Raw genomic sequence first — 52,593 nt, forward strand, 5'->3', positions numbered from 1 at the left:
ACCTGCAGGGTTTGGGGACTTTACATATTTTATTTGACCCTTACAGCTGCTATAACAGGTAAATCTTGTTATTCCCATTTCACAGTTGAAGAAACCAAAAGTCAGATCACAGAGCAAGTGAATGGGCTGAGCCTTCCAACCAACAATGATAACCACTGTCAACCATTTCAAAATGGAAAATTAACATATAGCAATTTATAATGTGATTTTTATATATGTTTCGATATCTTGTTCTCACAACCATCTTTTTAAAAATGAGCAAAAAAGTATGCAAACAGCTGGACAGAGTGAATTTTTTTTTTTGGTACTGAAGATTTAACCCAGGGGTACTTTATTATTTTAATTTTTAAATATTTCATTTATTTATTTTTATGGGGTGCTAAAAATTGAACCCAGTGCCTCACACATCCTAGGCAAGCTCTCGGCCACTGAGCTAAAAGCTCCAGCCCCTTTTTTTATTTGGAGATAGGGTCTCACTAAGCTTGCTAAGTTGCTGAAACTGGCCTTGAACTTGTGATCCTCCTGCCTCAGCCTCCCTAGTCATTGGGATTATAGGCCTATGCCACAGCATCTGGCTAGAGTGAACTTTTGAATCCAGGGTTTCCAGACAATTCAGGGTCTACACACTTGCCTCCCATTGCCTCTTACCAAGGAAAGTTCAGTCAAAGCCAGCACATTGTGTTCTGAGCTTGCCCAGAAGTCCTCGTCAGGTGAAGAAGACCAGGGCAGAAATCCTTAAGTCTCCCCCACCCCTAGCTCCAACACACACTACACCTAACCTTCACTCTCCCAATAAAGTTGACCTTAATTCAAAATCCAGCACTAATACACAATAAACTGCTAACAGGGTTCTAGAGACACCTGGTAGGGGTTCATCTTGCTGTTCCTTTTATACTATTTGAATTACCTATTCAAAAAAGGGTTTTTTTTTTTTTTGGTGTGGGGGTGGTACTGGGAATTGAACCCAGGAGCACTTAACCATGGAGCCACATCCCCAGCCCCTTTATGTATTTTATTAGAGACAGGATCTTGCTGAGTTGCTTAGGGCCTAACTAAGTTGCTGAGGCTGGCTTTGAACTCGTGATCTTCCAGAGCAGCTGGGATTACAGTTGAGAACTACCATGCCTGGCTTAAAAAATTTTGACGACCAAAAAAAAATCTGCTTCAGCTAACTTCCAGCAAAGACAGGAAGAAAAAGCATGTGTCCCACAGGTTAACCGAAACTGCTAGGGATTAGAGGGGAGGGAGAGAGGTTTGTGCTATTAATACCATGCTCCCAAGGAAAAAAAAAGAAAAAGAAAAACTTCCTCACAATTCTTTCTTCCTATCCAGACAGGCGACTCCTTGTTGCCAACAGGCAGTGTTCCCAAATCCTACCTCTCTGGGCCTTGGCCCCCATCCTCCAAGACAGAGGAATCAAATCTGAGTTTACTAGCCAAGTAGGGACCCTGAAAAATGTGTAATGGAAACAGTGACACACTGCAGGCTTCAAGTTGACCTTACTGTTCCCAAACCACAGAGCCGCAGGGTGACTCTCGAGTTCTCAAATTGGGTTTTGATCCTTCCCTCCCTGGGCCCCATGTGGATAAAAGGTGATGTGGTTCTCACAGCACTAGGCTCAGCCACTCCCTGCCAGAGGCTGGAATCCAGACTCATTTCCCAGTTTGAAACTTGGGGCTTCTCCCCCATTCCTTCCAGCAACCTTTTTTGTTCTAGGAATGGCAAGCCTTCATTCATTCATTCAGCTCATACTTCCTAAGCACCTACTACACACCAGCCTGTGTTCTAGAATCTGGGACTCAGCACTCCTACTCAGGGAGCTCACATTCTAGCAGAGCCCCTGGTGTGCTCCAGACCCTGAGGAATACCTGCGCCTAAGAGCCTCCAGCCTTGGTGTTTTGTTTTTGTTTTTTGGTACCAGGGATTGAACCAGGAGTGCTGCACCACTGAGCCACATCCTCAGCCCTTTTTATGTTTTATTTTGAGACAGGATCTTTCTTAAGTTGCTAAGGACCTCACTAAGTTGCTGAGGCTGGCTTTGAACTTGTGGTCCTCCTGCCTTAACCTCCTGAGTTGCTGGGATTTCAGGTGGGTGCCATCACAGTTAGCTTAAATGTTTTTATGGAAGTATTCATATGCTCAGAGTCAAGTGCAGTGGTGCATGCTTGTAATCCCAGCAACTTGGGAGGCTCAGTGATTTGGCAAGACCTTTATCTGAAAATAAAAAGGGCTGGGAATGTATCTTAGTAGTAGAGCCTCTCTGGTTCAGTTCCCATCACCAGGAACAAAAAAGCTACAGAAAACTGTATTATCAAAAGTATATGGGGGGCTGGGGATGTGGCTCAAGCGGTAGCACGCTCGCCTGACATGCATGTGGCCCAGGTTCGATCCTCAGCATCACATACAAACAAAGATGTTGTGTCCGCCGAAAAACTAAAAAATAAATATTTTTTAAAAAAATTCTCTCTCTCTCTCTCTCAAAAAAAGTATATGGGCTGATGGTAGAATGCTTGTCTCGAATGCATGAGGCCCTGGGTTCAATTCCCAGCACCACACACACACACACAAAAAAAGTATACAGTTAAGGGCGAGGGTATAGCTCAGTTGTGGCTAGGCACTGGGTTTGAGCTCTAGCATCTCAAACAAAACAAAACAAAAAAACATAGTCTACAGTACAAAGTACCAACTGAGTATACCTGTGTATTTAGCATCCAGATCAAGCACAGAACAGTTCCAGCATCTCAAAAGCCTCCTCATCCTTCCCTCCAGTTAACTATCCTGCCAATTAGGTAATTACTTTCCTTACTTCTTAGCAGCACACATAAGGTTTTGCCTGTTTTTGTTTTGTTTTGTTTTTGGTACTGGGGATTGAATCCAGGGGTGCTCAACCACTGGGCTACATTCCCAGCCCTTTTTAAAATTTTTTGAGACAGGGTCTTGCTAAGTTGCTTAGGGTCCAATAAATTGCCAAGGGTGAGGGTGGGTTTGAACTTGCTGCAGTCCTCCTGCCTCGGCCTCACAAGATGATGAGATTACAGGCCTGCACCACTGCACCTGCCTAGTATGTGTGTGTGTGTGTGTGTGTGTGTGTACTGGGGATTGAACCCAGGGGCACTCAACCACTGAGCCACATCCCCAGCCCTTTTTATATTTTATTTAGAGAGAGGGTCTCATTGAATTGCTTAGGGCCTCAATAAGTCGCTGAGGCTGGCTTTGAACTTGCAATCTTCCTGCCTCAGCATCCTGAACTACTGGGATTACAGGTGTGCGACACTGTGCCCAGCTTTTTAATTTTTTTTTGGTAGTTGTAGATGGGCAGCATGTCTTTATTTTATTTGTTTATTTTTGTGTGGTGCTAAGGATCAAACCCAGTGCCTCACATGAGCTAGGCAAGCACTCTGCCACTGAGCTACAATCCCAGCCCAGAAACTTTTGTGAGATCCATTTCTCTAGTGTATAATTACAGATTTTCATTGCTGCACAATACACCATTATGTGATTATAACATATTTATCTACCCATTCTGTGGTTCATGGGCATTTTGAGTAGTTCCCAGTTTTTTGGCTATTGCAAATAGTGCTATGAATACTCTAGGACAAGTATTTTGGTACACGTTTCTGTGGACTTTCCATGGAATTGCAGTCATAGTGTATTCGTAGGTTTGGCTTTAGACGATATTGTCAGCTCTCCAGAGTGATTTGAACCAATACACTAGCAGACTTAGAGTTTTAATATTTTTAAAATCAAGATGTCCAACGATGGGTTTTGTTGTTATTTTATTTTTGAGTACCAGTGCTCGACCAATGAGCCACATTCCCAGTCCTATTTGGTATGTTAGAGATATGAGTTGCTTATTAGCACCCCTCTTTTGCTGAGGCTGGCTTTGAACTTGTGCTCCTCCTGCCTCAGCCTCCCACTCCTCTGGGATTACAGATTTGTGTCACTGAGATCAGCATGTTTTGTGTTTAGTCAACTTTTTATTTTTGTTGTTGCAGTGTTGGAGATGGAACCCAGGGCCTCACCAATGCTAGGCAAAAGCTCTATCACTGACCAACATCCCAGCCTTATTGCCTTTATTAATATTTTCATCTCACTTGTCATTTCAAATACCTCTGTAGAGAGGTAATGTGGTGAGGGAGGCAGACTGGGGCATGACAAGTATAGACAGAAGTTCAATACTGGAAGGGCAGGCAAGTAATGCCTTAGAAGTAGGTACCACTTGAAAAAGAGGCTAAAAGTGAGAATTTTTTTTTTTGACTCTTTAGAGAGAAGTCAGCAATCTGGATTTTAAAATTTTGCAATTAATAGTTTTGGAAAACACCATACTGGCCGAATAAAACTTGTCAGCAAGCCAGCTGCCCAGCCCTCAAGTTATGAACCCCTGAACTAGCCCTTAGGGATTAGTTTCCGGTGCAGGAGTTGGACCTGCAGCAAGTCACCTAGCTATTTAGAGTTTAATTTCTTCTCTAGTCATAAGGGCAAAATTAAAAGCCTATCCATTTGTAGTAATGCTCAAATAAACTAATTCCAGAGCAAAGGAATTGTGAGACACTGCGCTGTATAAAGTCGTCCTCCATCTCTTTACCAATCCTTCCTTTGTCACGTAGTCTCACTCTGCTTAAAGCATTCCGGGGAATTCTCCGTTTCTCGATAGGCAGTTTTAAACTGGAGAATTCCTACGCATGCAAATTTTAAAACGTACTTCGAATGGGATCCCTGCTGGGATGTAAGGAGTTAAGAGGAAATGGCTTATTAGGGTCTTGCTAATCCAAGAAGTCTAGGACCTCAAAAGTCTCTAGATTGCCTCCAAAATCCACGATTCCAAGAAGCTAGGATGGTTGACTGACCGAGGGCCTGTAGGACCCTCCAGTAACTGTATTGAGAACTTAGAACGGCCATCAGCATCCCACGGTCCGCTGGACCAAGGCCCTGGCAAGGCGCACACAAGACAACTCCGGAGCTCCGTGAACCAACCCGGGATACCCAGGTGAGGCGTGTCCTCACGGCGCCGTTAGTGGTCCTCTCACACTGGAGGCACTGCCGGCTGGGGACCCCCGTCCGCAAATCAAGCTAGAAGACTGAACCGTGGGGGAACGAAGTGTGCTCCCACGCCGGGTCCAGACTCCACACGGGCGGGTCCTACCCGCGCAGTCCCCCCGGTGGGTCCGGGACCGCCCTGGAGCGTTCGCGGACCCAGCAGCGGAAAGTTGGCGCTCGCGCCGCACCCTGTGCGCTCCGGGGCGCCCCCTCCTACTCCAGCGCGCCCTCTCCTACTCCAGCGCCACGAGCAGCTCGACCCCTGCTCACAGGCCGCTGCGGGACGCCCCCGCCCCCACCGCAGCGTGTAGTGCGCAGGCGCTTCCCCGCGGGTCCCGGCGGCGGGAGCGGGAGGCGGCGGCGGCGGGAGCGGCTTCAGCCTCGGTTGGAGACTGAGGCGAAGGCAGCGGCGACAGCGGAGGAGGAGAGGCTAGGGTGGCGGCGAAGGCGATGGCGACGCGGGGCACATGAGGCGGCGGCCGGCGGGACGGGCCGAGGCCCGGCGGAGGAGGCGGCTCCGGGGGAACCCGCCGCCGGGTGAGGGGCGGCCGCAGAGCCGGCTGAGGGGAAGCGGGCCGGGGCGGGGTCCGGTGGAGGCGGGAGAACTCGTGGGGAGCTCGGAGAGGGCCCGAGGAGATCGGGGGCCCGAGGAAGAGCGCGGCCGGCCCCGGGGTGGTGGGGGCGGGAGAGGGGCGTCGCCGAGGGGTTCCTGCCGAGCCCGGAGAGGCGTCGCCGCCCGCGTCCTGCCGCTGCCCCGGGCGCGCCCTCCCTCTTTGTCCACAGGCGCGAGGTTCCCAAATTGGGAGGGAAACGGCTCGGGGACCGTCCCGGAGCCGGGGCGGCGTTGGAGCGCACTTGCGCGGCGCCCGGGCGTGCTCGCAACTCCTCCGAGCGGTTAGGGGCGCAGGGCGGCGCCAGGGCGGTCCGCCGCCGCCCGGCGCTTCGCGGGCTGCTCTTTGTCTGCCCGACCGCGGCCCCTGCCATCGCGGCGTGCGGCGTGCGGCTTGCGGGTTCGTTTGGCTCCTTGTCTAACATCTCCCCGCACGTCTCCCGCCTCCCTCGGAGGGTTTGGAGGAGGTTTAGCTCGAGGGCTGGAAGCGGGAGAGAGGCGGACGGGAGGACTGGGCTAGTCGCCTCTTGATGGATGCGTTTTCTTTACTTAAAAGGACTTTTCCCCACTTCGTGAAACTTTGGAGCATTGCTTTTCGTTGTTTTTTTTCTTGAGTCTCCAGATTCAGAATTGAGAGAAGGCGCTAACGCTGTGATTATGGGCTGGTGGCTGCGCTTGGAGCTTTGAAAGATTTACATGGACTGTGTGGTTTAGAATTTGATTTCTCCCGCCCTTTTTTGGGGGGAGGGTGGCGTTTGATTGGGATTGTTTTACCTTTGCGAAATAGGAAGGTGTTTTTGTTCGTTGAGAGCTGGCAGTGGTACTGATTTCTTTGTGCTTATGCTTCATTTTATTAGCATCAAGACTAGGTGAAATTGAGCTAACAGGTTAGAATAAGTTCTGGGAAAGTGTTGTCTTGTTTGCCTATTAAGTCTGAAAGTATTGTTTATGTTGTGTAACACGTGCATGTGAATATATATGAAAGTGCTATAAAACCCAAAAACTATGTTAATAAAGGAGTTTTAATTCTCTGATAAACAGAAAACATCCCGAGGACATTAATAGCTGTAGAATAAAAGGATTAATAATGTAAATTTGGAGTCAAATCCTTTTTCCCCTAAAGAGATTTTGGATGTTATTCAGAACAGAATGCAGAAACAAAAAACCTAATTTCAGAGCTCCTGGCTAAAAATATTTTGAACTGTGATTAAATTTGCCGATTTGTTTTGGGGAGAGGGAATTTATATTACATTTGCTTTGAATTTCTTAAGCGTTGTATAGTGGCAGAATGAAAGAAACAACGAACTAACTCTTCCGTGCAAAAGGTAAAAAGCTCTGGTAAACAAATCTGTGTCTTGGTTTACTTTGTGCTCTCAGTGCTGTACGCAAAGTACTTTACAAAGAGAATTACTTAGAAATTATGTGGAAGTTTTGTAAATATGTGAACTGATTTGTAGTGGCTTGATATTATTTACTACTTGTCTTAAACTGTTGTGCATTTTTCCAAAGCATTTTAAAAAAGATTAGCACTTTAACTTAAGCATGTTGTATAATTTGAGAGTTGGTTTTCTACTTGTTTAGCTAACCCTCCATGATTATATTTTTTTTCATTTCATGGAGTTTGAATTGATTTTAGCCTTTATTTTTATTTTTATTTTTTGAGAGAGAATTTTAATATTTGTTTTTTAGTTTTCGGCAGACACAACATCTTTATTTGTATGTGGTGCTGAGGATCGAACCCGGGCCGCACGCATGCCAGGCGAGCGTGCTACCGCTTGAGCCACATCCCCAGCCCCTGATTTTAGCCTTTAATCCAAAGGATTTAATAAATTAACTTATCTTAAGCACAACAACTGCTCTTATCTTTTGTTAATTAATTTTATATTTGTATAATTTGGCCAAAGGGAAGGAATGCAAGGTTCTGTCTTTGATTATCTACAGCCCCTTCCTCTCAGCTCCAGGCTTACCCATCAAATCAGTAGTTGGGATCTTAGAATATAAGATATGTAATGAAAATCCAGAGCATCATTCTCTCAATAAATACATAGTGTTTGTTTCTTGCTTAATTCAGTGCAGAGTGATGTGTTCTAAAAAACTGTTGCTTTATTTGAAGTTCTTATTTCCCTTTTCTTTTTGTGATACTGTGATTTGAACCCAGGAAGATGCTACCACTGAGCTGCATTCCCAGCCTTTTTTTGTGACAGGATCTTGCTAAGTTACTGTGGCTAGACTTAAATTCATGATCCTCCTGCCTCAGCTAGGCATGTGCTGTTGTGCCCAGTCCAGTGCATCCTATTGGGGGGGGGGTAGTTCTCAGTTTTATTGACTTTTTCTGCTTATGAAAATATTGCATACTCTTCATTCAGAAAACTTACAAGCTGGGTATGGTGGTGCTCTCCTGTAATCACAGCTGACTTCCACTCAGTGGAAGAGAACCCATGTGTTAAATCTTCAGTATCGAACCCCACCCCCAAGAAAAAATTAAATGAGAAAAACGATTTAGAAATAGTTGTTATAGTTAGAAAAGGGTGACCTGAACTAGGATGGGGATAAGAGTCTGACCTTGGTAAATTGTAGAAATGAAACATTGAAGTTCTAGGTTTAGAGCAAGAGAGAGTTCAGTTTGTAAAACTCAATTTAAATTACTTCTGAGTATCTCAGTGGAAACCCTGAACAGGTAGCCAGTATTTAAAAAAAAAAAAAAATCCAGGATCCTGGTGTCTCAGCCTCCCAAGTTTCTGGGATTATAGGCATGTGATACTCAGCCTAGCTCCTTATTCAGTCACATTCAAACTCACGTCCTTTCTCCCTCCCCCTCCCCCTCCCCCTCCCCCTCTCCCTCCCCCTCTCCCTCTCCCTCTCTCTCTTTTGTACTCGGGTTGAACCCAGAAGGTCTTTACCACTGAGCTACACTCTCCAACCCTTTTATTTTTTATCTTGAGACGGAGTCTTGCTAGATTGCTGAGGATAGCCTCAAATTTATGATCCTCCTGCCTCAGCCTTCAGAGTCACTGGGATTATAGGTGTGTGCCACCACTCCCAATCCTTATTCACTTTTATTATTATTGTTTAAACTTCTATGAGATATTTGAGACAGGAAAAGTTGTAACGAACACCTGTGAAGAAAACCTGTGAATAGATGAATAAAAGAACAGACATAGACATAGTGGAAGCGGGCAGACAAGTTGGAGCAGAGCGAAGAAGAGTAGAAGTGAACTCTAAGTTCCGCTCTTGCTGAGTTTTTTGTATTTAACTCAAAAAAAGTTAAATACCACCGTTACCATGACTACATTCTAATTAGTATTTTTTTAACCCCGAGTGCTGGCTGAGGACATTGCTAAGGAGACCAGATAGTGCACCTGCATAGTTATCCTAGTAGCTTCAAGGAGGGGAAACTGCTGGGTATTCCAAGCCTGGGAAACAGGGTAAACTTGTGAAGAACATTGCTATGGCAGCTGGGCATCCTGTGATTTTTGCACAGGAGTTTCCTAGTAGCCAGGTATATCCCAGTAGCTGGGCATTCTGTGTCTTTGCACAGAAACTTCCTAGTTACCAAGCATGTCACGATCACCAAGTTTGTCAGAGACCCCAATCCCAAACACAGAACTCCTCCAAAAAGTAATGAATAATACTATGATGAATATTTGTGTGTCTATCTTATTCAGGAAAGATGTTATCATTATAGTTGAAGTCCTGTTTTTCTACCGATTGGATCTTCTCTCCCATACCCCATTATAGGTCTCCTTATTGAGCTAATCATCAACTTGATTTATTATTCCTTTGCATTTCTTTATATTTTTGTTATATATTTTGCATTTCTTTATATTTGTGTGTGTATAAGCAATATACCATCACCTACTTTTTTATTTTTATTTTTTTTATAGTACTGGGGATCAAACCCAGGATACTTAACCACTGAGCTACTACCTTTTTATTTTGTATTTTTTTTGTACTGGGATTGAATCCAGGGATGCCCTTCCACTGAGCTACATCCCTCACCCTTGCTCTTTTGAGACAGGCTAAGTTGCCTAGGCTGGCCTTGAATTTGCAATCCTGCTTCATTCAGCCTCCCTGGTCACTGAGATTATAGGTGTATGCCACTGTTCCCAGCTAGAATTGTCCTTTTAAAGTAAATCTAATCAAGCACTTTATCAGAAAACTTACATTGCTTTTCCTTTAAAGCACTGAATCTTTATTTAATGAGGTGTGATTTGACCTTGCCTATTTTTTCCAGCATCATTTATTTTTACATTTTTTCTTACTCTGTGTGATCTAGCTGTACTGATTTTTTTTTTTTTTCAATTCCTGTTCCTTGAAAGTTCAAAACTCACCAAGGGCCCTTGCACATACTATAGCTAATTCCTCTTCTCCTTATTCTTCAGAACCTCCTAAATATCACTTCTGCAGAGAAACCTTTCTCCTCTTCCTAGAGTAGTTTAGCGACCCCTAAAAGATAACTCTTTTTCTTAAATATTTATTTTTAGTTGTAGTTGGACACAATACCTTTATTTTATTTATTTATTTTTTATGTTGTACTGAGGATCAAACCCAGGGTTTTGCATGTGCTAGGTGAGCTCTCTACCACCGAGCCACAACCCCAGCCCTAAAAGATAACTTTTTGTCAGTGCTGGGGATTGAACCCAGGGCCTTGTGCATACAAGGCAAGAACTCTACCAACTGAGCTATACCCCAGCCTTAAAAGATAACTCTTATAGTAACTTTTACTTATTTTTTGTAGGCTTTATCACCACTTAAATTTAATAGCTGGGCATTGTTGTGCATGCCTGTGATCCCAGTTACTTAGGAGGCTGAGGTAGGAGGATGGCAAGTTTGAGGCCAGCCTGGGCAATTTAGTGAGATCCTGTTTCAAAATAAAAAAGTCTGGGGATAGAGCCCAGTGGTAGAACTCAATCCCAGTACATCCCTTGCCAAAAGACTTTAATTATTCCTATAATGTCTATTTCACCATTTCAATTGTCAGTATGTTCTGTAAAGTCAAGAGTAATGTCTGTCTAATAGCCAAGTGTCCCTAAGCACCCAGTTTATGTATTCAACAGTTATTTTGGTAGTGCACGCTTATAATCCCAGCAACTCAGGAGGCTGAGGCAGGAGGATCACAGGTTTTAAAGCCAGCCTCAGCAACTTAGCAAGCCCCTAAGCAACTCAGTGAGACCCTGTCTCTAATAAAACCTAAAAAAGGGCTGGGGATGTTGCTCAGTGGTTAAGTGCCCCTGAATTCAGTCTCTGGTACCAAAAACTAAAAAAGTGCTCAGTGGCTCAGTGATTAAGCTCCCTGGGTTCAATCCCTGATACCAAACAGTGGGGCTGGGGTTGTGTCAGTAGTAGAGCTCTCGCCTAGAACGTGAAAAGCCCTGGGTTCGATACTCAGCACCACATAAAAAGTAAATAAACAAAATAAAGATATTGTGCCCAACTGCAACTAAAAAATAAATATTAAAAATTATTTCAGTGCCTGCTAATATTTTATTTGTAATTATTAGGTGTACTGAAGTAATTTTTTTTCCTGAAGTACTTCATTTTTTTTAATATATATATATTTTTTTAGTTGTAGATGGACATAATACCTTTATTTTGTTTATGTGGTACTGGGGATCAAACCCAGTGCCTCACTGCATGCTAGCCAAGCACTCTACCACTGAACCACAACCTGAGCCCCCTGAAATACTTTTGATAAAGTTTTTTTTGTTGTTGTTTTATTTTGTTTTTGTGGTGTTGGGGATTGAACCCAAGTCTTCATGTATGCTAGGCAAGTTCTCTACCATTGAGCTACACCCTAGCCCCTTATGTTTTTCTGTTACTAGTCTTACATACAAATACAGAGCTGGTTTATTAGTAAATACTTACTGGTATAAACTTATTAATGGCCATGACCTGATCGGTTACCATTAATTAATTATTTTGGAATACTGGGGATTTAACCCAGGGGCCTGTGCTACCACACTGCTTGATGTGATGTTTTTAAAAGACCTGATGGAGGGGCTGGGATTGTAGCTCAGCGATAGAGCACTCAGCGGGGCCCTGGGTTCAGTCCTCAGCACCACATAAAAATAAATAAATGGAATAAAGGTATTATGTCCAACTAAAAAAATTAATATTAAAAAAAAAAAAAAACCTGGTTGAGTAGGACGTGTTGAAGCATTCCTGTAATCCTAGTGGCTCTGGAGGCTGAGGCAGGAGGATGACAAGATCTAGGCCAGCCTGAACAACTGAGGCCCTGAGCAACTTAGTGAGACTGTCTCAAAATAAAACAATTTTTTTAAAGGGCTGGGGATGTGGCTCAGTTTTTAAGTGCCCCTGAGTTCAGTCTCTAATGCCAAAAATAAAAAATAAATAAATAATTGAAAGATCTGATTGACTATCCTATCTAGATTTGTATTAAAAATGCTTTAGTGAGATCTGAAAGGGTCTTTGTTATTGGTGAATAGTTTGCTTTGACCTCCCATTCCAGTTCAGTTGTAGGTGTTCATGTTTTTTAGAGTGAAAACTTAGTATTCATATAGGCTGAGCAGTTCAAGCAGATGTGTACTCTTCACATGCACAGAAGGGAAAGCTCCCCATCTTGCCTGCTTCCTTCTGCTGGGGATCAAACCCAGGTTCTTGTGTATGCTAGGCAAGTACTATACCATTCAGCTATACCACGTGGCCTGCTTGCTTTTGTGTTGAGAAAAATTATTAGGATTGGGGGGGTCTCAATTTTTAAAAAATGGAATTGCATGCGTGGTCTTGGATTCCATTTTAGCTATCTTCAAAGCTAAAGTAACAGCTTATTTTGGATTTTTAAAAAAGCCCATTTTCTGCTGTCTATTTAGTATTGCTCTAGGTCTGTTGAGTTTGTACAATTGTACATGACAATTGTTATCCCAACAGAATAATCCGTGATATGAAGGAGAGAACAGGAAACAATGATTAAGATAGGAAGAATGATTTTGTAATATTTTCACATCAAGTAAACATTTAATAGAACTCACTTGTAAAGGAGACTGGGAAGTTTTTGGTGGCTGTTTTGTTGTGGTGTGGTACTTAACCACTGCCCATCCCAGTTGCTTATGGCCTCAGTAAATTGCTAAGACTGGCCTTGAATTTGAAATCCTCCTGAGTTGCTGAGATTACAGGCATACACCGATGCACCAAGCTTTGGTGGCTGTTTTTTTTTTTTTTTTTTGGTATTAGGGATTAAATTCAGGGACACTTGACCACTGAGCCACACCCCCAGCCCTATTTTATATTTTATTTAGAGACAGGGTCTCACTGAGTTGTTTAGCATCTCCCTTTTGTTGAGGCTGGCTTTGAACTTACAGTCTCCCTACCTTAGCCTCCCTAGCTGCTGGGATTCATGCCCCACCACATCTGGCTCGTGGCTATTTTAATAAACAATTTCTCAAAATAAGGCTAACTTCTTCGATGTCAAATGATAATCATCAGGGAATAATGGTAAAAGTGTGTGTTCCAAGGGAATGTTGCATTTGTTAATTTTCTTTGTTGATTCTGTACTATTTTATATAGGGTAGCTAAAGAAATAAGAAGAGCAGCATTGTGAAACTAAGCTGCTATAAGATTATGTCAGAATACTATCATCTTTCACATATCCTTCCAAATTAAAAATTACCCTCTGGGCTCACCATACTATATTTTACTCCAGAGTGGAATTTTATTTAAGTTCTGTCTTGGATCTCTATATCCATGGGGGTTTAGTAATTATACCAAAGATTCTGTGATGAAGTTGGCATAATATAAATACCAAGATGTGATCTCTAGCAAGATTTGGGTATTATATCTATACTCTTCTGTAGTTTATTACTCTATATCCATGGGGGTTTAGTAATTATACCAAAGATTCTGTGATGAAGTTGGCATAATATAAATACCAAGATGTGATCTCTAGCAAGATTTGGGTATTATATCTATACTCTTCTGTAGTTTATTACTTAATTAAATCTTTATTAGTGTATGCAAATATTATGAAATTTGTACCTTATCCTACTTTTAAAATTTCTCAAAGGGCTTTTGTTATGAAGTAAAGCTTTGCTGATTTCATTTTTGCATGTTTATTGTAGAAGATATTAAAAAGCATAAAGATCAAGAAGGTAGATCATCCATAGGCTGCTGTTGATGTTGATGTATTTCTATTCAGACTTTAGAGTAATTGACAAAAGAAGGAGAGCAAGGGAGGGGGCTAGAGAGCTAGTAAGAAACAGGCAGATAGGAGTCTAAGTTGATATAACTCTCTTGGAAAATGACTAATCTAAAGCTCACACACCTATGCCTTATGATTGCAGTTCTACTTCTAGATAATCAGTAGAAATGTATACATATGTTTACCAGAAAACATGAGTATAGTGTTTATAGCAGTATTATTTGTACTAACCCCAAACTGCCTGTAAACAGAATTAATAACTTGTGATATGTTTACACAATGGCAATATAATAAGGCAAAGAGAATGAATAGACTAGAGCTAAATGTTCTTTATGTTAGCTACACAAGAGGATCTATTTGTGAATCCTTTTATGTAAAGTTCAAGTGGAAGACAGTCTTTCCTTCTAAGAGGCATTTGGCAATTTCTGGAGACATTTTTGGTTGTCACAAGTGGAAGAGGCCAGGGATGCTACAAAGCATCCTAATTATCCATAATGTCAATGTCAAGTCTGGCCATGGATTAAACTAATCTACGTTGTTAAAAGTCAGGTTGGTGTTTGCCTTGAATAGTAAGGGACATATGGTGGCTCTGGGTAGCTGCTAATGTTCTTTATTTTCATGTTGGTTACAGGGGTATGCATACTTCGTAAAAATTAATTGAGCAGTACTCATATTTGTGCATCTTTCTATGTTTTAGTCTTCAATTGAAAACAAAAAATCAGATTGCACATAGAAATCCAGGTTAAAAGAGTCTTTGTTTTATTTATTTGTTTATTTTTGTAGTGCTAGGGATTGAGCTCAGGGCCTTGCACAGGTTAGCAAGTACTCTTCCACTGTGCTATAAAGTCCTATCACTTTCTTTAATTTTTATTTTATTTTGATAAGGGTCTCATTAAGTTCCCCAGGCTGGCCTGGGACTTGATTCTCCTGCCTCAGCCTCCTCAGTCCCTGGGATTACAGATGAGCAACAACGCTGCCAGTTTAAAGAATTCTTTTGAAAGATAAGATAATGTCAAGCTGATAAGCCCTCACAGCTGGAGCTAATAAACAGCCCTTTTCAGATAGATATTTGTATTGCTTTACCTGGTATGGAGACATTAACATTTTTTAAAAAATTAATTTTATTTAAAGATATAATTCAGACACCATATGTCTTGCTGATTTAAATTGCACAGTTCAGGCCTCAGCAACCTTAGTGAGACTTAGAGAACTTAATGAGAACAACTTAATGAAAACTTAATGAGAACCTGTTTCTAAATAAATTAAAAAACTGGGTATGTAGTTTAGTGATAAAGTACCCCCTGGTTTCAATCCCCAGTACCAAAAAATAAAATAAATCAATAGCACACTTCGATCTTTTTTTTTTAATGTTTATTTTTTAGTTGTAGGTGGACACAATACCTTTATTTAATTTTTATGTAGTGCTGAGGATCGAACCCAATGCCCCATGCATGCCAGGCAAGCACTCTACCTCTGAGCCATAACCCCTAGTCCTCAACGTTTTTTAATATGTTCACAAAGTTATATAGTCATCACCAAAATTAATTTTAGAATATTTTGGTTCCTCCAAAAAGAAACTTCATACCCATTAGCACTCACTTCCCATTCTTCTTCATCCTACCCAGGTCTAAGCAACCACTAATCTACTTTTTGTCTATAATCATACACATTTGAATTTTATGTACTCTGTTCTTAAAAAAAAAGTGTAATGATTGTATATTTGATTATAGAGGTTTTGCCATATGCATTATGTTTATTTAGGATAAATTACTAGATGTGACATTACTGATTAAAGAATATCTTTTTTTTTTCTTTTTTTTTTTTGGTACCAGGGATTGAATCCAGGAGTGCTTAACTGAGCCACATCCTCAGCCCTTTTTTGTATTTTATTTAGACACTGGGTCTCACTAAATTGCTTAGGGCCTCACTAAGTTGCTGAGGCTGGCTTTGAACTTGCGATCCTCCTGCCTCAGGCTCTGGAGCTACTGGGATTGCAGATGTACACCACTTTGCCTGGCAGAATATATACATTTTAAGTTACCCTGCCCCACACCAGGTAGTGGTGACTGAACCCAGGGTACTCTATCCCTGAGCCACATCCCCAGCCCATTTTATTTATTTTTTATTTTATTTTATTTTATTTTTTAATATTTATTTTTTAGGTGTAGATGGACACAACACAATGCCTTTTATTTTTATGTGGTGCTGAGGATCGAACCCGGTCCCGCCCATGCGAGGCCAGCGCTCTACTGCTGAGCCACAATCCCAGCCCCCCTTTTTATTTTTTATTTTGGGATAGGGTCTCACTAAGTTGTGTAGGCTGGCTTTGAATTTGCCATCTTCCTGCCTCAACCTCTAGGGTTACAGTAGTGTCCACCATGCCTGGCTTAAAGTTATTGATAATCAATATTATCAAGATATCTTCCAGTAAGGTTGGAATAGGTTGCATTCAACACTGCCATATTTTTTTGTTTGTTTTTAAGAACTTTTGTATTGTAAACTTAGTCATATTAGAAATATACATTTATTTATTCTTATCTTAGACATGTCTAGTTTCCTAGATTGAGCATTATTCAGATCATTTGGTTAGACTTCAGCTTAGGCTGTTTTGGACATGTGAGCCAATACTGTCCTTTTTACATGAAGACAGTTCCACTTTTGAGACATTATGAATGAATACATTATTTCAGATTCCCCATACTTCTCCAGCTGGTTCCTGAATGTTTTTAAATTCAAGTAGAATGGCTTTTTGCCAGTACAGATTGGCACTTCAACCCACAGTGGTGTTTTATTTCCTTGTTGGTTGATAGAGCCAAGATTTCAAACTACTCTAGGAGGTTTTATAATTTCATTCATTATAAATTATATTTTTGTGTTTCTCAGATATTGTCCATAACCAGAAGCTCTTTTGAAAACAAGTGTATTCATGTTTATGTGTATTCATGTTTATAATACATAGATTACTGTTTGCTGGTTAGCTGCCATAATGCTTTTGCATAGAAATGTCACCAGCTAGTTATTAAACATCTATTATCATTCATGTGGAATTAACTTCTACTTAAAATGTTCCAGTTAAACAAAACTTCATTGTAAACCCTTTAATTGATTTCATTTCTGCGCGTAAAGCAGACTCATTCAGGGATGTGAGTCACTAGTGTGATTCTTAGTGGATTGCTCAGCTCATAATCTGAGATACGCAGTTAATACTTAACTTTAGAATCATGTTTCAGTCCATATTAAAATTTTTAGTTTAATCCCATTACAGATTTTGGGATGATTGTTTAGAAAATGTCTTTTTGAACATTTGACATCTTGCTGAGTACAGTGATGCATGCCTATAATCAGCGGTTCGGGAGGCTGAAATAGGAAGATTGCAAGTTCAAAGCCAGCCTCCGCAATTTAGTGAGGCCCTGGACAACTCAGCAAGACCCTGTCTCAAAAATAAAAAGATAGAGATGTGCTCAGTGGTTGAGTGCCCCTGGGTTCAATCCCTGGTACCAAACAAAAAGAAAGAAGATTTGACATCTTATTATTGTTTAATTTCACTCTTTGCTTCCTTCCTGCCCCTAGGGAGCAGAATTCCACATAATAGTTCAGTTTTATGAATTTTACTGTGCTGGAAATAATTTCATCAAATTTTTACTCAAGGACCTTTAAAATCCTCTAATTTGATATTCTCCATTCATTTCACAAATGAAAATATGGAAAGGAAGAATTTGCTCCTGCAGTACCTGAATCACATTCCAGAATTAAAATCTTTGTGGTTTAGTGTAAAATTTGCTTTCAGTTTTATAAAATTTAAGATTAAGAATCACGGGCTGGGGATATGGCTCAAGCGGTAGCGTGCTCGCTTGGCATGCGTGCGGCCCGGGTTCGATCCTCAGCACTACATACAAACAAAGATGTTGTGTCCGCCGAAAACTAAAAAAATAAATATTAAAATTCTCTCTCTCTCTCTCTCTCCCTCCCTCCCTCCCTCTCTCTCTCCCTCCCTCCCTCTCTCTCTCCCTCCCTCCTAGGACTGGGGATATAGCTCAGTCAGTAGAGTGCTTGCCTTGTATGCACAAGGCCCTGGGTTCAATCCCTAGCACCATAAAAAAAAATAATAAGAAGAAAAAGAATCACTCTAATATATGGGCTAGGATTGTGGCTCAGTGGTAGAGCGCTTGCCTTGCACACGTGAGGCACTGGGTTTGATCCTCAGCACCACATAAAATAAATAAATTAGTAAAACAAAGGTATTGTGTCCATATTTAACTAAAAATTTTTTTAAAAAAAGAATCACTCTAATAGAAAGTTCATTTAAGTTGTTTAAAAAAGAAATTGAGATTTTAAAATGTGGCTACCTATCATGGAGTTTCGGGTGGGATTTTTTGTTGTTGTTTTTATTTTATTTTTTCTGTTGTAGATGGGCACAATACCTTTATCTTATTTATTTGTTATTTTTATGTGGTGCTGAAGATTGAACCCAGTGCCTCACATCTGTTAGACAAGTACTCTATCACTGAGCTACAACTCCAGCCCACATTTTGGGTTTTTTTAATTATAAGATTAAATTTGACTGTCATCAATTTGCATTTGGTTGTTACACTTACAAAACATATGGAACACCGCTACATGTTTTAAACCTGGTGCTGAGGATTGAACTCAGGGCTGCATATGCACTAAATAAGTGCTCTACATCTGAGCTACTTCCCTAGCCCCACTTTAAATATTTTTATTTCCTGATTTTTATAGTTAAGTGACCATTAAAACTTGATGTTCATTTAACTATAAGGCAGAATAGGAAGCACCAGGAATTGTGTCTGCTTACCTAGGTAGCAGTTGCTCTTGCAGAACCTAACTGATTTAACTTTGGAACTCTGGGATGTATGTGTGTGTGTGTGTGTGTGTGTGTGTGTATGATGTCTTTGCTTGCACACGTGCACACATGTTTTACTGAGGATTAAACCCAGAGCCTTGGCACATGCTAGATAAGTGCTCTACCATTGTTTCATATCCTCAACCTCTCTGTCTGTTGAAAGCTTTTGTCTTCCAGGAAAGGTTTGGGAGTTAGTTTTCATCAATGTAAGCTCTTAGCACACTGGTAGCTACCCATCCTCTACTGTTGTGTCTGGCTGCATGTGCTTGTGTTCCTGAAGTAACCCATTGGTCAGAAAAGCACCCTGGACAAGCATGCCTTAATCCCAGGGACTCAGGAGGCTGAGTCAGGAGGAGCACAAGTTCAAAGTCAGCCTCCTCACCTTAGTGAGACCCTGTCACAAAATGAAAAATAAAAAGGGCTGGTAGTATAGCTCAATAGTAAACCATCCCTGAGTTCAATCCCAAGATCCCCAGTTAAATACCCACACTCCATGCCCCTGCAGAAAAAGTGAAGAGAAATTAAAGCATTCCCAGATATACAAGTTGAGGAGTTTGTTCGTGCTAGGTCTGTCCTGCATGAAATGCTCAAGGGAGTTTTGGAAGGTGAAATGAAATGACGATAAACAGTAATATGAAGCTATATGAAGAAGTAAAGATCTTAATAAAGGTAAGAACATGGGCAATTATAAGAGCTAATATTATAACAATTGTTTACAACTCCACTTTTGGCAGGGGTGAGTACTGGGGATTGAACTTAGAGGCATTTGGCAACTGAGCCACATTCCCCAGCCCTATTTTGTATTTTATTTAGAGGCAGGGTCTCACTGAGTTACTTAGCACCTTGCTTTTGCTAAGGCTGGCTTTGAACTTGCAATTCTTCTATCTCAGCCCCCCAAGCCACTGGGATTACAGGCATGCACCATTGTACCTGGCCATTTTTTTAGAGAATTTTTTTAATATTTATTTTTAGTTTTCGGCAGACACAACATCTTTGTTTTTTGTATGTGGTGCTGAGGATCAAACCCGGGCTGCACGCATGCCAGGTGAGCGTGTTACCGCTTGAGCCACATCCCCAGCCCTCTATATAATTTTTTAAGACTTCCCCTATCCCTCAAATTTCAGCACAGGACAGTCAGACTTCAAATAACTGAATGATCTGTGCAAATTATATAAACTTTCAGAAGCTTAATTCCTTATCCTTTTTAAAAAAATTTTTTTGGTAGTTGTAGATGGACAGCATACCTTCGTTTTATTCAGTTTTATGTGGTGTGGAGGATTGAACCCAGTGCCTCAAGATATTCTAGGCAAGCACCCTGCCACTGAGCTGTAGTCCCAGCCTGACTTACTTATCTTTATAATGGTTCTAATAATAGAATCTACCAGCACCACCACACAGACACACACACACACACACACACACGCACAAAGTGATGATGCTACCATTCATTAAAGAAGTCCATGGTTCTTTATTTCAGAAGGAAAATTACCCTTCCTCCATTTTATGAGATGCTAGGGTTAAATTATTATACACATTTATACAAAAAGAATATGTATAGTGATTAGTCAGTTTTCTGTTACTGTAACAAGATACCTGAGGCAGCCTACTTTTAAAGAAAACAGGTTTATTTAGCTCACAGTTCTGGAGTTCAGCTTCTGCTTGTCTCCACTGAAGCCTTGTGGTGGAAGGTATAATGGCAAGAGCCCACGTGGGATCAGGAGATATCATTGCCAAACAGGAAACCAGAGAGATTCAGGAGGCAGGCTCAGTCTTTTATAATTCTTCCCTTCCCAAGAATGTGGGAGACCAACATTCTCTTCTGCGAGCAGTGCCCCCAAAGAATTCCCAATAGGCTACACTAAGGAAAGCCTCCAATATGTGAAGGTTAGGGGGTACACTGGAACCAAAATAAATAGTAAGTATAAGCCAGTTTTACCAATAAACTCCTTTGTAAGTTAGTAACATTTTACACTTGGAAAAACTATTCATATAGTCAGGAAATAATGAATAAACAAACCTTTTTTTTTTTTTTTTTTAACTGGGACTTGAATCCAGGGGTGCTTAACCACTGAGCCACACACCCAGCCCTTTTTATTTTTATTTTTTTAATTTTGAGATAGGGTCTTGCTAAGTTGTTAGAGCCTCACTAAATTGATGAGGCTAGCCTTGAACTTCCTCCTGCTTCAGCCTCAAAGTCACTGTGATTACAGGTGCCTCATCATGCCTAGTTAACCAAAACACTTTTTTTTTAGTTGTAGGTGGACACAATACTTTTGTTTATTTTTATATGGTGCTGAGGATTGAACCCAGTGCCTCATATGTGCTAGGCAAGCGCTCTACCACTGAGCTATGACTCCAGCCCCTAACCAAAACATTTTTAAAGGGCTGTGATTGGGGTTTATATTAGTTTCCTTTAATGTTATTGCCCCCCACCAAGAATTGTATTAAGGCCGGGCATGGTGGCACATGCCTGTAAATCCCAGCAGCTCTGGAGGCTGAGACTGGAGAATTGTGAATTCAAAGCCAGCTTGAGCAATGTCAAGGCGCTAAGCAACTCAGTGAGACTCTGTCTCTAAATAAAATACAAACTAGGGCTGAGGATGTGGCTCAGTGGCTGAGTGCCCCTGAGTTCAGTCCCCAGTACCCCCATCCCCCAAATAAAAGTATTAAGAAAAAGAAAATGAGGGCTGGGGTCATGGCTCAGTGGCAGGGGGTTGCCTCACACATATGAGGCACTGGGTTCAATCCTCAGCACCACATGAAAATTAATCAATAAAATAAAGATATTGTTTTTATGTATAACTAAAAAATATTTTAAAGAAAATGAAATTAACCTTTTATATCCCATATATTAGAGGACCTAATATACAGATTACCCACTTCCCTGGGACATTTTGTAGTCAACAACATGAACTGCAGGAAAACTACTGCACAGACATTTCAGCGTGTGTGTATCTGATGCTGTGCCTCTTAGGAAAGCCCATGGAAAACCAGGCTACAAAGGTTTGACATTTTTGTAAGCTTACAGTTTAACCAATGTGTAATCCTTACCTCTGGGTGTGTTAAAATAGCTGCTTTAAAAATTATGTAACTTTCAAAAAAATTTGTCATCAATTCTTCTCAATAAAAGTTGAATTATTATATGAGATGCTGAATTGTTGAATAAAATTTTCGGCAGCAGTATTTATTGGAAAAAAGGTCCTCATTGGTCTGAGGATGTGGCTTAGTGGCAGAGCACCACCTGCTTACCTAGCATAATACATAAGGGCCAGGGTTTAATCCCCAACATACACACACACACACACACACACATACACAAATTAATGTGTCTATGTGGTTGCATGTATAAAGGATGAGTTTTTAACTATTTTTTAATTTTTGTCTTATTTGGTATTAAATTGAATTTTAGGCTTGAGGGGAAAATGCTTTATGAATGGTATTTGGGGATCTGGACTTGTAGGGAGTTTGTGGATGTGAATCATTATGGAGTTCTGTTATAAACCTGGTTTATACATTTAAAGATTGCACATTATTCAAACCCAGGCAAGCACTTCACCATTGAGCTACAACCCTAGCCCATATTATTCAAATTTTAAAACTGTTTAATTGTTGACGTACAAATGATAATTTTTTGGTATGGTTCCAAATGTATGTAGAAGAAATAGTAAGACAATTGTGTTATAAATGGTGGAAGGTAAAGAGATGTAAAAGGAAATAATTTTTCTATGTTGCACTTGAAATATAAAAAAGATGACACCAACAATAAAATAAAGATTGCATATTATTATTTTTTTATTGGTTGTTCAAAACATTACAAAGCTCTTGACATATCGTATTTCATACATTTGATTCATGTGGGTTATGAACTCCCATTTTTACCCCGTATACAGATTGCAGAATCACATCGGTTACACATCCATGTTTTTACATAATGCCATACTAGTGACTGTTGTATTCTGCTACCTTTTCTATCCTCTACTATCCCCCCTCCCCTCCCCTCCCATCTTCTCTCTCTACCCCATCTGCTGTAATTCAAATCTCTCCCTTTTTTTTTTTTTTCCCCATATTATTAAGCCAACGTTGTAGCACAGTCCTATAATCCCAGGGGCTGGGAGGCTGAGACCGGAGGATTGTGAGTTTAAAGCCAACTTCAGCAAAATTGAGGCACTCAGCATCTCAGTGAGACCCTGTCTCTAAATAAAATACAAAATAGGGCTGGGGATGAGGCTCAGTGGGTGAGTGCTCCTGAGTTCAATCCCCAGTACCCCCCCTCCGGCACCCCCCTCCCCCAGAAAAAGATTGCACATTATTTACTTCTTGTTTTGTGGTTTTATAGCTTTATGTAGTCAGTAAGCGGAGAAGTGGGCTCAGTTGAAGATCAGGGCTAGAGATGGGAGCTGTACTTGAGTTATGTGGTAAGTTTATTTTTGTGTCAGATTATATATTTGTTTGTTTATTTATTTATTTATTTGGGTATTGAATTCAGGGATATTTTACCACCGAGCTACATCCAGCATTTTTTTTTTTTTAAGTTTTTTAGAACTTTATTTTATGTACAAAGAACTAGCATGTTCTCTTTCATTGGGTGGCTGACTTGGGCAATCCATTCGAGGAAGATCACTTAGTCCAACTTAATGGAGCCTACATCCTTTGACCAAAACACTGTGGGCACATGCGGAGTCAGGATTTCTGGATCAGACCATGTCTGTTTGAGCATACGCAACAAGAGCGAGAACCCTGGCTGAATTTTCTTAATATTTATTTTTTAGTTTTTGGTGGACACAACATCTTTATTTTACTTTTATGTGGTGCTGAGGATCGAACCTAGTGCCCCGCACATGCTAGGCGAACGCTACCGCTTGAGCCACATCCCCAGCCCATGTATGTAAATCTTGAGTATGCATTCTATATAGATGCCTTCACTTTCTCTTTTTTATTGATGTTTTGGAAATTGTTCTAGGATTTGTTTGTTTCCTATATTTCAAAAAAAAGAATAACTTTTGCTGGGGATGTGGCTCAGTGGTAGAGCTCTTGCTGGCCTGTGTGAGGCCCTTGGGTTTGATCCCTCGTCAGAAAAAAAAAGAAAAGAAAGGCAAAACAAGTCATACAAACAAACAAGAAAAAATCAACTCTATTCTTACGAATATATGACACTCAGGGATTGTTTTTAATTTGTTAAATTAAGCAACAGTAATGAACAAAGTTATGGATGACTTGACCATAGCTGTTAAGAGTTAGCAGAATTTGATAATGAGCAATAATTCATCCTGGAGTTTTGTGGGGATTTTTTGTTTTGTTTTTGTTTTTTAATTTTCTTTATGCTTTTATTTTATTTACTTATTTTTTCTCTGATGCTGAGGGTCGAACCCAGGGCCTTGCACTTGGTAGGGGAGTGCTCTACTGCTGAGCCACAACCCCAGCCCCCCCCTTTTTTGTTGTTGTTTTTTTTGTTTTTGTTTTTGTTTTTTTAGCAAAATATTTCTATTTAAATATAGGTGTGTGGTTTTAATTGATTTGTTCTGTGTTGTTGAGTTCTACATGTTTGCTGAAATAGATTCCATTATGTATAGCAAAATAAACGTTTTGTTTTTTAATCACTGTACAGACCACAGGTGTTTTCTTTCTCTTTGTGAGCAGTTGAATCTGTAAATCACCTCCTGTGGAGACCAGTGTCCCAGTGACTGATCCAGCTGTTGGGTGTTGTAGATGAACAACTTGCTCCTACTTGGCTGCTTCAGGGAATAGGGCACACAGGGTGAAGAATTTTGCTAGGCCCTTAGGAACCAGTTTCAGTTTGCTTGGATTCTTTTTTGGCTTTTTGCTATAGGTGCCAGAGTTTTCACAAATGACTCATCTTCCTCTCAGATTTTCTTAGGCTGCAGTGATTTAAGAATCTTTGGGTCACTGTTACATAGTTTCTCCTACCACATGGATTGTGGGGGATAAAGTAGTCATATTGAAAGTCAAACCCGTTTCCATCTCATTCTGAGTGATTCCTGTGGTACATAGAAAACTTTGTTTCTTCCTGAAAAATGGTGTTTTAGTGATTCATTGTTTTCTGTGGGAGGAAGTTTACGACCTACTCTTCTTTTTCCCTTCCAGAGGGAATTTGGGAAAGTTGCAAGCAAAACATCATTTCTCAAAGAAGATTTTGGGTAACAGAAGTTCTGCATAACAGGTAAAATGCATTTAAACTTCTTTGGTGGTGCTGACAAGTCACCTATAATCTGCAGAAGTAAACTGAAAGAGCAGGGAGAGAAAGTTGAAAAGTTAAATCTACTTTGTGTCAGGAGTTGTCAGGGACTTGTTACATATATTTCACCTATATGTTTTTAACCTAGATTTCCCCCCCTCCCCTCCCTTGGTACTGGGGATTGAACCCAGGGGCATTTAACTACTAAGTCACATCCCCTGCCCTTTATTATTTATTTTGAGACAGAGTCTCACTGAGTTGCTGAGGGCCTTACTAAGTTGTTGAGGATGGTTTTGAACCTCACACTCCTCCCAAGCCAATGGCTCTGGAGGTTGAGGCAGGAGATTCACAAGTTCAGAGCCAGCCTCAGCAAAGTAGTAAGGCTACTCGCAATTCAGTGAGACCCTGTCTCTAAATAAAATACAAAAAGGGCTGGGAATCTGGCTCAGTGGTTAAATGCCCACTAGGTTCAATCCCAGGCACTTAAAAAATCTTAGAATAAAACTATCCTTTAAAATGTGTTTTAAATGGATTTATTAATTGGTTTATTATACCAGGGATACTGAGCCAAATCCCCAGCATTTCCTTCCTTTTAAAATTTTGAGACAGTTATTGAGGCTGGCCTTGAAATTGTGATCCTCCTGCCTTAGCCTCTCAAGTGGCTGGGATTAGAGGTGTGTGCCACCACGCCCAGCAGCAAACTTGTTTTTATATCTTCCATAAAAAAAATACAGATATAATAAAGGGGTTATAAAATTTGTTGCAGAGTATTCATTGTGGTCTTTTAAGTAAAATTAGAATCTGCTCTGCTGTTCCATCCAGCTAGGGAATGTCTTTCTAGTTCCTTTCTCTCTGTTGTTTTAGTCCATGATCATTTCCAGTTGTTTGCAGCTGTACCATCTCCTTAATTCCTTTCAACACTTGTCAGCTGGTCCAAAATTTAAGCTTCCTAATAAGCTCCCTGTTAACTAGGAAGTCCAGCCCAAAGGTCTCCTTTATGTTCTGAGAGATATTCCCTTGTGATTGGATTGGAATAGCTGTATGCATTTTTTTTTCCTTTTTGTGGTGCTGGGCATTGGACCCAGGGGTGCTCTACCATTGAGCTAGATATCCAACCCTTATTTATTCATTTATTTTTTTATCATGATTATTATTTTTTTGGTACCAGGGATTGAATTTAGGGGCACTTAAACGCTGAGTCACATCCCTGGCCCTTTTTATTTGTATTTTATTTAGAGACAGGATCTCACTTAGTGGCTTAGCACCTCATTAAGTTGTTGAGGCTGGCTTTGAACTCGAGATCTTTCTGCCTCAGCCTTCCGAGCCACCAGGATTACAGGTTTGTGCCACTGCACCCAATCCTTTTTATTTTCTTGACTCACTAAGTTGCTCAGGCTGACCTCAAACTTGCCAACCCTCCTACCTCAGCCTCCCAAGTCGCTGGAATTATAGGTGTCCACCACTGCATCTGCTGCATCTGGCTGCATTCTTTTTTTTTTTTTTTTGTCCACACTTTTTATTGGTGTGTTCTAGTTGTACATGATGATGGGACTTGTTACATTTTTGTACATGCACACACTATAACAATATAATTTGTCCAATATCACTCCCTAGCATGTCCCCCGCCATCACCTTTCACTCCTTTGTATTATTTCTTATCTGTATCTCAGAAAGTTCTGAAGGTCTCATGAAATAATAATACATGTCAAAAACCCAATGTGCTACATCTGAGAAATATATCTCAGTTAATGAGACCTACAATAATAATTATTATTTATGGGTTTTTTTGTATTTTTAAAAATGTCTCAGTTGTTGATGGACCTTTATTTTATTCATTTATTTATATGTAGTGCTGAGAATCGAACCCAGTGCCTCACACATGCTAGGCAAGTGCTCTACCACTGAGCCACAACCCTAGCCCCTTTACTGCATTTTTATTGTTGTTTGTTGTTGTTATTATTATTTGTGCTGTGGATCAAACCCGGAGCTTTTTGCATGCAAGGCAAGTGTTCCATCACTTAACTATACCCCAGCCCCACAATTTTATTTTGTAAACCGAGGAAGACGTGAAAGTCCAAACAAGTTCTTTTGGACTGAGGTGAATAAATTATCCTGTCTAAGGGTGGTAAGAATGAGGTGTTTTAAATGGATTTGCCTGCTGCTTGGATATAATGTTATTTACTATAACATTTGTTCTAGTGTTAGCCTTGTAGTTAGATTTTGAGTATGTACAGAAGTGGTATCTAGCAATATCATGGATTGAAATTTACATTGTCAATATTTTAATAGTTGTTGGGGTTTGGGTGTAACTCAGTGGTAGAGTGTGAGCTTAACATGAGCATAACCCTGGGTTTAATCCCCCACACCAATAAGAGGAATAAAAATATTTTAATATTTGTTGTTTTTTTTCCCATGATATTTTCCACTTTATCAGGACAAACCAAGTTTATCACCATGAGTTGGAGCTTCCTGACTCGCCTGCTAGAGGAGATTCACAACCATTCCACATTCGTAGGGAAGATCTGGCTCACTGTATTGATTGTGTTTCGGATTGTCCTAACAGCTGTAGGAGGAGAGTCCATCTATTATGATGAGCAAAGCAAATTTGTGTGCAACACAGAACAGCCAGGCTGTGAGAATGTCTGCTATGATGCCTTTGCACCACTCTCCCATGTGCGGTTCTGGGTGTTCCAGATCATTCTGGTGGCCACTCCCTCGGTGATGTACCTGGGCTACGCCATTCATAAGATTGCCAAAATGGAGCATGGTGAGGTGGACAAGAAGGCGGCTCGGAGCAAACCCTATGCTATGCGTTGGAAACAGCACCGGGCCCTGGAAGAAACAGAAGAGGACCATGAAGAGGATCCCATGATGTATCCAGAAATGGAATTAGAAAGTGAAAAAGAAAATAAAGAGCAGAGCCAACCGAAACCCAAGCATGATGGCCGACGACGGATTCGGGAGGATGGGCTCATGAAAATCTATGTACTACAGTTGCTGGCAAGGACCGTGTTTGAGGTGGGTTTTCTGATAGGGCAATATTTCCTGTATGGCTTCCAAGTCCATCCATTTTATGTGTGCAGCAGACTTCCTTGCCCTCATAAAATAGACTGCTTTATTTCTAGACCCACTGAAAAGACCATCTTCCTTCTGATAATGTATGGTGTTACAGGCCTCTGCCTATTGCTTAACATTTGGGAGATGCTTCATTTAGGGTTTGGGACCATTCGAGACTCACTAAACAGTAAAAGGAGGGAACTTGAAGATCCGGGTGCTTTTAATTATCCTTTCACTTGGAATACACCATCTGCTCCCCCTGGCTATAACATTGCTGTCAAACCAGATCAAATCCAATACACCGAATTGTCCAATGCTAAGATCGCCTATAAGCAAAACAAAGCCAACATCGCCCAGGAGCAGCAGTATGGCAGCCACGAGGAGCACCTCCCAGCTGATCTGGAGACTCTGCAGCGGGAGATCAGAATGGCTCAGGAACGCTTGGATCTAGCAATCCAGGCCTATAATCACCAAAATAATCCCCATGGTCCTCGCGAAAAAAAGGCCAAAGTGGGGTCCAAAGCTGGGTCCAACAAAAGCAGTGCTAGTAGCAAATCAGGGGATGGGAAGACCTCCGTCTGGATTTAATCTTTGCTGGGCTTAAAACTTGGGCTTTTCATAGTTTATGGTAAGCAACGGCTCACTGAATAATGACTTCCATTGAGTAAACATTTGGCTCTGGTTATCTTCAGGGATGCTGTTGGCTCATGATCCAAACTCAGGGGACTCTGAAGGTGGGGCTGGGATGAGTGGGGAAAGGGAAACACAGTGTTCCAGGGCACATGTTCTCAGCAATAATACAGTTGCAGAACTTTACATTTGTGTCTTCCAGATCCAGAGAAGAACAGATATATTTAAATCATTCTTGTTGAACAGTTTTTATATGTACAGTATTATGGTACATTTTTTTTTCTTTTTTTTTTTTTAGTATGAGAACTTTTTTGTATTTGTACATTGAACTGTTGTAGTTATACTTTTTTATATTAAAGGAAAAAAATCCTTGTAAGTAATGCCTATTAGGCTAGTGTTATTACTTTGTTTAGCAAAATCTACCCTGGGTTTAGAGTTTTAGTAGATGCTACATTCAATACAAGTGCCTCTCATGTTGCAGGGAACATTTCAATGGAGACTGAGGAGGAGATACCAGTTTTCTGTCTTAGAAAGGAAGACTACATTAGAAAGAGATTGAGATCTTCTCTCTTCCACCTGAGAAATCTGGGAATCTCAACTTTTATGACCAGAGCTGTAGCCATTCTTTGAAAACATGTTTCCAAAGGAAGTAAATAATTAGCTGCAGGATTTCTTCAAATTCCAAGCATTGCCAGTATGTGCTTTGATGTTATATACATAAGTTCTTTCAAAAGACTGATACGCAGTGGTGTCCCCCATCTAGTAGCTACATTCAATATAAGTGCCCAGGAGCAGTGTGAAGCGCCTGGCTAGATTTTGGTGCTAAGCAGCTTGTCTCAGAGAGCTCAGTCGCGCCTGGGAAATGAGGCCTAATAGGATGTTTAGCTGTGAACCCTTTTGATTGGCTTTAAGCCTCAATCCAGAAATCTGCCCATCTCTCTGGTTTCTTAAGCCCATAATGAATATTTTCCATACTTGTTAACATTAGAAATATAAAAATTCCCTTATAGACTAAGAATATTCAAAACTTCCTATACTGCAAATGGGAGAAGGCTTAAATCCAGATTTTTAAATTTCTTTTTATAATGGAATTTATGATTGACTTACTTCTGCCAATGTAGGTGTCTGCCTAAGTGGCCATTCTCACTTGGGATTTGTCTGTAAATAAACCAAAAGAGGTGTTCAGTATTTATTCCCTGTTGGTATATGTTATTTGTTAATGACAAGCATTATTGTTTATGAAACTAGTGTTTTATAAACAGTATTTATTGCCATCTTTTTTTTTTTTTTCCCAACCTGTTTATTGAACCCAGTGCTCACACATGCTAGGTAAGAGCTACATCCCCAGCCTTGTTTTTTTCCTTTTTTTTTTTTTAATGGGATCTCCCTGAGTTGCCCAGGCTGGTCTTGAACTTGCCTCTGCCTCCCTAATAGCTGGGATTACAGATGTATACCACCACTCCCAGTACCATCTTTACATTTTGTTGGAGAGCTGTGTTCTCCTATCCCATTTTTGTGGTTTGTCTTAGTGGTGAAACTTGGTAAAGGTGTCAGGGGGTCTTTGCTTTACCAGGGAGCATTTCACTTGGGTGTCTTCCTCTTTTCTAACAAAACTGCTGCAAGCCACTTCTGACTTTGAAATTCCAAAGGTGTTACGCTTTGTGTCTTCATTTTTAAATGCCATTTCCAGGCTATTTAGAAGAATATGAGAATAGCACCTTTTGTGCATTTGTTTTTTCTTTGTTGTTTCTCCATTTGCATTCCCCCTCCTCCCGCCCCCACGCATACCCAAAAAAACTCAGAAAATTTAACCTTCTAGCCATTCATTGACTTATATTTGTGAATATATATTTTCTAATCTTTAAATTTTAGCTTGGAAAAACTCCTCAGGATCTCTCAAAATTTTAAGCAGAAAATAAGCTCAGGTGAGACTGAGGGGGAAATTTTAGAAAATGACATACATGTATATCATGAATAATCAATGGGCATTGGCAGTTTTCCTCAAACCAAATGGTTAATAAGGAAATTCATATAATTGCTAGAAAAAAAGGCAGGATTTTTACTAGTTAAACCTCATTGAGATACAAAACTACCGATTCTTATGTTGCTGGAGCTTCCAGCAGATTTCTTAATTGAAGGACAGAAAATTCACATCCACTCAATGCCATTTGTTCAGAGCCCGGAGGAAAAGAGAGTGGCTTTGCCAGCAGAAAGGTTGGGAATTTGAGTGGTGGAGAGGGAAGGAGTCGAGCAGAAACGCCAGGAAGAACCAGGCAAAGGCATTTGGTGCCAGGAGTATCCACTTAGTTCTACAGCAGCCCTGGTGTTTCATCTTGGCTTATGCTGCTGAGAATGTTAGCTTTTGTGTCTGGCTAATTCTTCAACTTTTTAAAGTATATAGAAAGATGTCACCTCACATGTACACACTTTAAAATCTATATTTATTCTCTTGCTAAAGTTTTTTTTTTTTTTTTTTTTTTTTTTTTTAGTACCGGGGATTGAACCCAGGGGCGCTTAAACACTGAGCCACAACCCCAGCCCTTTTTAATATTTTATTTAGAGACAGGGTCTTGCTGAGTTGCTTGGAGACTCACTCACTAAATTGCTGAGGGTGGCTTTGAACTCAAAATCCTCTTGCCTCAGCTACCTGAGCTGCTAAAGTTTTCATTATGACAGGAATTTCCCTACTTGCTGCCTCCTTAACACATTTCTTTTATTCAGCTTTTGAATATAAGAGTTTGCCATAACTGTTTTCCACTCATAACATGGTATAAACCTACATAAAGAGAGTAACTCCTCTTTGTCTAATTTATTAACACATTGATTCTACATTGAATCTGTGAAAATATTGTTCTGGAAAGTACAAGTATTTGTATCAAAAGTCTGCCAATAGTTTTGTTTTTTCTATCAAAATCATATTGTGGGCTGGGGTTATGGCTTAGTGGTAGTGCACTCGTTTGGCATGTGTGAGGCACTGGGTTCAATCCTCGGCACCACATAAAAATAAATAAATAATCATATTATTTTAAATTGCTGGATAGGACTTGCTATGTCGTGATATTTCTCCTCTAAATGGAAGTTAAGTACTCAGTCCTTCACATTGTTAGAATCAGGATAGGAGCAATAACATGTTTATATTCCTTAATGTACTGGTGCATTTATTAAGATGTTATGTGTCCACACCTGACATTTTGTTAAAATCTTTTATTCAGAAGAGATTTGCAAAAGGAACAGGCATCTTTTGCTTAGTTCACATTTGAAGGGAGAATTAGATGACATTTTCCCCTGAAGAAATATTAATGTTCACTTTGTGGCTTTGTCTTTGCTTATGACTTCGTTTTGCTTGTTTCCATATTTGTTCATTAAAACCACAAGCGTATTATTTCAGTTGAAGTCAGTTTTTCTGGTAATTTTCCTTAACCAATATTTATGGAGTCATTTGCTCTTGATAACAATGAACTTTGCCATTCTAAAATGGCACTCACAGTTCAGGTCTTTTGCATATCTGTGTCTTTTAGAGGGCCACCTATATCTTTAAAGGGGGAAAAAATCAGTATTAGTAAACTTAACTGTCAATTCTTCACAGTTTGAAATCAGGGAGATCACTTTTCCAAGTTCAGGAGTCACTTGCCTCTGAGTGTTAGCCAGTAGTAACCTCTGGTAAAAGGTGTTCAAAAAATCAACTATCAGGACTTGGGTGTAGCTCAGGAGGGTAGAACACTTGCCTAGCATGCATGAGGTCCTGGGTTTGATCCCTAGTACCACAAAAAAAAAACAAAACCCTCTTATTATTGGTCATTTGACTGAGCTTGGAGCTTCAGAACAATAGTGAACTGTGTAATGGTGATAAGGCATACTGGAGTGCCCTTTATTGTGGGCCTCAGTGATGGTTTACAACACTTGATCCAAGCAATTTATACCAAGAATGGACTTTTAAATATTATTCTTCTTAGTCATACTTATGATTTACCCGTTTGGCATTTAGATGTCCATGCTGTATGCTTTCTGTCTCATGTAAGAGGCATTCACTTCTAAAAATAACACCTCTGGGTGATGATAAATTTTTGGCCAGCCAGCATTTGGTAAAAGGCAAGTATATTATACTTGAACTGACTTTAATGAATACCTTTTTTTATTTATAAATCAAAGATCTTTCCCAGCTGTGAAGAAGATACCTGAAGTCAAAGATACACAGCTGCTGGTCATTTTGATTGGAAGGTTCCAGGTATTAGATTAATTTTATGTATAAAATCATGTAATATCTTGAAGAATCTTACCACCCTATAGTGATAAATCCCCTTTACCTATACAGTGCAGTTGGGAGATAAAATGTCAGCCTACCTAACATGTCCTACATGTCATAAATCTGTAATAATTCAGTTACCATCAAATGTTAGAATCATTAGGTTGAATTACATACTTATCACTCATTCTAGCCTCACATCATGGAGACTTTAAGATTTTCATTTGCTGTTGTCCCTAATGTAATCTTATTGCTTTGTTGTTTATAATAACAAATTAAGTGGCTTTTGTTCATGCATATTCCATATTAAAGAAGAAATCCTCAGTATTCTAAAATCCAGGAGTTCCACTGCAGTGCAAAATCAATACAGAGATAAAAAGTAAGTTCTGCCTTTTAGGTTGGCTTGTTGAACCAGACAAAGACAGTGGGCTATGTGCTTCCCAAGATTGAAAAAAAAATTAACTGTTCTCTCAATTATGTTTTCTTTAGCAAATCTCCTACAGAAGTCTCTACCTCGGTCATTAAGTATTGTGATATGATTAGCATATTGATACCAGAAAAACTTAGCTAGGACTTCCAACTTTTAAAGAAAATTTAAATGTAAAATTCAACTGTTAACCAGGAATCAAATGTCATGTGATGTGCAGTTTGGATATTGCATGAACAGCTAAGGATTTACCTGTTTCATTGCCAAAGATGATTTGTCATTGATTTTGTTCTGTACAGTTTATGTAAAACTTTCATGGTAGAGACAGGCTCTGTGCTCAGGGTCTTGTCTCTTGGAAGATTTTGTCAGTTTTATCAGTTCCAAATACAGTTTAGAAGATTCACTTGTGGTCTGTGCATCCTTTCTCAAAACTCGAAACCCTTTGAAAACTAGGCTGTGAGGAAATTTCATGGTTGGCATGTATACCATTCTTTGTATTAAATTGTTTCCAAGAACTTAATGGTTTACACAGAAAATCTGATATGAAAATCTCTTCTTGTACATTCACCTGTAAGTTGATCTTAGTGGGAATACGCGAGCAGAGAAACTTCCAGCTAGAAGTCTGGCCTCAAAAGAGACCCTTTTGCATAGCAGGGCTGGTGCTCCTCTGGGTCTAAGTGGATTGGTGAATGTTTACTGTCACAAACTGGGAAGTACTGGTGGTCTCCTAGAGGAGGGGAAGGCTGGAGTCTAAGCTTGGGTGCTGGGAACGCCTTGTCTCTGACTTCCTTTGGTTCTGAGAGGCCTTTTCTGGAGGAAGAGTACCTTCCCCACCTAGGCACAGCCTCATCCACCTCTGAAGGGCGGTGCGGGTGTGGGTGAGGGGAGCGGTTATCCTTAGCCGAAACAAGACTCTGTTCCCAGATATAGGATAGCTGACTGGTAGGTCTCACACACCCCCCCTCAGCAGCAAAATTGTAAACTGGTCAGCTAACCATATTTGGTAATAAACTTGTGAGCCATTTGAAAGCTCTTGGGGCAGTTAAATCACTCCTGATTCTTAGTTTTAAAAGTGGATTATTTGGTAGATTTGCCATCAGAACAAATACCTGGAGAAGGTATTGGTATCAAAACTAAATCTCTGCTCTGTTTTTTACACAGAGCTTAAAAGCTTTTTTAGGTTTTATTAGACATGGCAGTGCACATATATATGGGTATATAACCCAGGGACTTGCACATGCTAAGCAAATAGTCTAACATTGAACTATGTCTCCCGGCCCTTATTTTGTATTTTAGTTTGAAACAGTTTCACCAAGTTGCTGAGGCTGGCATTGAACTTCCTGCTCAATCTCCTGAGTCACTAGGATTGCAGTTGTGTGACACCACACCTGACTTACAAAATTTTAAGACCTTTTTTTTTTGTTGTTGTTGTAGATGGGCACAATACCTTTATTTTATTTATTAATGTGGTTCTGAGGATTGAACCCATGCCTCACACATACGAGACAAGTGTTTTACCACTGAGCCACAACCGCAGCCCACAAAATTTTATTAAGATAATTTACATGCAGTAAAATTCACTCCAGCCCCAAAACCCACTCTTTTAAAATGTATAATTCTAAAAACACAGTTGATTAGCCACTGAAAGACACTGAGTAGTTGCATCACCCAACAAAAATTCTATGTTTTGTAAATGACTCATCTTGGGAAAATATTTTGAAATGTGAGCCAGAATAAAAGGGAAGAAATGAATTATTTTAAATTATCTCCTCTGTTCAAGGAGATTTAGACCTGACATAGCACATGAATTTCATCTCTTCTGCCAGCTCCAAATGATTGATGGATGGCTGGAGGGGAGGACTTTGTACAAGGTTCAGACAAATTACCCCTAAGTGATTTTGGAAATGGCAGGGGATACTGGGAAAAACATGCCATCCGTTTTTTAGATTTATTACTTTATTTATTTATTTATTTTTGGTAATGGGGATTGAACCCCCTGGGCCACATCCCAAGTCTTTTTAATTTTTATTTTGAGACAGAGTCTTAGTAAGTTGTTACGGTTGGCTTTGGACTTGTAATCCTCCTGTGTCAGCCTGCCAAGTTGCTGGGATTACAGGTGTAAATCCTGACCCTACCTAGTTTTTTAAGTATAAATTTTCAAAACATGAACTAGGATTCAGGACTTCCTAGTTTGTGACTGTAACTGGACCCATGGGAAAAGACCCATCCTACCTTGCATGTTCATGAGTGTCATTACTCAGAAATTTCTCCACCCCATATTAGATGACATCTTGGAAGAAGTTAGACATAGGAGGTGACTTAGAATTAGAAAACCACAAGGGGAAAGATGGTGACATGAAGACAAGTATTCATTGTCCAATAATTTCCTCTGCTCAACCCCCTCAATCCTGATGAAAATGCCCTGCCCTGCGCTGCCCTGCCCTGCCCTTCACATGCCATGCCTACTTAAACTAGACTCGGGAGTTATGAAAGAAAACTAAGGAAGCCCCTTGCTGGTGTCAGTGAAAAACTGATTGGATTCCCTCTTTTATCCTTGGTCTCCCACAAACAAGTGTCCTTATCTTCTCTGCTCTCCTGAGGCCATCCCAGAAGCCCAGGGAGGCCAGCCTCCTTGAACTCCAGGCAAAGCAGAACCAAGCAACTGTTCATAACTGATTTCAGCACATGGCCAGTGACCTGAATGGGACCTGACCGTGGGGGAAAATGATACAGAACTAGATGGGTTTTTAACATTTTTATTTTTAGTATATGTAGTCCTGTGAAAGTGAAATGTTATCTTTGAGCCAGGAACATTGAAAAACACTGACAGGGAGCTGCTTTGGCCTGGCCCATTTTTCTGAAGGCACATTGCAGCTGTGGCCTCAGCCCAGCAGGCAAAGGCATGTTGGGTCTGTACCCAGGTGCTGTTCAGAGCAGTAACAAGTCTCATCCTCTGACTGCAGAGGGTCTGCAGGAAGACTGGGGCACCATAAGAAACTTTGAACCTTAAAAACCCTGGAAACAGTAAATGCAAGTTGTCAGGACTGTTTACTTCACATTTCAGATTGGAAAGTGATCAAGACTTTGGAAACATCAACAAGGATCTGCAGGATCTGGACCAGTCAGATTATAGACCAATTTGTAATTATACTGTTGGTTCTAGAATTCTACTTTGCTGGGGCAGAGTTGGGGGGGGGTGACCTAGAAGAAATGGTGTGGGTGGGTACTTTATTTAATTCACAGCCCTTAAGCAGTGAGTAGCCATTCACACCAGCTCTTCTGAATAGCAAGCTATGGTCCTGAGAAATAGCTAGAAGGCAGAGTACAGTATTTGGCAGAAATGCAGGATAAAGATGTTGGGGAGATGATGTCTTTTTTTTTTCTTCTGGTACTGATCAAGCCCAGGGGCATTTTCCTCTGAGCTATATCCCCAGCCCTTTTTATTTTTTGAGACTGGGTCTCACTAAGTTGCTGAGGGTCCCACTTAATTGCTGAAGCTAACCTTGAACTTGGGATCTTTCCTCCTCAACCCCAGGAAGGATTATTGTGAGATGAGAAATGTGGAACACTAGTCTAGCCAGGGTCTGCCTGAGAAGAGTGCAAGAAGGTCAGCATAGATTGGTCTAGAATAGGTGCCTGAGCAGAAGCCCCTGACCCTTGATTTGGCATTACCAGTTAAAATACAAGATGCCTGTTTTTATTTGAAGGTCAGATCAGCAATGAATCACTGGTTTTTATATTACATGGAACATACATCAAAAAGTTCCTTTGGGGGGCCGGGGTTGTGGCTCAGTGGTAGAGTGCTCTCTGGGATGGTAGAGTGATTACTGGGTTCCATCCTCAGCACCACATAAAAATAAAGATATTGTGTGTCCGCCTTAAACTAAAAAATAAATATATTAAGAAAAGGTTCCTTTGGGCTTGGGGTATTTAGCTCATTGTTAGAGCACATGATTCCCTGGTTTTCAATCCCTAGCACCCTGCCAAAAATTGTTGTTTATCTAAAATTCAGCTTTACCTGTTTGTCCTGTTTTTATTTGCTAACTAATTTATAAATTGTATTTGTTAATGAATCTGCAAATTTTAGTTTGACATGCATTCTGAAGTCTGGTAACAGGATGGGAAAAACTTTAATCAGATATTAAGAAAACTATGAACATAAACTGTTGACTTGAGTCTGAGCTGCTTCACACAGAAAGATACTTAGTCGTGTTGCCAGTGAGGAATATTGGTTTTTCCTATTTATGGCGACTCTCCTATGATGTAAAACGTTTTTTGGTTCTGCAATTTCCTCAGTAAGTAACAATATATAATACTACATTAACCCAAACTCAGGCTAGCAGCAACCTGCTTTTGTAAAAAACAGTCCAGGGCTGGGGATGTAGTTCAGAGGTAGAGCACTCTCCTAGCATGTGCAAAGCCCTGGGTTCAGTCCCCAATACTGCAGAAAAATAAAAAGTTAAAATAATGAAAAAGTCCACTCCTGACTATATTGTCAAAATAATTGGAATCAGGATATCAAAGAGATATTTGCATATCCTTAAAACAGCATTCTTCACAATGCCCAAGAGGTACAAACAGCCCAAATGTCCATAGAGAGAGGAATAGATTAAAAAATGTCATATATCCATGCAGCAGAATTATTATTCAGCCTTAAAAGAAGAAAATCCTTTTATGCTTACAACATGGATGAGATTTGAGTACATAATGCTGAGTGAAATAAACCCAGTCACAAAAAGACATCTGTGTGAGTATGAATCCACTCATGTGGTGTTTAAAAGAGTAAAAATTACAATAATAGGCTGAGGACATAGATCAGTAGATAGAGTGCTTGCCTTGCATGCACAAGGCCCTGGGTTCAATCCCCAGCACCACCAAAAAAAAGAAAAAGAAAAATTACAGGAACAGAAAATAGGATAGTAGTTGTCAGGGACTAGAGGGAGGGAGAAATTAGTTGGTTGATGGGTAGAGTTTGCTTGTTTGTTTGTTTTGCTACTGGAGATTGAACCTAGGGGCACTCAACAACTGAGCCACGTTCCCAGCCCTTTTTATTTTTTATATTGAGACAGGATCTTGCTAAATTGCTGAGTCTGCTCTCAAACTTGAACTTCTGTCTCAAACTCTCAAGTTGCTGGGATTACAAGTGTGCACCACCACGCCCAGCCCCAGCCCTTTTTTGAAAATTTCGAGACAGGGTCTCACTAAATTGGTTAGGGCCTAAATTGCTGAGGCCGTCCTCCTGCCTCATTCTCCCGAGTTTCTGGGATTACTGGCATGAGCCACCATACCCCAACATGCCCCACCCAGCCAAGATTTTGAGTTTAGCACGATGAAAATAGAGCTCTGTTACATAATAATATGCATATAATCAAGACTACTGAACTATCCACTTAGAAATCATCAAGAGGGCCAGGCATGGTGGCACACGCCTGTAATTCCAGGAGGAATTGGGAGGCTGAGGAAGAGGATCTCAAAATCGAGGCCAGCCTCAGCAATTTACTGAGGCCCTCAGCAACTTAGTAAGACCTTGTTCTCAAAATGAAAAATAAAAAGGATCAAGGATGTGCCTCAGTGGTAAAAGACCACTGGGATCAATGTCTAACACCAAAAAAAAAAAAAAAATCTGGTTTATTTTATTTATATATATATATATATATATATACATTTCATATAAATATATAGTTAATATAAATATATAAAACCAAAGGGTAAATTTTATATGGTATTTTACTACAATTAATTTTTTAAAGACTTAAAGGGGAAAAAAAAAACAAGGGAGAGAAATGAATTACAGTAGATGGGGTAGAGAGAGAAGATAGGAGGGGAGGGGAGGGGGGATAGTAGAGGATAGGAAAGGCAGCAGAATACAACAGTCACTAGTTTGGTAATATGTAAAAACGTGGATGTGTAACCGATGTGATTCTGCAATCTGTATACGGGGTAAAAATGTGAGTTCATAACCCACTTGAATCAAATGTATGAAATACGATATGTCAAGAGCTTTGTAATGTTTTGAACAACCAATAAAAAAAAAGACTTGAATTTTATAGCTCTCAATTAATTTTTTGAAGCTGGGAGTTAAAGCCAGGGTTCCTTTACCACTGAGCTACAACATCAGTCTTTTTTTTTTTTTTTTTTTTTTTTAAAGAGAGTGAGAGAGAGACAGGGAGAGAGAGAGAATTTTAATATTTATTTATTTTTGTTTTAGTTCTCGGCGGACACAACATCTTTGTTTGTATGTGGTGCTGAGGATCGAACCCGGGCCGCATGCATGCCAGGCGAGCGTGCTACCGCTTGAGCCACATCCCCAGCCCCAACATCAGTCCTTTTTATTTTTCATTTTGTGACAGGGTCTTACTATATTATCCAGGCTGGCTTTGAATTTGTGACCCTCCTGCCTCAACCTCTCAAGTCATTGGGTTTACAGGTGTATACTACTGTGCTCACTAAAATTCAATTTAAAAAAAATAAGCAAAATCAATACTATGGATATAAAAAAGCCACCATAGTCCCTCCTGTTCCCACTCCTCCCACTGTTTAGTCTACCAATTCTTTCCAAAAATATTTATGCACATGCAAGCATATGCATATGTCCACTCTTAGTGAACCACATATCCAGTGAAATTTCAATTGCTATCTTTAGTAATAGCAGACTACAGGATCCCAAATCCAAAACTGTTGGCACCAAAATTAGAGAACTTTAACTGCTTGAAAGGGAACACTTAGAAATTCAGCAGAACATCTACTGCTAGTGTATGTGACTTAACTTCCCATAGAGAGTATAACTGTGCACTATGGTACAGACCTTAAAGTGAAATGAAAGAGATCTAAGAGCTTTTTAAGCTTCTTTTTTTGTTGGGGGTGGGGTGGGGGGTGGAGAGGGTAGGGAATCAGAGATTGAACCCAGGGACCCTGAACCACTGAGCCACATCCCCAACCCTTTTTGTTGTATTTTGCAACAGGGTCTTGCTAAGTTGCTTAGGGCCTTGCTAAGTTGCTGAGGCTGGCTTGAATTTGTGGTCCTCCTGCCTCAGCCTCCTGAGCTGCTGGGATTACAGGCATGTGCTACCTTTTAAGCTTCTTAACATTACCTTTTGAGGGCATAATTTACTGACAATAAATGTACCTGTTTTCATTGTTTATACATTATATATAGTACAATGACTAGTGCAAATACCATATCTCCTTTTTCCTTTTTTTTTTTTTTGACTGGGGATTGAACCCAGGCGCACCTTACCACTGAGCTACATCTCCAGCCCTTTTAAATTTTCTTTCTTTCTCTTGCTTCAGCCTCCTGTGTACTGGAATCACAGGTGTGCGCCACTGCAGCCTACGCACTGCCTCCTTTTGGGAGGATAATTCTCAGTTTTATTGACTTATTTTTTCCAGTTATGAAGTTATTACATGCTTCTTATAAAATTTATAGCTAGACTGGAGCAGTAGTTTATGCCTGTAACCCAGCAGCTCAGGAGGCTGAAGCAGGAGAATCACAAGCTCCAAGCCAGCCTCAGCAATTAAGAGTCAATTTAGGAAGACTCTGTCTCAATATTAAAAATAAAAAGGAATGGGGATGTGACTCCCTGGTAAAGTACCCGTAGATTAAATCCCCAGTACCAAAATAATAACAGTTTATAGCTGGGCGAGGTGGGGCTCACCTGTATTCCCAGCTACTTGAGATGCTGAGGCAAGAAGATTGCAAGTTCAAAGCCAGCCTCAGCAACTTAGCGAGGCCCTAAACAACTTAGCAAGGTTCTATCTCAAAAAAAAAAAAAAAAAAAAAAAAAAAAAAGAAAAGAAAAGAAAAAGGGCTGGGGATGTAGCTCAGTGGTAAAGCAACCCTGGATTCAATCCCTAGTCCCCCCCTCCAAAAAGTAATATATATGTACATATCTTAAGAATTGAAAGTACAAAAATGTATAAACATATCCTTTTCCCAGAAGCCTCTCTGTCCAAGTGTCTGTTTTGGTGAATTCCAGCACAGGTTTCCCCTGTCTGTCAGCCTGTCAATGAGGTGTCGTCCTGGAAACCTTCTCATTGTTTCACTTCCCAAATCTCAGGGTACTTTTTACAGCTCTGTCACCCTGCCTTCTGCTTGGGAACTCCCTTGGTGGCACACGTGGGTACCTGGCTGCTGTAACATAGTGCTCTTTGCCACAGCAGCATTCAGGGTTCTCGAGAACAAGACAGGATCCCTTGCTCTCTCTCCAAAATGGTACTGTCTAGTATCTGCATTAATAAATTCTCTGTATAAGGATTGGTAAGCCATTTAATTTTTTTTATTATATTTTTTGGTACCAGGAATTGAACCTGGGGGATGCTTAACTACCAAGCCATATTCTCAGCTCTTTTTAATTAAAAAAAATTTTTATTATGAGACAGGGTCTCCACTAAGTTGCTTGAGGCCTCCCTAAGTTGCTGAGGCTGGCCTTGAACTTACAGTCCTCCTGCCTCAGCTTCTTGAGTTTTGTGGGATTAGAAGCATGGTCATTCTGCCTGGCTGACAAGCTGTTTTAAGCACCATCCTGAAAACTAGAAGCCTTATCAAATTTAGCCCAAATAAATTTCTCAGATTGAGAATCTCCATATTTAGGCCAGATCATGGGAAGATGGAGGCCAGTAAGTACCCACTTCTGATGTGGTCTGACCAGAGCATAGGGACTGCTGCCTTAGAAATAAAGTGCCCTCACCAAGGAAGGTGACCAGCTGCTGAGGTTTGCTCCATTTCTGTGTGATGTGCTCTAGGAGGAACGTGGGTAGACTGGGACATGTCCAGAGTGGAGTGACAGAGCAGGGCAAGGCTTGAGCCTGTGGCCTGCCAGAAGTTCTTAAGGAATCTGAAAGGATTTTTAGCCTTATGTGGGGGGGAAATCATGGCATTTATGTGAAGGGCCAGAGGGTAGAAAATTTGTGTTTCCCAATAAAGAATCCTTTGCTTTTAGAGGAAGCCACACAAAGGCCAAGTGTGCAGAAGGAAGGGAGGAAGGGGCTGGCAGTTATTTTCTTGGGTTCCTTTCATCTCCAGGTCCTGTGTTTCTGTTGGAACAAGCAGGGTTTTAGTTTCCATTCCCTTTGTGACACTATTAAGGTTTTTTTCCTTACATCTTTTATTCTCTCCTTAAGTGCTGGGAGACACTGGGCAGGTAATTTTAGTATGTAAACACTATAAAGTTTTGACGGTTATGAATGGCTCAGGAAGGCGCAGGAAAGGAATGAACCCGTAAAAGTCCTTGGAAGAGGGTGGAAGGCCTGTGTCTGGGGGCAGCAGTGCTTTTTCCATCTCTGAGCTTTGTTTGCACTCTGGGCCATGTCAGCAGCCTCCCAACAAGTGTGGCAGGTGGTCCTGTGTAAAAGCTCTGGGAGGACACGGCCTTGAACCAGACCCCCTTGGTGGCCTCATGGAGTTGCAGAATATAGGAGCTTGACATAAAAGCAACAGCACCAGGCACATGTTACGGGCAGCCTGAGAGTGAGCTCAAGGTGGGGCGTCCTATAAGTTTCATTACCTTTGGTTTCATTACCTGTGGAGTGGGGACACCAATAGCCCCATGTTTGGTGTTTGCTAGTGACACCTGAGATGCCATGTGGGACTGGCCCAGAGCCAGTGCTCCACATCTAGGGGCCATGAGTTCTAAGGCTTCCTGGAGGGGTGCTGGGGAGAATGAGGTTCCCACTGATAAATCCAGAAAGCTGAAGAGGGGAGCTAATGGTGAGGAGGGGGGTTGGGAATATAATTCCAATTTTTTGGGGGGGTGTACCAGGGATTGAACTCAGGGACACTCCACCACTGAGCCACATCCCAGCCCTATTTTGTATTTTATTAGAGACAGGGTGTCACTGAATTGCTTAGCACCTCGCCAAATTGCTGAGGCTGGCTTTGAACTCGTGATACTCCTGCCTCAGCCTCTTGAGCCCAGCCTGCGCCACTGAGCCCAGCCTGCGCCACCGTGCCCAGCCTGTAATTCCAATTTTTTCTTTGCAGCAACAGGTAGGTTGTTCTTTCATTTCTATTGTGCAATGAAAAAGAAATTTCCACACTGAGCACATATCAGCGAGTATGTCTCAAATTGTGTTGTGACTACATCCTGAAGCCACTCAAATTCCCCATCAAACCCTAGTTAACTAGTACAGCTGTGAGCTGATCTGGGTCTTGGGGCCCTCTTGTGTGTTCCCCTTGGTTCTAATCCAACACGCCTCCATCTGGCCTGCTTTAGTTTTTCTGGTTCACTCATTCTGCAAACACTGATTAAGCCCCAGTGCTGCAGGTACCAGAATCCATGCTGCAAATGACCCATGGAGGCAGGCTGTCTTCCCCACTTCATGGGGGAGTAGGTGGGCTCCAGGCTCAGGGCACTGATGGGAATGTGCTCTGAGAGCACAGGGCAAAGGCACCCGTCCCAGGCTGGCTTTCTGGAGCAAGTGACAGGTAATTGAGCCTAGCGGATGAGTAGGAGTCAACGCGGGGGTGAAATCATAAATGGGAAAAAGGCCCAAGGGTCGGAACTTTCAAGGAACTGAAAGAAATTCCACAGGTTGCAGCCTAGAAGGAAAGATGGGTGGAAATGAGCAGGAGAGGTGAGCTGGGAACACCGGCAGCCAGAGCCGGCTGTGGGAGCGGATGGGGTGGGTGGCCAAGAGTGGAGTTGGCTGTGGCCTTGAGTCAGATGGCCAGAGGGAGGAGGTGGGTTTGGAGTTGTGGTCCCCAGAGTTTGCTTCCAGGGCTGGAGGGGTGGTGAGGAGCTGGCTGGGAACAATTCCATGGAGAAGCTGTAAAAGTACTGGGGCCTGTTGGATTTGGTGGCTTTTTTTTTTTTTTTTTAAAGGATGGAAAAGCCTTGAGTCATGGAAAGCAGAAGATATTGGGGGAGAGGATTGGTGAATGGCAGAAATGATGTTCTAAGACTGTAGGAGGAAAGGCATTAGATGTACAGGGGGAGAGTTGGCCCTGGTGGAAGGGCCTGGAAGTAGTGACAAGAATGCAGGTGGGGCTGTGGGTGGCCTCAGAGGGACATCTCTCGGCCAAGAGTGCAAGGCCCTGGGTTCCATTCCAGCAGGGCAAAAAAAAAAGTCAGAGGAGACCCTCAGAGCAGGGGAAGTAGGAAAGGGGAGCAGAGACATTATGACATTCTCTCGTGAGAAGGGGTAGGGTGGGGGGAGTTTGAAGGGAGCAGAGGAGGTGAGAGGAAATGCTGGGGAATAAGGAGAACAGCCATCCAGGGCAGAGCCCGGAGCCACAGCAAGTGTGCCTATCTGAGGCTAGGGACTGGTTTTGCAGTGACAGCAGTCTAAGCCATCCTAAGGGGGTCTCTTTTCCCCGAGGAGAAGCCCTATCTCCCACCACCCCACTCCTGTGCTTTAGTTCTCCACCCAGGAGTGACCCTCAGATTGGAGAAGGGACAGTTGCCCTGTGATCAGAGCTTCCCCTGGGAACGTCATTGGGTCTGCCCTGGGTGGAGAGGCTGGCACGTCTTCACAGTGACCTCTGAATGAGGGTGACACCTTATTCTCAGAGGAGCCAGGATCAGGCTCGACATGGAAGAGGCTGCAGGGGTCAGGCTGGAGGAAAGGCAGAGAGCAAGTTTATTTTTAAACCCAAGTGGGCACTAGAACTGCCAGCAAGAAGCAGACGGCTCTCGGGGAGAGTGGAGATTGGCAGCCAGTCAGGCACTTGTCAGGAAACCTGGAGGCTGCCCAGCAGGCAGGGGTTCAGGCGGCTGAAGGCCAGGACCACGTGGGAGGGGTCGGTGGATGAGAGGAGCAGGGTTAGCACTTCAGAGTTCAGCTCCAGCACTGCCCCAGGAGGCAGTGGGGACTGGAGGATGAGACCTGGAGTCCCCCAACCCCCTGAGAAGTGCCTTTGTTCCCTCACCCGTTGGCTTAGTCTTGATCTATATCAGCTGGACCAGGTGACTAGCTCTGTGAGGGAGTAGAGGTCAATCAGGAGTCTGTTAAGGGCTCCTTGCTGCTAAAACTCCCTCATTGGAGGTGTTCTGTCAGCATTCTGCAGAGCCAGGTGGCTCTTGGTCCTGAGAGCTGACCTGGAATGTGGCCTGTGGCCTACTGGAAGGTCTCCCCCTCTGCTCTGCGCCAACAGCGCTGCCCACGGCTTCATAACTCCATCGACCTCACCAGGGCCAAGACAAAGGTGCAGGATGCTGACAGGCCCTCTAAGAACTCCTGCACCACTGCAAGGGGTCCCAGGACCCTCTTCAGGAACTGTCACCAGGGCTGGTCCCCAGGTTGTAAAAGCTGAAGCCTCTCAGAGGACATGATAACAATAGCTCGAGCCCCAGCACTAACCCTCGTTATTTTACTTTCAACAGCAGATGGCTTGAAGAGCCCATGGGCAAGAGCTCTGAGCATTTGTCTAGAAGTCTTCAGGAGTCTTCTTGGCACCCAGCCTCAGGGTTGGCTGCTTCTCTCTCCCGCTGACCTTCTGGAAAGGTTGGTAGAAATCTTATATTACTTCCAGCAAGTCCCAGGGCTCTGAGCCCCTTTCAGGGCAAAGCAAATCTAGGTCTCTCACTCTAGTTATAATTTCCCCGTCTTGCCTTCCAGAAAGGACTGTACACATGGCTTCTCTGACCTCTGATGAGGCAGCGTCTGTTGTAACTGATCCAGGTCCCTCTGTGTGTCTGCTGCCTCTTCCTCCTTACCTCAAGCTTCCTGGGTTTCAGTCTTGCTACTTCATAGCACCAGTTGTAGGCACTTGTAGCCACTGAGCACTTGAAATGTGACTAGTCCAAACCTAGATGTGCTTCAAGAGCAAAATACATTCCTGATTTTAAAGATTTAGTGCAAAAAAAAAAAAAAAAAAAAAGAACCTAACATCCCAATAATTATTTTTTTGTTGATTACATGTGGAAGTGAGAATGGTTTGGATATATTAGATTTAATAAAATGCATTATCTTTATCTGTTTCTTTTTAAACTAGGCTACTAGAAAATTTAAAAACTCACCTGTAGCTTGCTGTGAGGCCTACATTCTATCCTGTGGGACACAGGTCTAGACACAGGGATGAGCCATGATGAATGTGTCATTGTTCCTTCAACTCAACAGGTAGACTGTCTGAGCACCTGCAAGGTGTAGCGAGGGCTTCCTGACCCCAGCTCTCCATCCTGGCCACCTTCAACAGGAGAGGGCAGGCAGTGAGCAGCCATGTCAACCTGAGCAGACAGCTGGGAACTGGAATCCGTACCTGTGATCCATCCAGAAATCCTACGGGGTGTATGCTGACTCATTTGTGGGGGGACTCAGAGGCAGCTGGGGGTTGTGATCTAATAGAAGGACTTTCTACTTTGGAAAAAACACCCCTGAGTATTGCTTGCAATAGGCAAGCTTCCCAGCAATTTCAAATTCTTGATCCCACTCCCCACTGTTTCGGAACCACTCCTCCGAACTGCCTGTGACGTATTCTGAGTAAAAGTCACTCCTCTCAGATGATTAACCTGTTTGGGACACACCAGAAGCTCCATTCCAGCCCACAGGCATTTATTTCCTCCTGGAAAGTTTCAGAGAGAGGTGCTGGCATCATAGTCAGGGAGGCCAGAGGCAGAAGGCATGGGCACCTCCTGGCACTCCCATTGCCAGCCAGCGCCTGCTCTTTCCTGAAGCCTCTGTTCCTGTAGGCACTCAAAGATAACAGAGCACCAAGGCAGGGAGGTGGCAGGTGACCCTGCACTGACCTTCAGAGCTACGACTGCTGAACCTCCCCTATGCCCTCTCTGCCAACTATCTACTAATAGCCTCAAATTTCAGTCGTTCAGGGGCCAGCAGTGGACTCAGCAGACCAGCAACTGGGAACCGAGAAGGGGTTAAGTGTAGAGATGGAGCTGTTGAGAGGCAGGAGCAATGGAAAAAGTTAAAAATAGGGTATCCAGCCCAGAGCAAGGAAGCAAGGGACACTCAGACTTGGGTCCTTGACTGACGGGTTTGAGAATGTCTCTTGCCTCTTCACCCTGCACACTGAATGGAAAAGCTGCCCATCAGCCTCTGGAGATGCCTCAGGTGTTCCCTGCATCGGGGGCACTGAGATGCTGCAGTAGGGTGGGGACCAGGAATCTAAGTTGAACGTGACCCTGTGTCCTAACTCTGTGTATGAATTCAGGTGGTCCTGGGAGTTCTGCCATTTGGGACTAGGGCTCTGATCCTGGCCCTCCTAGCTGCCCTCTCCCCAGGACCATGCCTGGTGCTGCACCATCTCCTCCCTGTCCTGTCGTCCCTCCTTTTCCTGCCTGTGGGCTGGAATGGAGCTTCTGGTGTGTCCCCCTTTCTTTTTTCTCTTCCCTGACTGCACCAGACTTCCAGTGCCGAGGGACCCTCCCAGGGTAGGTCCTTCCCTCCGCCTCCCCAGACAGAGCACCTCCTGGCCCAGAGGGGACTGACATGCCAGAGTAGGGTAGAAAAGAGGTTCTGGGCTCACACTGGGGCCACCAACCAGTCTTGCCCACCCCAGCTGGGCAGAGAGAGTAGAGGGTGGGAACAGAGCGCTGTGCCCTAAGAGTACAGCTGGTACTGGGCTGGCCCAGCTTTCTGGAATCTCTGGAGTGAAGAGAGACTTTTTTTGGCATTGGCCTTAACAGGGAGGTTGAGTGTCCTGCGTGCTCAGCAGAAGCCAGAGCAGGGGCAGTGTCTTTGTTGGGGCAGGCAAGGAAGGGAGGGCTGGGCCTCCACCCGGTGTCTGTTTCCTCGCCCGGAATGGGAGAGAATGGGAAGTCATGCCCCTTCCTCTCCTTGTGTTCCTGGGGGCTCCCTTCCTGCCCCCAGCTCCCTGCTCCCCGCCAGTAATCAAGCTTCTTGCCAAGTCCCAGGAGGGAGAGGGCCTGAGTCACACATTAAGGCCATTTACAGAAAGGAGAGACACAGGTTGGTGTGAGCTCCGTGGAAGCCCCAGGATGTGATCTTTAATTGATTTGATATTCCTGGCCCTGCCTCCCCACCCCAAGCCCCAGATGACCTATGTACAGAATGCATAGGGAGCCAGGTCCAGGCCAGGCCAGAGAAGTCCCCACTCCCCACTGGGCACTGCCAGGCTGTACCGTCAGGGCGGGACAGGAGGATGCAGACAGCTGGGAGCCAGGATCCACTGGTCACAGGAAGTCTCTTCTCCATGTCCCCACCCCCACGGGCACGTGAGCACACAGACATGCCCATGTGTGCGGAGGCATTCACACTTGTGCAGAGATGTGGGTCCACATGCTTGTGCCCAGATGCATTGCCACTTGTGTGCCCATGTGCCACCTGAGAATGGAGGCCTCAAGGTATCGTGGCAAGAGTGCAAAGCCCAGGCCTTGACCAGCCTCAGGTTGTGGAGCAGAATTGGAAAAAGGGGCCACCTGCTCAGCCCCTTCACTTGGTCAGAGCCAGCTGGGGCACAGTACTGAGGACCTCACTGTAGCTGATGTCACCCAGTCACCTGAAAGGCTGTCAATGGGTCCCAGACTCATTTGCCTCTGAGGGTGGTTTGGATAAGTGGGGAGCCATTTCCTCCTTGATTCCTCTTCAAAGAGGCCCCAGAAAGAGGGACACAAGCAGGCAACTTAGAGACCCTGGGGTGTTCAGAAATCCCTTCTGAGTCTAGATGGTGAACCCTGGGGTGGGGCGACTCCATCCATTGTGGCTTTCATCCATAAGGTAGCCCTCTGCTCATCACTTTTAGGGTCACAGAGCCAGAGCTCCTGCATCTCAAGTGAGGGCCATGAGGGCAGGCTGGGGGCAGGCCTGTTTGTGGGAGGGCTGAGGAGAGCTGCAGGCCTTAGTCAGGCTCTCAGGCATGGCCGCATCAGGGTCAGAGGAGAACAGATAGGGGCACATCTGTAAACTTACTGGTTGGGCCTGGAAGGGATCAGGGAGTAGAAAAGGGTTTGATGAGGCCTTGAGAACTTTTCTAGAAACCTAGGATGGTCCCCAAGACCTGCCCTTTCCTCATCTTCTCTTACCTCATAGGCACTACCCCTCCAGGCACTGGGACACTACTGGCCCTACCTACCTAAAGAGCCCTCCCTGGGAGGATGGCCTGGCCTGGGACTGCCAGGCCCCGTCAGGGGGCACCTAAACCCTGAGTCAGCCCCAGAATTACCCTTATCGAAAGGGGAAGGTGCCATTTTATTTCAGGGACTGTATTTTCTGGTCCCCTGCCCCCACAATACATGTGTCCAGGCAGGAACCAGATTGTTGTTTGGGAATTGAAGACAATCTGGGACATGTGGTCACCGTACCCACAACCTAGCCTTGGGCACGGGACAGGCAGCTTTGGTTTGAGATCAGCACACACACTTCTGAGCTCCTCAAGGCTGGGGTTGGGGGCGGGGCAAGCTGGACATCCAGCCACTGAGTTCAGTGACAGGATTCCAGGTGTGAGCATCCCAGGGGAGGGTCTCCCTGAGATGACCGTACCTCAGTTCCTCCAGGCCCTCTGGTAAATGTCAAAATATCCCTATAGCTGCCCTGGCTCCAGCACCCCCAAGGTTACATTCATTAGTTAAGATTCAATTAAAAATAAAAAGTAGATGTCAGCCCCTTCCCGCTAGGTCCTAGAGAGCTGAGTCCCTGGTACCAGCTGTCTAGTTCTGAAGAGGGGCCATCCCAGGCTGTGTCCGCTGGTGGCTGCCTGCCCCCACTGGGGCACCACTCCAGGCCCCCCCACTTGAGCTGTGGCAAACTGTGATGATGGAAGCTACATTCACAGGGAGAGTTGGTGTGCAAGGCCAAAGCCACATGAGGTGGGGTGGGACCGTGAAGGAAATGCCCTCCAGGCCTGGGCCACCCTGGTGGTTCGAAGGGCAGGGCCACAGCCCCCCCTCCAAACCCCTGTGGAGCCAGGAGTTGAAGGGTTGGACCTGGAAGACATTTGCACGGTGCCTCCCTCTGTGGCTGGGTGGGGGCAGCCTCGTGGTTCAGGGCCGAGACGGTGGGTGCCAGGCTCGGAGGGAGGGGGGTGGCGCTTAGGCCCCTCCGGACCTGGAACGGAGAGGGGGCATCAGGGGAGGGTATGAGGCAGGGCCCAGAGGGAGAGCCCTCCAGCTGGGGAGTCAGTGCTGGGCCCTGGAGGCAGCAAGTCACAGGCTAGCCGGGAGGGGGTCTGGTGGGAGGTAAGACAGCGGTGACATGGAAGACAAAACAGATGGGACGCAAAAGGAGGATCCCTTCCCAGGGAACTGGGGCTGCAGGGGGCACAGCTCCAGGGCCCACCTGGCCAGGTGGTCAGGCTGTAGGAGGGGCAGCAGAACATGACCGTGGCCCCAGAGGACTAGGGGGCAAGAGGATGGGGTGGGGCAGGCTGAGAGCATTCATCCCAGGCCGCCTGCAGGGCTGGGGAATCGGCCCCCAGCTCCCGTCAACAGAATGCCAGAGCACAAATGAGATGGAGGAGACAAGGACAGCGGGAGGGATGATGTGGCCGGCGTCACACTGCCCCCTGCTGGGTCGGGTCGTACCTTCCTCTGCGGATGTTTCTTCAGGAGCCAAGGCAAGACGGGAGAGAGAAACAGGAAAAGGAAATCTGACCTTCCTCTGCTCTCCAGGGAGAGCCCTCCCAGCCCTTATGAGACTCCCTGACCTAGAGAGAGGCCTGGGTCGCCAAGACCTGGACAACTAAGGACAGGGCCAGTGCGCAATACTGAGATCTACCAAAAATGGGCACTGGGTTCAATTCCTGACTCTACCACTAATTCACCATTTGACCCTGTGCCTCAGGTTCCTCCTTCGTATATGGGGGGGGGGGGGTTTGGATCAACTCCAGGGCCCCACACTTAGATGACCAAGGGGCTCTTAGGTTCAGTGGAGACTAGGGATAAGGGAACACACACCTGGCACAGGTGAGCCTTGCAGGCCTCCACCCAGCTGTGCTGAGATACACTGAGGTACACTGGGGCCCAACATGTATATTATAGTACTGGGGAGTGAACCCCAGGGTGTCCTTCCACTGACCTCCATCCTAGCACCACCTCCCTTGTTTTTGTTTTTTAATTTTGTGACAGAGTCTTGTTAAGTTGCCAAGGCTGGCCTCAGACTTGAGATCCTCCTGTCATAGCCTCCAGAGTCACTGGGCTTACAAACATGTACCACCACTCCCAGCCAACCTTCACATTTTTCAAGAGAGCCTGGCAGTTGGGATTGTTAAACGTGAAATTTCTTGGTTTATAAATGTGAGCAATTGTTCAAATGTTGAAACGAGACCCTGTGGGCTGACTTGGACTGGTGATGTGTGAGCTCTGGTTTATGAAACCTCTCAGGGAAGTCCCTCAGCTCCAACAGTCTGGGTTCTGACCCTGAAGACACCAGGGGGTCTAGGGTGCATGTGTGTGTGTGTGTGCGCGCGCGCGCGCGCGCGTCTCTTACTTAAATCCCCAGCCCGTGCCGCCCAGGACGATGGCTGCAACCAGGACAGCCCCGGCGATGGAGCCAATGATGATGTTGGTACCGCTGGGACCTGGGGAGGAGGGCAGGGCTTGGTTGGCAGGGACAGGAATGGAGAATGGGAAAGACAGACCCGCCCTGGCCAGCTCGAGCCTCACCTTTATATCGCTCTGTCTCCCCGGTGGGTGGGGATGTGGGCAGGGGGTTGTGGATGCTGCAGTCTTTGCCTGTCCAGTCAGGCTGACAGATGCACTTCCCTTCGTTGCTACAGACCTAGAGGTGAGGTGGCGCCAGCAGAGGTGAGTAGATCTGTGTCCCCTCTTGTAAGCCTCTCCCACCATCCCTGGCCTCCAGGCACCCACCCCGTGGTGGGAGCAGATCCGGCGCTCCCCACTGCCTGGGCAGGTGCTGAAGTTGAAGGCAGAGGCTGGCAGGCAGCGGTGGTCCAGGCACAGCATGTTGGGCCCACAGGCCGTGCCATCCTCCACATAGCTCAGGTCTGAGCCATCAGCCAGCTGCACATGGCCTCCCCTGGGAGATGATTCAGCCAGCTTCAATCCCCGTCCCCTAGCCCCATCGGAGCTGCCACCTCCCCTTCCCCAGCCATGGTCCCAACCAACACCTGCAGTCCAGCTCCTTGCCCTGGTGGTAGAAGGTAACACTGCTGATGTCTCCCCCTAGGTCCCCTAGCCGAGGTGCTCCAGAGATGTTGACACAGAGGAGGAAGCCACAGAGCACATCCCTGTTGGGGCATGTGGAGATAGTGAGCCCAAGTTTGGTTCCAGACCCAATTACTGAACTCTGTTCTGCCCTTTCCACTGGGCTTCGGGCTCCTCCTAGAAGAACCTGAATATCACTTCCCTCCCCAGAGCTTCCCCAAGGCTCAGTAGGTGCCTTGACTACTCACTGCTTATTGCACTGGACCCAGCCTGACCCCTTGCGCCCACAGTTCCCACGCTCTGTCCCCTCCACATTCAGCTTCTCATAGCAGAAGCGATCAGCAGCCACTGGGGAAAGATGATGCCA

The 52,593-nt window shown here is 43.3% G+C and overlaps 2 protein-coding genes across 6 annotated transcripts in view; one reads left to right on the forward strand and one right to left on the reverse strand.

Moving 5' to 3' along the window:
- Positions 1-4,748: 4,748 nt before the first annotated feature.
- On the forward strand, positions 4,749-33,616 carry Gjc1 (gap junction protein gamma 1). 4 transcript variants are annotated; one of them, XM_058578762.1, is made up of 4 exons: positions 4,749-4,987; positions 24,766-24,841; positions 26,093-26,195; positions 27,291-33,616. In XM_058578762.1, the coding sequence occupies exon 4, from the start codon at positions 27,311-27,313 to the stop codon at positions 28,499-28,501; it is 1,191 nt and encodes a 396-aa protein (XP_058434745.1). In that variant the 5' UTR covers positions 4,749-4,987; positions 24,766-24,841; positions 26,093-26,195; positions 27,291-27,310; the 3' UTR covers positions 28,502-33,616. The 4 variants fall into 4 exon arrangements, with proteins under 4 accessions (XP_058434745.1, XP_046298736.1, XP_058434746.1 ...); XM_058578763.1 differs by lacking the exon at positions 4,749-4,987 and adding an exon at positions 5,397-5,574; XM_046442780.2 differs by lacking the exon at positions 26,093-26,195 and having other exon boundaries at positions 4,750-4,987.
- Positions 33,617-49,900: 16,284 nt separating this feature from the next.
- Adam11 (ADAM metallopeptidase domain 11) overlaps positions 49,901-52,593 on the reverse strand; it is an 18,460-nt gene continuing 15,767 nt past the window's right edge. Inside the window, exons 21-27 of one of the 2 annotated variants that reach the window (XM_058578765.1) lie at positions 52,475-52,574; positions 52,190-52,309; positions 51,930-52,098; positions 51,726-51,840; positions 51,550-51,640; positions 50,646-50,663; positions 49,901-50,169 (exon numbers count right to left, since the gene is read on the reverse strand). In XM_058578765.1, coding sequence (XP_058434748.1) covers positions 50,154-50,169; positions 50,646-50,663; positions 51,550-51,640; positions 51,726-51,840; positions 51,930-52,098; positions 52,190-52,309; positions 52,475-52,574 — 629 coding nt within the window. In that variant the 3' untranslated portion in view covers positions 49,901-50,153. Of the gene's footprint in view, positions 50,664-51,549; positions 51,641-51,725; positions 51,841-51,929; positions 52,099-52,189; positions 52,310-52,474; positions 52,575-52,593 lie in introns of both variants that reach the window. The other variant, XM_058578764.1, reaches the window with a different exon arrangement.

This window comes from Marmota monax, unplaced genomic scaffold (genome assembly GCF_021218885.2).
Source record: "Marmota monax isolate L192 unplaced genomic scaffold, Marmota_monax_Labrador192_F-V1.1 WCK01_AAM20220418_F8-fsc00205, whole genome shotgun sequence".
NCBI lineage: Eukaryota > Metazoa > Chordata > Mammalia > Rodentia > Sciuridae > Marmota > Marmota monax.

Excerpts from the sequence above, each read along its gene's own strand:
- Gjc1 (XM_058578762.1), top strand. The coding sequence starts at position 27,311 with ATGAGTTGGAGCTTCCTGACTCGCCTGCTAGAGGAGATTCACAACCAT.